This window comes from Canis aureus, chromosome 8 (assembly GCF_053574225.1).
Source record: "Canis aureus isolate CA01 chromosome 8, VMU_Caureus_v.1.0, whole genome shotgun sequence".
In the NCBI taxonomy this organism is placed as follows: Eukaryota; Metazoa; Chordata; class Mammalia; order Carnivora; family Canidae; genus Canis; species Canis aureus.
In genome coordinates this window covers 35,497,414-35,568,079 of record NC_135618.1, presented here as the reverse complement: position 1 = coordinate 35,568,079, position 70,666 = coordinate 35,497,414, and the positions used below count along the sequence as shown (strand labels likewise).

The 70,666-nt window shown below is 50.0% G+C and overlaps 3 long non-coding RNA genes across 7 annotated transcripts; 2 read left to right on the top strand and 1 right to left on the bottom strand.

The window, feature by feature from the left end:
* Positions 1-10,710: 10,710 nt before the first annotated feature.
* LOC144318650 (uncharacterized) lies at positions 10,711-50,286 on the bottom strand. 2 transcript variants are annotated; one of them, XR_013384708.1, is made up of 4 exons: positions 47,057-50,286; positions 42,515-42,659; positions 18,258-18,330; positions 10,711-11,192 (listed from the first exon to the last, which is right to left on the bottom strand). It is a non-coding gene; the product is annotated as an uncharacterized LOC144318650 (long non-coding RNA). The 2 variants fall into 2 exon arrangements; XR_013384707.1 differs by lacking the exon at positions 10,711-11,192 and adding an exon at positions 17,812-18,149 and having other exon boundaries at positions 47,057-50,281.
* Positions 50,094-61,460, top strand: LOC144318651 (uncharacterized). 4 transcript variants are annotated; one of them, XR_013384711.1, is made up of 7 exons: positions 50,094-50,217; positions 51,520-51,616; positions 52,877-53,026; positions 56,206-58,333; positions 58,846-58,950; positions 59,110-59,255; positions 61,352-61,460. It is a non-coding gene; the product is annotated as an uncharacterized LOC144318651 (long non-coding RNA). The 4 variants fall into 4 exon arrangements; XR_013384712.1 differs by lacking the exon at positions 61,352-61,460 and adding an exon at positions 59,930-60,198; XR_013384710.1 differs by lacking the exon at positions 61,352-61,460 and adding an exon at positions 50,845-50,932 and having other exon boundaries at positions 50,098-50,217; positions 59,110-60,198.
* Positions 61,461-65,894: 4,434 nt separating this feature from the next.
* On the top strand, positions 65,895-67,564 carry LOC144318649 (uncharacterized). Its single transcript, XR_013384706.1, has 2 exons — positions 65,895-66,811; positions 67,243-67,564. It is a non-coding gene; the product is annotated as an uncharacterized LOC144318649 (long non-coding RNA).
* The last annotated feature ends 3,102 nt before the right edge of the window (positions 67,565-70,666 follow it).

The following is a 70,666-nucleotide window of genomic DNA, read 5'->3' as shown; positions in this document are numbered from 1 at the left end:
CATAGCAACCCAAAATATCTTATGCCTATTTTTATCATGATTTCATTGGTTTGAATTCTAAAATTTGAAATTCTTGGGGTGCCTTGGTGGCTCAGCTGGTTAAGGGTCTGCCTTCAGCTCAGGTCATGATCCTGGGGGGGGCCTGGTTTGAGCCCCACTTCCATCTGGGTTCTCTGCTCCATGGGGGAGTCTGTTCCTTCCTCTCTCTCTGCTCGTCTCCTGCTCGTGCTCTCTCTAGCACTCTATCTCAAATAAATGAATAAAATCTTAAAAAAAAATAAAGTTTGAAATCCTTACCACTAGTGCCCCCATGCCCTGCATGTTGTGGCCTTTGCCCATCTCTCCTTCCTCTCTATGGGCACTTACTCTACAGTCACTCTGAGCTTCTTTAAGTTCCTCAGAAGTCCTGAGCCCACTCTTGACTTGGGCCTTCCCTAAGCTCATCTCTCTGCCTGGAACACTCTTTTCTCCCTCTTTTCCTCTTCGCTCTCAGTAGTCCTTTAGGTCTCAGCCCCTGTCCTTTGCTTCCTGTCCTCAATCCTGTGCTTCTCTTTTGAGACTCTCGGCACTCTCTCCTCACCTGTTTATGCCTGGACCTTGTCTGTCTTCTCCATTGTGTCCCAAAGCCCTAACACAGTCCCTACCCCAGAGAAGGAGCTCAATTAATATTTCAGGGATGATTGTGAGAGTAATCCATCTCCCCTTTCAGCCTGGGAGGTCTCCTCTTATCTTCCTGTGAGCGCTCAGCACGGGGCACTCCCAGGACTGGAATGGTTTCCAGACGGATTTAGAGTTTACCTACCACTACATCTCCCAGTGGGACATCTCCATCCTCCAGGTCCAACATCAGTAACCCAGACTTAGCCAGAGGTGTCTCCCTTCTGCATGTCAATAGAGTAAAGCAGAAGGCAGAGTGGCCAGAGACATGGAAGAGCAGATAGCCTCCTGCAGGATGATGGCGGGCCTGGTGAATTGAGGCCAAGACCCAGACATCAGGGCAGCCTTGTCTCCAGGCCTGGCTCCTGAAATGTGGCCTCCAGCATGGTGACCCAAGTGCCACAGAAGCCCCCCAATAACGGATGTGTGGAGCTTGGGGGTTGCGAGGGCTTCCAGTTGCACCCGCCAGTGGGCTTTTGCAATCGAGGGCCTGGAATCGAAGGAGGAATCGAGGCTATAGAGTCACTAATGAGCAAGTGACCATCAAAGCTGCATGAGTAGTGAGAATCCCCCAGGGAGACCATGGGGGTGTCTGTCCAAGGAGTGAGACAATGACTGAATTTGGGAGACATCTGGCTTAAGGGATTCAGCAAGAGGAATAAACTGCAGAAGAAGTAGAAGAGGAACCAGAGCTGTAGAAAGAGTATCACGAAGGCACACAGGTTGAGAGATAACATTTAAAGGAGATAACATTTAGAGAAGCAAAGACTGAGCAACAGTCAACTGCCCCAGAGAGGGTGAGCTCTGAGAAGCGGAGGCTGGGGTTGGAAAATGGGATGTCAGTAGTGCCCTTTGAAGAGAGAAATTAGCTTCTCTCTCTGGTTCCAGCCCCTTCTACCTTCACTCTGAATTCCCCATTGTGTCCCTTTCTTTCTTTCTTTTTTTATGATTTTATTTATTTATTCATGAGACACACACAGAGAGAGAGAGAGAGAGGCAGAGACACAGGCAGAGGGAGAAGCAGGCTCCATGCAGGGAGCCCGATGGGGGACTCGATTTCGGGACTCCAGGATCATGCTCTGGGCCGAAGGCAGGCACTAAACTGCTGAGCCACCCGGGCGTCCCTCGTGTCCCTTTCTATAAGCGAGAGAACCATTTATGACTTGGGAAGTAGTCAGGAAGAGGGAGAGAGTCAGTCCCGGTCAGGAAGCTCACATCTTCTGTGTCTGGTCTCCAGGGCCTGTGACTGCTGAGAAGGTGGTGGGATGGTTGCCACCTTTCAGAGGCTAACTGTCTAGTGCAGGTGTCTAGGGCCGCTGCTCAGCTCTGCCCCTGCTCAGACCAGGGGGCTCCCGGACAGTCCTCTTTTCTTGACCAGGCTCCTGCAGGCTGCATCCTTTTCTGTGTTTCTTCTTGTCAGCGCCCACTCTTTTGCCTGGAGTTTGTCTTTTACCTCCCCCTTCTCAGAGTCCCAGAACCTGACTGCAGAAAAGGTCGTTGTCTCCCCGATTTTCCATTTCATTCTATCCCACAAGAGAAGCCTACAACATCCTCCTCTACCTACATCTACTTCGGGAGACAAGCAGCAAAACAAGCAATCAATCCAACTTGGGGTTCAGAGTTACGAAGTCTGACAACCGACAAAGCCATGAGGTCCTGGTGTTTGCTCCCAGTCCCTCCTGGGAGCCTCCCTGGACCTTGACCTCAAGGGCCTCCAGCACATGAGGAATGAGTGCTCGGACGTGGAGGACAGAAGGTGTGCTGGAGTAAGGAATGAGTTACTTGGGGCTCCTGCGTGGCCAACTCCCGACAGCTTTCTGCTCCAGCCTGACCCATTTTCTTAGGCCTCCGAACATTCTACGCCAGAAAGGGCCAATAGGCTTCCACTGGCCAGCTCTAACCAGTCAGTGATGGCAACACTGAGAAGGAGTGTGCATTCAGGGGCTGTAGGAAACAGTATGACCATCAGTTCACAATGTCTTCCGTGGACAAGGGATGGAAGAGAGGGGTGCCGTGGGCTGTGTATTTGCCTAACTTGACCTATGCTCTTTCAGCCTCTTGTCCTTGACTCAAGCAATTCCTCCTTCCTGGGAACCCCTCCTTTCTTCTTTCCTTGTCCAAATTCTTTTAGGACCTAGAGCCTTCAGGAAGCAGGGCTAACTTCCTGCCCTCAGAAGCCTCTTTCTCATCTGCACTGTTTAAAGATAATGACTGGGGGCACCTGGGTGGCTCAGTGGTTGAGCGTCTGCCTTTGACTCAGGTCGTGATCCCAGGTCCTAGGATGGAATCCCGCAACTGGCTCCCTCAGGGAACCTGCTTCTACCTCTGCTTAGAGCTCTGCCTCTCTCTCTGTGTCTCTCATGAATAAATAAAATCTTTAATAAATAAAGGTAATGACTGTTGAGGGACATTTAGTTTGTTTTTAGTTTCTAGAGGGGTTGAATGGAGCTGCTGTAAGCAATAAATACATAAGTAAATAAATAAAACCCCCAAAAGTCATAACTCTTCTGCTCATTTGACACTAAATCTAGGCTGCCCTGTCAGGTGAAGTTCATTCTGGAAGGTTTACGTGTTCTCTCCCTGACGAGACTGTGAGCTTCTGGGGGGCAAGGCTCACTGTACCACTTTGTCTCTTGAGGAATAGAGAGGCTCAGAGAGTTTGCTGAGTGGAAAACTTTTTTCTACCCAGGAAAGACCAGAAAGATCCTGGCCCGGAACGGGGGTGAGGGAGGTGCTTGAGAGTTGGGTGCCTGAGCTGAAAACACAGAGGAGGGGGGCAGACCCCTGGGTTTAGTCAGAGGCCGTTCCCTAGAAGTCAGTTTCAGAATCAGGGCAGGATGTTTCTGGTGAGAGGTGGGGAAGTTCCAGCCCCTGGGAAAATGTGAAGGTTCAGAAGGGGAACCGAACAGTCTGCTGGGGAAGTCTCCCTAGAGAGCAATCCTAGTCCTTATTCTTTCTAGTACATGAGACCATTTGCACATGGCCAAGGTGCCCTCCTTTGTTTTTTTTTTTTTAATATTTTATTTTTTTATCCATGAGAGACACACAGAGAGGGACACAGGCAGAGGGAGACACAGGCAGAGGGAGAAGCAGGTTCCCCGTGGGGACCCCGGGATCAGGCCCTGAGCTCAACCGCCCTCCTGCCTGCACAGCATATTGCCCCAGACCGAGAGCACTGGCCGCCCCCACGCTGCTCATCTGCGTGTTGGTGAAGAGACTGAAGGTGTCGTGGTGCCCTGGGGGTGGCGGCCAGCAGGGTGAGCGCCCCGGGAGCTGCCAACCCAGGCCTGGAGCTGAGCTGTCGCCAGGGCCTCACAGAGTCGTGATTTATGGGAGGACAGTCTCTACCTCCCCCTGGGCCTGTTATGTAGGGGCGCAGTCTGTGGAGGGGGGCGGGGAGGAGTGGGAGCAGAAGGAAAGAATGGAAATCAAAGAGCAGATGCCTGGTGTCCCGGCTCAGCGGGGACCCTCCCCCACGCTCCCGTGGCATTGGTCACCCACGGTGTGCTATGGAGCTGTTCTCACTGTGCTCTATGTGTGCCTGCCCGCTTGGCCTCCCCTCCTCTTTCCCAGGCCCCGGGAAGCAGACGCTGGCTTCTGTTCCACCGTTTGCCCCCCCTGCCGCAGCCCTGGGGGGCTCCTGGGAAGCCTGGAGACGTGGCCGAGCCACCGGCTGGCTGAGTGCGGAGTCGTGGGGGTTAATGAATCCTAGAAGGCGGGCTCCTAGAAGAATCCCAGCTGCCAGCTCCCCGAGGGCCCACCAAACTCTTGGTGGCACCCTGTGCCCGCTCAGGGCGCCCGGGATAGGGTCGTGCCTCTGCTATCTCTGTTGGGCCTCCCCCTCCAGCCTCTCGGGGACGTGTCGCTCGCCTCCAGGTCTGAGTGTGTCAGCTGGTTCTGTGAACTGGCTGCTGAATGAATTTGGCCACTCCCAGGTTTACAAGTCCCGTTGGCAAACATCTCCCGCCTTGCCTTCCTGCAAGGCCTGGGCCTCTGCTCCCTCCGGGGGAAGCCTGAGGCCTGGGCCTGTTGCTTCTCCAGGCCCTCACGCACCCCCGTCTCTCATTGAGCAGAATTTGCTGGGCCTGGGTTCTGGGTGTGGATGTGCCAGTCACCCGGGGAGCATCAGGAGAATCGCCGGGAGGGCGCCTGCCCTCCTGCAGCTCCAAGTCCACCAGGGCGACCAGAACCCGTTGCGAAACTCTGCAAGACATGCTTGCTTGCTTGATAAGCACCACATGTGTACAGAGAGCACTGGTCCCAGCCCAGCTGGGCTCTCCTGGGTGGGCTGGGGTCTGGGAGGGACCCACATGAAAAAAAATGAGAAGCAGCTTCTTCCAAGAGCATGGAGAGCCAACTACTTCGGCTACTCAGCAGCTGTGTGACTTTGGACAAGTCACCTAACTTCTCTGGATTCAGGTTCTTTCTTTCTTTCTTTTTTATTTTTTAAAGAGGTATTTATACAGGGCCGCCTGAGTGGTTCAGTGGTTGAACGTCTGCCGTTCGACCCAACGTCTGCCTTCGAGTCCCACGTCAGCTCCCTGTAGGGAGCCTGCTTCTCCCTCTGCCTGTGTCTCTGCCTCTCTCTCTGTCTGTCTCTCATGAATAAATAAATAAAATCTTTAAAAAAATAAAGGTGTATTTATTCATCTCAGAGAGAGTGAGCAAGAGGCTGAGGGGAGGGGCAGAGGGAGAGAAAGAATCCCCAAGCAGAATCCCCTTGAGCACAGAACCCAAAATCGTGACCAGGGCCAAAATCAAGAGCCGGGTGCTTAACCCACTGAGCTACCAGGTGCCCCTAGATTTGGATTCTTATCCTCACACCAAGGTTCCCTGACCTAGGAGCTGATCGTACCTGGCACAGAGCTGTGGGCCAGCTGCTAGACAGAGAGAAGTTCTTGGAGTCCTCACTGAGGTGGAGGCACAGGTCCAACAGGGATGGACGTGGGGCACGTGAACCTAAGTCAACTTCCCACGATCAGTAGGTGCAAAGGGCCACAGCTGAGAGGCCAGGGGCACTAGCACCACATCCTCCAGTCTGGACACCAGGTGTCCCAGGCCGGAGCTTCACCTCCCCCTGTGTCCCTACCCCAGAACCACAGCTGGGGTGGGCAAGGACAGAGGGAGCCTAAGCTGAGCAGGAGGTGGGCGGCTGCAGGAGCCATATGGGCCCCAAGCAGTACAACAAAGATGAGCTGTTCCCCCCAGCCCGGGGTTGTTTATTTGCAAGCAACAGTGTTTGCACCAGCCAGTGTTCTCTTGCCGCCCAGGCCAACAGAGGCCGTCTGTGTGCTTGCCCAACCCCCTCACCCAGGCTCCGTCTCTGGCCTCCACCGGGGCCTACTCATGTGCAAATCCTCTGGCTCTTTGTAGCAGCTCTCCACACATGGAATCTGAGCAACAGGCTGGTTGGTGGCAATTTAGGAGGCAGTTTAGAAAGGCAGAATTTGGGGATAGCCAGGATGGCCAACAGCATGGGAAGCAGGCCCAGTGTGTGTCCTGTCACATCCCAGATGCCCGACTCTAGCCCCCCTCAACATGCCCTCACCCCTATCCCAAATCCAGGGCCCTGATGTGTCAGTGCTGGGAATCTAGGGCTCAGAGCACCTCCAAACTGGACTCCTGCAGTCCTGAAACCCTGAACCCAGATCAAACCTCTCTGAAGTTTTGGCAAGGTTGGGGGAAGCCTCTGTGAAGTGTCCCTCTGGGAGGTCAGACAACCCCTTTTTAGTGATTCTGTCCTTTGGGATCAGCACTTTTTATGCAGGGTGTCATTGAGCAGGCCACTGCCCTTGGGAAAGGTGGAGCACCTCAGCCCCAACACCCAAAGAGGGAAGTGTTTTCTTCTCCACCAGGAAAAACTGGGTAGGGTCCAGGGGCCTGGGCAGAGAGGAAACACCCAGGGAACGGGGGAAAACAGGTGGAGGAAGTGAAGGCTCAGCAGCAAGGCCAATAGAAATATTGAGGCTCCCCTTTGCTGAGAGGGAGCCCTGGAGAACAGGTTCCTGGCTTTGGAGCAGAGGCTTTGGGGTGAGACAGGTTGAGGACACATCTGAGGGCATCTAGGGGATAGAGGTCACCACATGCAGCCCCAGGACCACCTCCTAAGGAGAGAAGTACTCTTTCTCGCTCACATCCCAAAACTGTGTCAGTGCAGCACCCTCTTTCCCATTCCCAAGGCTTAGGTCATCCCTGCAAGCTTGCCCCCTTCCCAGGACGGTCTGGGAGGCTCCAGAGAGGGTGTGGCCTTGGTAAGAAAGCCAAATTGACCCAGAACTGCTCCTCAGCAGATTTGTAGGCCCAGTCAGGAAGGAGGTGTAGTGGGGGCCAAAGAATGGGTGCTGGACGTGACCAAGACCTTGGACCTCGAGACTCTTGAAGTCGGGCAGCTGAGGGTACAATCAGGGACCCCAGCTGTGTGGGTGACAGGTTCAGGGACCCCTCTGAACCTCTCTTGACCTCTCTGAACTTCAGTTTCATTCAACTGGGGATAATCCCTATGAGAAAGCAGGGTGTGTGTGTGTGTGTGTGTGTGTGTGTGTGTGCGTGTGTGAAAGTGCCTACCACAGAATAAGTGTTTATACATGTTTAAAGCCTCCCTTGTGACTCAGGCAGGCGGCAGGGTTTTATGTCTGACTCCTCAGCACGGCTCCAGTAAGGAACCCAGACACAGAATCCATCAGGAGCTCCTAGCCTGGGCTCGCGGCTGGGTCGGCTCTTGGCCGCCTGCACTGGACGGGCCGAGTTCTGCACCGCTCTGCGGGGAGAGGCACCCCTGTGTCTTCTGTGGAGTCACCCTCTAAAGGGGGACCAGGGCATCACTGGGCTGAGGTGGCAATGCTCTGACCCCTGCGGTGGTACAGGGCTGGCTTGTGGATTTCCACCGTCTCAATGCACCCCCCCCACACACACACACACACATGCTGCTGCCATATCTGAGTGAAATCGGGGTCAGATCTGTGAGCCCACATAATTTGCCTCTAAACTGTGAATCCAGTGCTCTAGAAGGGCAAACGAAATCCTGAGGGTGAGAAAGCCACCCCCCAGCACGGGCACAGGAACTATGGTGAGGGGGGTTTCAGAGCCGACTCTGTTCATCGGAACTCCAGATTTTGATCGCAGCAGCTGCTGAGCCTCCCTGCCTTCTCTTCCACCTGTTGCCTCCCTGACTCAGCCCACCTGTCTGCCCAAGGCCTCTGAGGAAGTCCCCAAACATCCTAGTCCTGGCCACCCCCTACTTAATTTCAGATACCCAAATAAGGAGTTTTGAAGTGCATCCAAAAGAAGTCTCCATCACTTAAAGAATAACAGGCCTAGGGAGCTCTGTAGCTTGGAGGCAGATTGGTGTAGTGGAAAAGGGGGTGGAGTACAAAGCCAAAGTCAAGCAAGATGAGGGAGCTATTGTCCTGAGTCCTGGTGACAACATTTGCATATCTGCCTCCTGGATCTGACCACCCAAGGCATCCAGGCTTTGGCACTTGCATGCTGAGTAACCATGATCAGTTTGTTGCTCCCTCTGGCATGAGGCGACTAGTTTCTACCTCCTGGGGTTGTAAGGATGGAATGGGATCAGGGTGCAAAGTGGGTGACACAGGTCCCGGCCCAGTGTATGTGGTCAGTAGCTATGACAACACACATGATCTCAGTAAATGGCAACTCCATTCTTCCAGGATCTCAGTCCAAAAATGGTGCAAAGGAAATAATCAACAAAACTAAATGGCAGCCTACAGAATGGGAGAAGATATTTGCAAATGACACATTGGATAAAGGGTTGGTATCCAAAATCTATGAAGAACTTATCAAACTCAACCCCCAAAAAGCAAACCCAGTTAAGAAGGGCATGAAGGCATGAAGACATGAAGAGACATCTTCCAAAGAAGACACCCAGATAGATGGCCAACAGACACATGAAAAGATGCTCAACATCCTCAGCATCAGGGAAATACAACTCAAAACCACAATGAAATGCCATCTCACACCTGTCGGGATGGCTTCAATGAACAACACAAGAAACAACAGGTGCTGGCAAGGATTCAAGAAAGGGGAACCCTCTTGCACTGTGGATGGGGGTGCAAACAGGTGCAGTCACTCTGGAAAATAGTATGGAGTTTCCTCAAAAAGTTAAAAATAGAGCTAACCTATGACCCAGCAATTGTACTACTGAATATTTACCTAAAGGATACAAAAATACAGATTTAAAGGGGTACGTGCAATGCACCCTGATGTTTATAGCAGCATTATCAACAATAGCCAAACTATGGAGAGAGCCCAAGTGTCTGTCAGCTGATGAATATAAAGAAGATGAGGGGAGTGGAATATTACTTAGCCATCAAAAAGAATGAAATCTTGCCATTTACAATAACATGGATGGAGCTAGAGGGTATTACGCTAAGTGAAAGAACTCAGTCAGAGAAAGGCAAATACCATATGACCTCACTGATATGTGGAATTTAAGAAAGAAAAGAGATGAACATATGGGAAAGAGGAAAAAAGAAAAAAGAAGAGGGGGAAACAAGCCATAAGAGACTCCTAATGACGTAGAACAAAGTGAGGGTTGCTGGAGGGAGGGTGGGGGGATGGGGTAGCCGGGTGACAGGCATTAAGGAGGGCACTTGTGATGAGCACTGAGTGCTGTATGTAAGTGATGAATTACTGAACTCTATTCCTGAAATGAGTAATGCACTACGTATTAACTATCTAAATTTTAAACAATAAAAAAAAAGATAAACACACACAAACTGTGGAGTCAGCCCTCACTCCTTTATCTTGCACATCCCCCATGAAAACTACCAGCAAGTTCTTTGGTCTCTCCCTGCAGCCAACATCCCGCCTCTCCTTACCACCTCGGCAGTCCTGCCTCAGCACAGTAGCCAGAGGGACCGAGCCCTCCACGGCCGAGGCCGCTGCTGACCGGCTCACCCTCGCCGCCCCCCTGCTGAGCTGCACCACCGAGCCGGGCACCGCAGGGTGCCCAGGCAGGCAGCTGGGTCCCCCGCCCTCTGAGGCCCCCCTGGAGCACTGAGCCCCCGGAAACCCCCCGGGCACCTCACGCCTTCTAGCACACCCCATGACGTGACCCACAGGCACACGAGGGCAGAGATCTTCGTTTTGGCGTCCCAGGCACCTAGAACTCAATAAATACGTGTCATGTGAGTGATGGGATCCCAAAGCAACCCTGGGAGGTGGTAAAGGCAACCAATTTCTTTTAATGACAGAAAGCCCTGGGTTGTTTTTTGTTTGTTTGTTTGTTTGTTTGTTTTTTTTAATATATAGTGAACTTCTGATCTTTCCCAGGTGCCTGGGGTCAGGGTGGGGGTCGCTGCCCTGTCTCCCCAGCCCCCTCCCCTCTTTGATTCTCTCGCCCTGGGATGCTGCCCCTTTCACCCTTCTGGCACAAGCACAGATGCGAAGCCATTCCTTTGGCTCCCCTCTGCACAGCTAGAGCCAAATGGAACTTTCCTGAGTTTTTCCTACTTCCTGCTATGGGAGAAAATTAGGGAAATAAACACAGAAAACACTAGAAATATAAAAACGTCCTGGTTGACAAAGTGCAGGATTCTGGTTCAGTCTTCAGAGCATGTAGGTTCTATCTGGTTTCCAGTACCTTCTGAGACGTCTGCAGTTTTGCTCCCGGTGCCTGGCCTGGATCCCCTGCTTCCTGGGTGCCAAGCTTCCCTCACTTTACCTGCTTTCCTCCTCCTCCCGCCCGCCCCTGGAGCTAGAAACTGAACCCCAAGACCTCCCAGCCATGACCTAGAGAAGGCCACTTTTCGGGGATGGTTTCTTCTGTAGAATGGGAAGAGTAATGCTGTGGCCTCTGAATCCTGTTAAAATATCGGTGTGATGGGCATCGGGAACTTTCAAACTTTACGCCAACCTAAAAGAAATGGGACGGTGTGCAGAGTCAGGTCCTGCCCCAGAGCCAGAATGACAAAGAACCTGAAGTAGGGGGCAGCAGGGGCTGTTGACACAGCTGGGATCTGCAAAGGTCACCCTTGCCACATCAGGTCACCCTTGGGGAGGGGGGAAGTTGTGATCTGATTACAGACAAAGAGGGTTTTAATGTTTTTATTCAATTTCCAGTTAGTTAACGTACAGTATATGTTCAACTAAACAAAGACCGTTTGGTCTCCTGACTAACGGGTTGTAGATGAGGCTGAGAGTGAGGAGCTGGGCCACCAGCGGACAGGGCTCTGGGAGCGTCTTGTCCTGCTTGGTGTAGTGGAGCGGCTGCTCAGCGTTGGGCTACAGCAGCCATCGGCGGCGGGACCCTGGCCCCCATTGGGGGACGCTGTCTGGGGGAGTCACAGACACCCATTAAGTGAGTACACGAGTACTTATTAACCACCGAGGCAAGAGCCTGGAGGGGAGGCACAGGGTACCACAAAAGTGCGTAATAAAGATTCCGGGACGATCGGGTGGGGGTGTCAGGAAGGCTTCCCTGAAGGGCTGTTTGATCTGAGAACCAGTTGTGATGTTGTTTTGGAATGTTGGTGAGGTCCGGAGCCCACGGCCGAGAAAGAGTCTTGAGACGCCTTTGGTGGAAAAAAAAAAAAAGGTGATTTTATTAAAGGTCGGGGGTCAGGACCGTAGGCAGAAAAAGCTGCTGCCCTGGGCTTGCGAGGAGGAACGGCCGGCGAGTTGGAGGAGGTGAGGAGGACGCGCGGGGCTGGAGCGACTGGGATGCGCTGAGACCGGGGCTGGGGGCTGCGGAGCCAGGCCGGGCTGTGCGGGGCGAGCTGGGGTTGCTTTTCCTTCTAGGAAGGCGTCAGGGGCCCGTCGGGAGCTTCCGGGAAGGGGGCGCGCTCCTGTGCAGTCCTCGTCCCGGGTTGCGGGTCCCAGAGAAGCTCCCCTTTGTTGCCTCTCGCTAGTGCCTGTTCCCCGGGTCACTGGTGGCGGGCGGGTGGCGCTGGGTCGGGGCCGCGGTGGGGCCCTCGCTCGGTAGGCGCCCCCGGCAGCGCCCGCCCTTCGTGAGGTCACCGGGCCCCGGCGCTCCGAGCGGCGTCTGTAACCGCGGGGGGCAGCCATCCGCTCCTCCTTCCCCGTGGCGGAGGCGGCCGCGGGGGTCCCGGGGGGCCCACCACCCCCGGGCTGGGGGGCAGCGCTGCACCCCCGCCCGCCTTCCGCTCCTTCGTCCGTCATCTGCGAGACGCTGCTCAGCGGCCTGCAGCCCCCGGAGCCGGGCGGCGCGCGTGTTCCTGCGGCCGCGGGAAGCCGGGCAGCGCGGCCCGACGCCGTCGGCAGGGCCCGGGCAGCGGCTGAGACCTGGCGGCGCAGCGGCCACAGCCCTCCTGCGCGCCCCGCGCCCCGCGCCCCGCGCCCCGCGCACGCGAACGGGGGGTGGGGGCCGGGACAGCGGGGCAGGGCCCATGACCTCACCGCAATGGTGTCCTACAGCCCCGCCAGCAGGAGGAGAAAACAAACACCGAAAAGTCCCCCAGCGCTCCCAGATGTCTGCTCAGGAAGACGCAGGGCTCCAGGCCACGGGCAGCCTGCCCGGCTCAGGAGGCCTGAACAGAATTCAAAATTCCAAAGATTGCTCAACATTCCTTTGACCCCAGGAGTTGGGGTTTGGCAGGAGGTGCTGGAAGCTGGGGACTCAGCGCCTGTGAGCCTGCCATATGGCTCAGGACTGCCAGGGAAGAGCCCCTCCCGCCTGCAGGGGGGGGACTGGGGGGTGGTGGAGGGGGGTTGCTAGAGAGACCCCTGCGCTCCCGCCCTCGGGCTGAGAGAAGAGTGAGCTCTGGTGGGGCTAGAAGGAGGAACGGGAAACCTGCGCACTGGGCCCAGGTTCTCCCGCTCTGGTGCAAAGACCTGTTTTTTCAGCTCTCAGGTGCCACGGGGCTAACCCACTAGGGTCAACTTTCTATGCCCACTAGGAAGATGAGCTCCCTCTCTCCAGCTCTCTGAGAACCTTGGTCCAAATGTCCCCTCTTCCGGGCAGCCTGTTCCCTGCCTGGATTGGGAGCACTTATCACCTTGTGGCTCACATTAGAGTTGTCTCTCTGTCTGCTCTTCTTTACTAAGGACGAAAGGTTCTAGAAGGCAGGAGCCTTCTGGGTCCATGTCGATATAATTCTGCAGGACTCAGCTGGCACAAAGCTGTGGATGCCAAGATGTTCCCTGCAGCTTCACTTACAATAGCGGAAAATGGAGAGTTATCTAAACGTTTAAGACTTAGGGGTTTGATTTAATACTTTAGAGCGTACCTATACAAATGCAGTAAAATCCTACCCAAATGTGATACGTGTGGGGATGGAAATTAAATTGTATTAAGTGTGGAGTTGCATTTTGGAAAACAATTATGGGGGGAGGAGTCTATATTATCACAAAAGACACAATATGAAGATGTTGAAAATTATACTACACTCAGCACTCTGTCCACTGAAGTGAGAAAAGCCCCAAAGGACCCTGAGGCTATCACTTCCTAACCTCACCCACCTCATCCTCAGAAGGGAAGGGCAGCGGGTGGCCAGTTTGAGAATGAGGCCTGGGAGAAAGGAAGCCTACTGATTACATCCAATTTTGCATACTCACTGAATTTGACATGTATTTTTAATGAAATACTTTATATGAATGTGTGTTTCATATCCTTTCTTATTTAGCATTATATCTTAAGCAACAATCCATCTGCTTATTTTCAAACTGGTCATTATTGTAAATGTCCCTGTTTTTTTTTAAAGTCTTGTCTTTAACTTCCCCCTTATCCATGGGGTGCAATTGCTAGGTCAAAAGGTATACACATTGGGGTGCCAGGGTGGCTCGTCAGTTAAGCATCTGACTTGATTTAGGCTCAGGTCATGATCTCGGAGTCATGAGATCGAGCCCCGAGTTGAGCTCTGAGCTCTGTACAGAGTTTGCTTGAGATTCTCTCTTTCCCTCTCCCTCTGCTGCTCGCTCTCTCTCTCAAATAAATAAATACTTTTTTTAAAAAGGGTATAAATATTTTAAAGATTATTGAAATATATTTCCAAATGTATCTCCAGAAAAGTTGTTCCAAATTACACTCAGTAGCCAATGAGTGTTGCTTGCGGCCCTGTCCACAGGTGGCTTAGCTGCTGTTTGAATGAGTGGACAGCTCTGAGAACTGTATCCAAAGGTAGAATTGATGGGGATCCATGATTGCTGGAGTGTGGGAGTGTAAATCATGAAGAGTGGATGGCATTGAGGTTCTTGTCTCAGGTGTGTGTAAAGATGGGAAAGCCTTTAGCAGAGACAGGGAAAGAAGGAGGGGAATTGGAAACCAGAGAATAGACATTCAGTTTGGGAATACTGCATAGTTAAACAAACACACAAACAAACAAAAAACTATGTGCAAGACCCAGAGGATAAACAAGCAAAAACATTTCCCCCAAAGAAAACATGCAAATAGTTAAAGAATAACAAAGTATCAACCTCATCATTTCATGAACTAAGATTCATTTGGTTGAAAATAATAGAAATGTTAAGTTTTACAAGTTCGATTAAAGAGGGAGAATTAAGGGAAGATTCACAAAAGACTGGAAGAGCAGAGAGAGAGAGCTATCACCAGATCCTCACACATTGACAGGAGTCACTCTCTGCTTTTCTCTACAAGTTAACCTTATTCCCTCTTGGACTGGCCTCATTCTACGTGGCAGGAAGCATGGCTTCCAAGAGCCCCAAAGGTCATCTCTCACAGCTTTGCCTCCAGAGAACTACTGGGACTTGCTCTCACTTGTCCCAAAGTCAAAGACCCCAAGGAAGGGCTCTTATTCACCCAACATGGTCCAATAACCAAGGCCTAGAGTGAGCTATTGTGACTGGGCACCTTAGGTCGGGTATCCTTCTTGGGCTAATAAACTGGGATCAGGATTTGGAGGAGAATGAAGCATGTATATGAACCACATGTTTAGTGGGGGGAAAGAACTCTCCTCAGAAGAAGGGGGATGCAAAATGATGTATAGTCACCAGATTCTTGTGTTTCTTTCCATACAAGCTATGCCCACAAATTGTCCTCTCTTACCATGGGCAACCTTCCCCAATGGGATATTACTCAAAGTCATCCGACTTCCTCGTCCCACTCCACGTCCAGAACCTATGGGATGGAAAATCTTTTTTTCCTCTGATAGTTTTTAAGTTTTTCTTGTGTATTCTCGATGTTCTGCAGATCTAAACATGGATAGATGAGGATTTGTTATTTATTCTACTCAGTGTTCAGAGGGCACTTTCTGTCTGAGGATTCTGGTGAATTCCTCCCTATTATCTCTTCAGTCTTTTCCACCATTTACTCCTTTTTTGGAACCTTTTCTTGGTTTGAGCTTCTCAAACTCTTCCATGTCTAGTAATTGCCTTTTCATATTTTCCATTTTTCTTTTTTTTTCCCTCTCTCTCGTGCTGAGTTCTGGGTGAATTCCTCAGCTCCATCTTCCAAAGCACTAATTGTTTGTTCAACTCCGCTTGGTCTAGAGCTTCCCCCATCTGTTATTTTTATTTCAAGTATGGGATTTTTTTTTTCATGTCCGTTGTTTCTAATAGTTCCTCTTCTATATCCGCTAACTCTCTTTTGCTTCTTCCTTCATCTTTTGAGGATTCTAAACACGCCCACTTTATAATCATTTCCACCTTGCTCTACTGTTTTCATCCAGAGGGAGTTCATCTCCTGTCAAATGCTTTTGTTGGCAATCTTTCTTCACTTTAGTTTTCCCTGTTTCTTTTGTGCTATCCATGGAGATGTTTATCTTCTTTTGAAATGTGTCTGAATCTTTCTATTTTCCTGTTTTGTATGTCTCTCTTTCCCTGGAGAGGCAGTGTGGAGTCCTGGGTAAGAGCTCAGGTTCTGGAGGTGGCCTGCATGCCTGTCTTGGCTCTGTGATTCAGGGGCTGTGTGACCTCACGCAAGGGTTTCTTCACCTCTCTGAGCCCTCATTTCCCCAGTTGAGAGGATTGAGTGAGCCGGTGCACATAAAGCTCTTAAACGATGCCTAGAACATAGTGAGCGCTTAATACACGTGAGATGTTGTTTCCACATGTTTGGAGAAAATAAGTGAGTTTGGGTGTGGATAGAAGCAGTGCTCAAAGCATTAACTCTGAGGACCGTTTGGTAGCAAGTACAAGTCCAGGGTTCCTGAGTGTGTTTGTTCCTCTTGCTCAAGTCTTCTCATGGCTCCTCATGCTCCTGTCCTCTTTGGGTATGTGATTCCTATAGTCACAACCACTTCCAACACATGTCATGTACAATGCTGGTGGGAAGTAGGGTTACTGTTATAAATGCTACCATTTAGATGGGTGAAAAGGAGGTGACACACAGTGGTCACTGGTCCAGCATTTAAACCACAACCAGCTGGACAGGGATGGTGAGGTCAGAGCTGTGGTTGGTGAATATCACTGTGTGTTGGCAAAGAGTGAGTTCCTTGGTCACCAGGCTGACTCTTCATGTTTTGCCTATTGATAGTATCTCCCTTGCCCATATCTGCAAGACCCTTCATAAGCAGAGCAGTGGAGAGGATTCTCCGCCTCATAGCTATCCTGCCTCACAAATCACTTCCTGCTGTCCAGTTACCTGAGAAATACCTCATCATGGAGTTGTGAAATGATAGAAATTTCTGGGGAATTTGGTGGAAAAAAACTGATTCTAAATCACATCCCACATCTACTGTCTTTCTGTGTCTTTTCTGTGTCTGGGAAGTGCTTGGGAATCTGTATTTTTAACAATCATCCCAGGTGGTTCTTATCATCATGAAAATTTGAAAAAAAAGAAAGAAGACTTGAAAAATAATTACCTTAGTGGTTGAACAATCACACACCTGAGTTTGGCAGACTTGGGCTTTATAGCACTGCAACCCTGAAACACTTGCTTCTTCTGGGCCTACACTACATGTCTCTCACAGCACCCTCCCAACGGCTATGAGAAATCATCGACGTATTCTCTCATCCTCGTATTCTTTTTTTTTTTTTTAAGTTTTATTTATTTATTTATGATAGACACAGAGAGAGGGAGAGAGAGGCAGGGACACAGGCAGAGGGAGAAGCAGGCTCCATGCCGGGAGCCTGATGTGGGACTCGATCCCGGGACCCCAGGACCACGCCCCAGGCCAAAGGCAGGTGCCAAACTGCCGAGCCACCCAGGAATCCCTCATCCTCGTATTCTAGTACTGAGTCTCCCAAAGTGTAAGTCTGAATGACACATGATCTGAGTCCTACGAGCCACTGGAAAATAATCTAACTGACTGGCTTGATAACATAAAAACAGGAATGTGGGGCATCTGGGTGGCTCAGTGGTTAAGCTTCTGCCTCTGGCTCAGGGCGTGATGGTCCTGGGATCGAGTCCCACGTCGGGCTCCCTGCATGGAGCCTGCTTCTCCCTCCGCCTGTGTCTCTGCCTCTCTCTGTGTGTCTCTCATGAATAAATAAATAAAATCTTAAAAAGAAAATTCCACACCCCAGTTCAGGTTCCAGTTTCTGTATTTCTTGTAGTGGTAAGTGACAGGAACACAACTCAAGCTAATTTCTGCAAAAGAGACATTTATTGGAAGCGTCACCCAGCCAGAAGATCAGGCATGCAGCTGACCAATCCTGCAGAGACTTCTCCCTGCCCCTCTGCCTTGCTTTTCTCTGTGTGTCAGTGTCATTCTCTCCGACAGGCTTTGTGCTGATGGCAGAAACATGCCCCTGGCAGCTGCTGTGACTCACCTCTTTCCGCACCAATACCGAAGGATAGGGTTTGTATTCTCTAATCCTAAAATGTTTAATTACAAAGAAAGGCTCTGAATGGCTTAAACTGGTTGGGGATCCGACTTGATTTTGGACTACCTGTTTATAAGGGAGGAGAAGATGCATTTCCCAGAAGAGTCTTTTCTGGGTATACAGAACAATAGATGTGCTCTGCCCAGAAAATCAAGCAAATGCAAATTAAAATGGCATTAAATCCCACCGGAATGAAATGAAATGAAGATACCCAATACAGTTTTATTGCTGGGCTAACAAATCACTAAAAAACTTAGTGACTGGGATCCCTGGGTGGCGCAGCGGTTTGGCGCCTGCCTTTGGCCCAGGGCGCGATCCTGGAGACCTGGGATCGAATCCCACATCGGGCTCCCGGTGCATGGAGCCTGCTTCTCCCTCTGCCTGTCTCTCTTTCTCTCCCTCTCTCTGTGACTATCATAAATAAATAAAAAAAATTAAAAAAAAAAAAAACTTAGTGACTTAGAATAACCCAATGTATTCACTTATATTTCTATAGTCAGAAGTCCAACATATCTTCTTGGCTAAGATCATGGTGTCACCAGGGTCGTGTTCCTTCTGGAGGGTCTAGGGGAGAATACTTTCCTTGCCTCTTGCAGCTTCCAGACCTCTCCCACATTCCTTGGCTCATGGCCTCTTCCTTCTTCAAAATCAGCAACCTAGGGCTGAGTCATTCTCACTCAGCTGTCTTTCTGGTTCTCTTCTGCCTCCTTCTTTCACTTCTAAGGACACTTGTGATTATATTGGACCCATCTGGGTAATCCAGGGTAATCGCCCCATCTCAAGATCATCTGGGAAGCAACAATGCTCCTTTGTTATATAAGGTGACCTACTCAGGTTCCAGAGATTAAAGGGGACATCTTGGCACGAGGGGTGGGACAGTGTATTTTTCTACGTACCACAGATGCTAAGAGTGTAGTGAGTAGATCCTCTCAAATTCTTCTGGTAAAGGTGTACATTTGCACAAAATTTCTGAAAAGAAAGTTGGTAGTTTGATAAAATATGCCTTAAAACGTTCATATTGGTTCTTTCAATGATTCTAATAATCTGTCCCAAAGAAATAATGCTAAATATGTGTGTGGGTGGAATTTATACACAAAAATGTTCATTACCACTCTACTTATACCACCAAAAAACTGGAAACAACCCTAATGTCCAGTGGCGGTAAGGCTAAGTAAACCATATGACATCCATATAAGGAAACATTTTGTTGACAGTAAAAAGTTTGTTTCTGAGAAGCTTTTAATGAAATGAAAATATTTGTGTGCCCTGATGTTAAGTAAAAAGAGGAGGACGTTTGTACTTTCTGCTCAATTTTGCTGTGAACCTAAATCTGCTCAAAAATAAATAAATAAATAAAGTGGGGCGCCTGGCTGGCTCACTTGGTGGAGTATGCGACTCTTGATCTTGCAGTTGTGAATTTGAGCCCCATGTTGGGTGTAGAGATTACTTAAAAATAAAATCTTTAAAAATAAACAAATAAAATAGGCTCCTTAAAAAAAACAAAGTCTATTACTTAAAAACAAAAACCAGGAGACTCAATTTCTAGAAAAATGATCATGCAATCCCCATGTTCAACACCAAGTTTTACAAAATCTGGATCATTGTATAATGCCTGTCAGAGCCTTTTTGTGCATTTTTTGCTTTCAGTGTTTGGAACTTTGTTTTGCCTTCTAGTATACACATTAAAATGAGAATAAAAAAGAGAAGATCATAGATATAATATGATTTAAGATATATATATATATATATGTATGTATGTATTTTAAAAACCTAGAAAAGAGAAAGTTAATGATAATCGTTACCCTGTGGGTGGTGGGATTACGTGCAGGTGAATTTTCCCTATGTATCTAGCTTTGATTTCTTTCTAAATTGCTCCTTACATGCAGAGAATCAAGTTGATCATCATCCTTCATGCATGGCCACTTCTATTTATTTATTTGGTCTGTTTGCTGGTTATTTTGATAATGGAAAAAGTACCCCCACACCTAGCATTCAAAATGAAAGCACCCCAAAGCATACCCAGAACCTGAATCCCATATTTCTTTCTTTCTTTTTTTTTTTTTGCTCTCCTTTTTATATAGTTTTATTGTATCTATTGTGTGATTGCCAATACCCTTCCAAAGCCCTTTTCTTTCATTTTCTTCCTAAGAGTCTTAAGAGGAGGGAAGCATGTTTATTCTTAAAAAGAATTCTACATTCGAACAGGAAAGGTGGATAGAATAGTAACTGACAAAATGCCCTTTTAACTATTTATTCTTCAAAGCATCCATAATCATTCCAGTTTTACCCTTAGTTCAGGAGTGGTAGTTCAACGCTTGGGTTTGTGGTGATCAAATCCCACTCATGGTGAAGGCAAGTGTTTGAGGAATGTGGGACCTGAGCCTTTCTTATGGGGACACCCACTTTTGCTGGTCTCATTCTCTAGACTGTGTTAAGATGGTGTCAGGCCATTTCTGCCTCATGAAACACAGGTGACCCACCTGGAATCCAGATGGATAAATTCAAGGACAATAGCCCAAACTTCTTCAGGTCAAATTAATTATAGCCCCCGCCCCACCCCACCTCGTCGCCCTGCTTGACATCCATGTTCAAGAATTTCCCTTAAAAAAAAAAAAAAGAATTTCCCTTTTAGATCCCTGGGTGGCGCAGCGGTTTGGTGCGTGACTTTGGCCCAGGGCGCGATCCTGGAGGCCCGGGAACGAATCCCACATCGGGCTCCTGGTGCATGGAGCCTGCTTCTCCCTCTGCCTATGTCTCTGCCTCTCTCTCTCTCTCTGTGACTATCATAAATAAATAAAAATTAAAAAAAAAAAGAATTTCCCTTTTATCTCTTAAACACTTAGTAAAAATTTCACCTGGAGACTTCTCATGAGCATCAGCTATATGTCTTTAGACCAATAGGTCTTAACCTAGGCATGAAGAAAACAAAAGATGGGAATCACTTGGGAAGCTTTTAAAAAATACAAATGCCTGGAACCAACCCCATTCTAAGAGTTTCTGTAGGGATGATACAAGAATTTGTTTTTTTTTTAAGATTTTATTTATTTATTCATTCATGAGAGACACACACAGAGAGGCAGAGACACAGGCAGAGGGAGAAGCAGGCTCCCTGCGGGAAGCCCGATGCGGAACTCGATCCCAGGACCCTGGGATCACGCCCCTGAGCCAAAGGCAGATACTCAACCACTGAGCCACCCAGGTGCCCTTGATGCAAGAATTTTAAAGTACTCCCCCAAAGGCCAGCTACGTACTCTTGGTTAAGAACCATAGTGTCAAACAAGGCTCATGCCTGTCTTTGTCTTTGCCAAACTCTTCAAGGCAAGTCCATCTCCCCAGCTACCTGGCTTTTAGCCCTGTGTCTCAGGAAACAGATGTCCATCTTTTGTTTTCCTCATGCCTCCCTGAAAATTGACATTCACCTTCTGACTATCAGGAAAAGAGCCAACCGTCCTTGAGAGATGCTGGTGTTGGCTGTTTTGCATACTTTGGCCACAGTAGTTTCCTGCAGACATTTTAGATCTCTTTCTTTCTTCTGGCCAATCTCTGCCTATTGCTCTGTCTCTTTTTATCTCTCTATCCCTTCCCATCTCGCGTTTCAGATTACCCTGCAGGTCAGCTTTGTTCTTTTCCCCATAGAACAGGCACCTGCAGGCTTCCATCCTCCACTTCTGAGACCTAAGAGGCAAAAGGATTTCTCTCTCTAGGATTAGTTTGAAAGATGCTGCAGAAAGACTTTATTTGAGAGGCAATTCAAGTAATGGCTTAGAGCAAGGGCTCCAGAGCCAGAGTTCCAATCCTGGCTGTGTGTAGACAAGCAAATTATTTAAACTCTTTGTGTCTCTGTTTCCCCAACTGTAAAATGATGATAATTATATCTACTCCACTGAGCTTTGGGGAAACTCAGTGAGCTAATGACACACTCAGAACAACTCCTGGTACGTGGTAACTATTGTATAGGTAGGTGACCATGCCCTCCCTCCGTGGACGGCCCAAGAATGTTGTTGTTATTGTTTTTTAAAGATTTATTTATTTATTCATGAGAGACATAGACTGAGAGAGAGAGGCAGAGACACAGGCAGAGGGAGAAGCAGGCTCCATACAGGGAGTACAATGGGGGGACTCAATCCTGGGACCCTGGGATCACGACCTGAGCTGACAGCAGACACTCAACCACTGAGCCACCCAGGGGTCCCCTCAAGAATATTTAATTTGCTTTATGAACTCAACTCTCTGAAAGTAGAAGAGACATGATGAGCTCTGTTGCTGGACCTAATTCTACATGTATCAATATTGGTTTACAATGTAGAAGTGATATCAGGGAGCCCTTTATGGTACAAAAGGGACTTGGGCCAGTAGGACATATTTCGCCATGTTCACTTCACTTAAGGAAAGCAGATTTTGACCAGTTGGGAAATTTGCATGAGTCAGAAAGTTCAAAGGAGAATGTGGTTAAACAAGGACGTAAATCTCCAGAAATAAAATTCTCATTATACTATCACAGATTAATCAAGGAAGCATGCTTGGCCAGTCTCTCCTCCCCCTCCTTCGTATGTTTCATCCCCTTCCAAGTACTTTCCATATGACATCCCAAATTTGCCTTGGCCTTTCTTCTCATCCCCACATCACCCACCCGCTCTTGCTCAGGCTACCTTTATTTTGCAGTGGAGCTGTAGCTTCAGCTCCCCAACTGGCCTCTTCCTGCCAGCTCTGCACCTTCCACAGTTTCAACGTGTTCTTTACCCTCTACACTGCAGCCAGAGTGATTGTTTTGAAATACAAATCTGATCGTATTCTTGCCATCCCTATCCCACTTCCACACCCTAAAACCACTCAATGGCTTCCTGGAGCTTTCAGGATAAAGAAAAACAGCTTTAACAGCCTACTGGGCTCTGCAGAGTTGGGCCATCACCTGTCTTTCCAGCTCTACCAGGTCCACCTGCCCTGTCTCATTTTTTCCATTCACTGTTGTGGGCCTTTCTTTGGGCCCACGTGATCCTCAAGTCTCCCTGTGCCACAGGACCTTTGAATGTGCTAGTTTCTTCCTGGAACACTCCTCCTCTTGCCTTTAAAAAAATAATAAACTTTATTTTTCAGAGCAGTTTTAGGTTTACAGTAAAATTGAGAGTACAGAGATTTATCATATATCCTGTCTTTCCCTACCACACACACACACATACACACACACAAGCAGCCTCCTCTACCATCAAAATCCCACACCAAATTCCTACACCAAAATTCCACACCAAATGTACAATGGATTGTACACTTTTTACACTACACTTCATGAATCAATATTGACACATTACCATCAACCAAAGTCTATTGCTTACATTAAGGCTCAGTCTTGGTGTTGTACATTCTACGGATTTGCATAAATGTATAATTATAAATATCCACCCTTATGGTATCATACAGAATAGTTTAACTGCCTTAAAAATTCTCTGTGTCCTACCTATTCAACTCTCCTTCTGCCAGACCCTTAGCAACCACTGATTTTTTTCTTCTTCTTCCATAGTTTTTGTGCTGAATAGTATTCCATTGTCTGGACATATCACAGTTTATGTATCTACTCACCTACTGCAGGACATCTTGGTCGCTTCCAAGTTTTAGCAATTATGAATAAAGCTGCTATAAACATTTGTGTGTGTGTGTGTGTGTGTGTGTGTGTGGACAAAGTCTCCAACTCATTTGGGCAAATTATAAGGAGTGTAACTGTTGGATCCTATGGTAAGAGTATGTTTAGTTTTATAAGAAACTGCCAAATTATCTTCTCAAATAGTGGTGCCATTTGCGTTCCAACTAGCAAGGAGAGCTCCTGCTGCTCTGTACCCTCTTCAGCATTTGACATTGTCAGTGCTTTGGATTTTGGCCATTCTAATGGGTGTATAGTGGTATCAAATTGTTTTCATTTGCGATTTCCTAATGACTGTGATGTTGAGCATCTTTTTATATGCCATTCACCATCTGTATATTTTCTTTGATGAGGTATCTATTCAGATCTTTTGCTCATTTTTTAAAAAAATTATTTATTTATTCATGATAGACATAGAGAGAGAGAGAGAGGCAGAGACACAAGCAGAGGAAGAAACAGGCTCCACGCAGGGAGCCCGACGCAGGACTGGATCCTGGGACTCCAGGATCGCACCCTGGGCCAAAGGCAGGTGCCAAACTGCTGAGCCACCCAGATGCCAAACTGCTGAGCCACCCAGATGCCTTTTGCTCATTTTTTAAAGAGGTTTTATTTATTTGTTTGCTTGTTTGTTTGTTTGTTTGTTTGTTTATTTATGAGAGAGAGAGCATGGGGAGGAGCAGAAGGAGAGGGACAGACTCTGTGCTGAGCATGGAGCCCAATGTGGGGCTCAATCTTAACAACCCTGAGACCAGGACCTGAGCTGAAATCAAGAGTCGGTTGCTCAACCAACTGAACCAACAAGGCATTCCTCTTTTGCTCATTTTTTAATTGAATTGTTTTCTTCTTTCTTTTTGACCTCAGTAAACATTTCCTCTTCATCTTTTAGATACTAATTCAGTGATCCCTTTTTGCATCTTAGACTAGATTTAAAAAAAAAACAAAACTCATAAATTCTTAGAGTGCTTTGTACCTCTTCTTCACAGTTATCAGAGTTGCAATTTTACACTATTTGCTTGAATATTTGAATACCGTCTGTTTCCCTGAATCTGTAAGAGCAGGGACCACATCTGGCTTTGTTCTCTGGTAAATCAGTAGTGCCTAGTACCCTGCCTGACATGTGAGGGGGTGACAGGAGCATTTGCGGAGTGAGGAGTAAACTAATAACCTCGCTGAGAAAGAAAGTAGAGTGGAGGACGAGGGGTCATTTAAAGAAACCACTGCTAATACAGGGTGAGTCCAGAATTTCAAAGAGCATGTCTAACAGTGGGAGGAGGCAGACGGCCAAAAACAAATGCCAAAAAGCACAAACCTGTGAGGCTGGTGTCAAGAATACTAATGTGTAAAATGAGCTGAGCCTTCAACAAATGCCTAAGACCACAGAAAGCCTGATTTAGAAAATGATTTGGAGCAAGAAAAATAACAAGGAAGAACCAGGCCCCACACTTAGTGGAAGGGGCATAATTTTTTTAACACATAATGTTTTTCTCAAGAATAGTAATTCTTGGGGCATCTGGGTGGCTCAGTGGTTGAGCGTCTGCCTTTGGCTCAGGTTGTGATCCCGGGGTCCTGGGATCGAGTCCCACATCGGGCTCCCCTGCGAGGAGCCTGCTTCTCCCTCTGCCTGTGTGTCTCTCATGAATAAATAAATAAAATCTTAAAAAAAAAATAAAAAGAGTAGTAATTCTCAAACTAGGAGTGTAAAGGCAGATTCCAGAAGAAGAATATCAAGCCTAAGATCAGAGAAGAGGTGTGGGAGCATCTGGCGAAATTACACAAGCTTCAGCTTCAGAGGAATCTCATCAGAACTTGGAGATAAGATTACAGAGCCACTGTCCATGAATTCTGAGAAATTTGGGAAAGAAGCCAATAGCCAGGGAAACACAAGATGTTTCTTAGTTTTCAAAAAGGGAAAGAATGTGCATTTGGGTTAAGTTTAAGTACCTCTGACTTCCAGACGTGACAATGATTCATGGCACAAACGTGAACCACAAGTGTGATGGGATAGTAGAGAGCGGAATTTCCCATCTTCCTACCTTGATAAGCTACCGTTTCAAGGACAGCAGCCAGCAAGGCGGAGGCAGCAGATCACCTCGGAGGACGCCCTTGTTCCTACAACGATGTCACGAGTGAATGGTTCCTTCAGTCATACAGCTGTAGGCAGCGGGGTGCCGTCACCCCGACAACACGATGTAACTGAACGTTCCCGCTGGCCTACAGCTTGACAAACGCCGTTCTCCGTAGTTTTGGCCTGCCTCGCTGGTTGCTGGAAGCAACTGGACAGATTTGCACAGATACAAGGAGCCCGGGCCGAGAAGGGTCAGGACCCATCTCTCGGCCTTGAGGCTAAATACTGTTGGATGTTCTCGGGCTGAACCAGCCAAGAGCCCCCCACCTCCCAGAGGGCACCTAACGGCGCCCAAGGGGAGATGTCAAATGTCCCTTGATTATTTGCCAGCATAGTGTGTGGCTGAGGCTGATGCACCCTCCGCAGCCGAGGACCCGGAGGAAGAGCCCCGCGTGGCTCGGTCCTGTGTGAGCACGATGCGAGGAAGCTCGGGGCGCCAGAGAGCAGGGCTGGAGCGCGGCCTGGGTGGGGTGCGGCAGGTGCGGCCTGCGGTTCGCAGCTCCGGGGGCGGCGGGGAGCCTGGTCCCCCAGCTCTGCGCTCGCTGCACAGCGCACACGGGCAGCAGGGGATAGCGGTTTTCATTGAGTTGGTGTCCTGGGCTGAACAGTATTTCTCCCCCCCACCCCCTGCCCCCCAAATTCAGGTTTATCTGAAACCTCATAACATGAACTTATTTGGAAACAAGGTCAGTGTAGATATAATGAAGATGAGATCATTCTGGATTAGGGTAGGCCCTAAATCTAATACAACTGGTATTCTTAAAGATGAGAGAAGGACCCACAGAGACACCCAGGGAAGAAGGCCACGTGACCATGGAGGCAGAAATCATAGTGAAACACGACAAGCCAGGGAACACCAAGGATTGCTAAGAAACACCAGAGACTGGAAGAGAAGCATGGAACAGATCTTCCCTCAGAGCCCCCAGGAGGAACCAACCCTGCCAACACCTTGATTTCAGGCTTCTGGCCTTTTTTTTTTTTCTTTTTTTTTTTTCTTCTGGTCTTTCAGCTGTGAGAGAATCCACTTTTATTGCTTTAAGCCATCAAGCTTGTGGTACATTATTGTGGCTGTCCTAGAAACAAATTGATTTGGGCATGTAGGGATTCGAGATATGAATCTGGAAAGTAAGAAATGATTTGAATCTTATTTGAATTCCAGTCTGGTAAAACAAGTTATGCCAGTTCCAGATTATTAAGCTGTTGTCTTATCTGTTCTGATAAATCAAGAAAATGCTAAAATGACAACGTCTTAGAATATTTTTGTGGATAAACCAGAGAAATGTGGGTTAGATGATAGCCACAAGTATGAGAGTTTATTAGCTAGCTGAGCACTCTTTTGGACCGACTGATGTCGACCCACTGAAGATGGCACGCCTCTCGGTCCTTTATAGTGACTTGGATAAGACTTGGAATGTGTTCTTATTAAATATATAAGTAATATAGAGTTGGTAGGGATAAGATGAGAGATGGCAGATCCCACATCCAAATCAGTCAAGATATCTAGAATGAAATTTTATGGGGAAAAGATGTAAAGTTAGGGTTCAAAAAGTTATCGTGCAAAAGTGAACTGCAGGAGATCTGTATTGAGAACAACTCATATGGGAAAATTTCTAGACATTTACAGTTGATCCCAGCTTAAAAGGAGACAGCGATATGCCTTGGTTACTCAAAAAGGCAATACAATTTTAGACCACATTGATACAGATTCACTAATAACAATTAACTCTGTAATCAAGTTCCTTACCAATGGTTAAAATAATTTTCATATAAGTTATCAAAGTGTTTACTGGGGAAACCAGACAATTCATGGTTAACTTTGAGACATAAGAATGACGAGGTACATGTACTGGTGAGGGAAGGGTTCCCAAGGAAAATGCCCAGAATACAGGAAATACAAAATGAGCAGCCTTGAGATTCCCAACTGTTCCTTCCCAATGAAGCCCTTCTAGACTGAGCAGTCAGAGACCCTGGAGCCGACCAGGCAGGAGCTGCAGGCATGGCACTGTGCTGACCACAGGGTAGACTAGCAGATGAGCAACAAGACACGAGCAGAGGCACTGTCTGACCAGCCCAGACCTCACCAGCACTCTCCAGTCAACTAGATCAACTGATACTTTGCAAATCCAACACAACATCTGAAAGACTACTTTCTAACTTTTATTTAGAAAGAATATTAGACTTTCAAAAAAGTTGCAAAAGCATTCCTATACACCCTCCACCCAGCTTCCCCAAATGTTAACATCGTACACAACCATAGTACAATGATCAAAACCAGGTTGTTAACATTGATATCCTTAGCTAATTTACAGATGCTATTCAAATTGAGTCAATTGGCTCACTCTTCTCCCTTTTCTGGTCCAGAACCCAGTCCAGGCTCTCACATGGCAGTTACTTGTCATGTCTTCTTAGTCTCCTTCAATCTGGGATAGTTTGTCAGTCTTCTGAAAGATTTTTCCAGAGTAAAGTTAACAAACTAGAAAATGTCTAGAATGGTGAGGGTCTGGAAAAGCAAGAACCCCGAGCAACTGTTGCCAAAACTGGAGCTGTCAGCCTCGAGTGGAGAAGTGTTAAGGGGGCACATTACTTGTCTTCAAAAGCCTGAAGGACCCTCACGCAGAAGATGGAGTATTCAATATTGCCCCAGGGGGTGGAAATAGGACCAAGAGGTGGAATTCCTATTAGGAAGATTTCAGCTTGCTACTAGCCAGAATATTCTGTCAGTTAGAACTAACTAATCATACATGGGGCCTTGGCAGAACTAGGCAGGATCCAGGCAGAAGATAAGCCTGGGTGATGAGAAGCCAGAGAAAGGGAAGGGGGTTAGAGCAGGAACAGCCATGGGGCCGCTGGCAGGGTCCTCCTGCTTTAAGGACATCCGACTCAGCGGGGAGAGGAGAGCACACAAAGGTTTGATTGCCAGGTCTAGTTGAGTAGGTTAGCAAGACAACAGCAGGAACAGAGCGCACTTCCTCTAACAGGTTTGCTGCCCAAGTCCACTATTAACAGGCAGTAGGAGGATTTTCCCATAGCCCTCCCAGTAGACTGTCTGTCCAGCCTGCTCACTCTTGCAAGCTCTCTAACTCTCATGAGGAGGAGGGTGTCCCCAGAGGGGCAGAAATTATATTCTTAGGTCTGGGAATTTGGAGTCGGTGCAGAAACACAGGGGCCCCTCCTAGGGGGTATTGGGGCATGCTGGGGCCAGAAAGGTACCAGATCTGTGGCATAGACTCTAGTCTGGACAGTTCCTATGGCTTCCTGGCCTGAGGTCCTTCAAAGGATGTTAATCATATGTATTTGAAATGCATATCATTACTGAAAAACAAAGCCAACCAAGTGGTAACAAGGAAAAGCAATTAGTTAATGTGTAAGTTAAGATCTCACATGTCTGTTTTTCAAAACCAATCAATAGCCAAGATTTTTCTGCCAGGTTAGCTAAGCAAACATTTAGTCCACCAACATCCTCGTGAGAAAGTAGCTCATGAGAAAGTAGCTAATGACTGCATCACAATGCAGCACTGTCAATCCTGTGTTCTTGTCCATCTACCTGGCCGCAGATCGATGGTAGGCCTATCTTGCCATTCATCCATCCATCATCTGTCCTTCCAGCCATCCATCTACACCTCCATCCATCAAGCCAATATTTGTTTAACTTCTACTATGTGCCAGTCCTATGTGGGACAATGGAGGTATAACAATGAAAAGAAAAATCTTTCCCAGTCTCAAAGTGCTAGACGTTGAGTGGGACCTAGAGGGGGATGGAGGTAACAAAACAATGAAACCATCTCTGGATGAAACATAGACTTAAACTAAGAAAGTTTGGATTTCCATTTATAACTCCCCAGTTGAGCAATTTCTACAGATGATTCAAAGTCATCTGTAAGGAGGGAGGAAAAGTTATTCGAATTGCCATAGGCAGGTTCAGATTTTATGTGACTCATGAGAAATTCGTGGGATTGGAATCAGAGTCAACGGAATTCAATTTAATGAATGTGCACTGAGAGGAAAGGGATCAATACCCAATACTTCAATACTACTTTCTCAGACCCAAGATTATGAGAGCCTCTCTGACAAGCTGACCTGAGGACCACTGGTGGGAAAGGCCCCCCAGAGCTGCCACCAGGAGGGGAGACAACTGTGAAAAGGTGACTTGATCGTCACCTTCCAACCCAGATGTGCTAGCAGGATGACCTGTGTGTAGAGGCCCATCTGTGGAGTTTTCTGGATTGTGACATGGAGAGCATGGGAGTGTTCTCCCTTGAAGAACCACCAGGGTCTGTGCAGAGATCCGAACTGATGATAGCATTACATCTGTGAGGGTGGGGAGCAGGGAGGACTGTCTGTGGTCCATGGTCAGTGCTCATGCCTCAGCTGCAGGCACTTCTCTTTTGCTCACGGGCCCCCAGAGATGGCTCACTTTCCCAGCCATAAACTGGGAACATTGCAATTCCCTTCTCAACAGAGTTCTTCAGACGCTTAACAGCTACATGGAGAAGCTATGTGGGCCAGATATACAACTAGAACAGGGATGTGTTTTGGAAACCAGCTCTGCCAGCATTTTCACAACCTTAGATGGGTAAGCAAGCATCACCTCCTACTAATTTTCACTTTGATCTTGGGTGAGAAAAGTTGTTGACAGAACCCGAAATCGTTTGTTGTTTTGCCCTACTTCACACAGTAATTTCTTTGCTTTTTTTTTCCCTTCCTGTTCTAACATTTCTAAGCCTAACTGTGCTGTAAACTAGGGTAACACAATGTACCTCATAGAGTGACTGTAAGAATTAAACAAGGTATCAAGTGTCTACTACTAAGGCAGGGCTGGCAAAGGTGCAGCATGCGCCAGAAGTCAATTTCCACCCCGGTCCTGTCTTGCTCCCATCCTTAGCTCTGATGCGGTCAAAGTACTCAAGACCAGCTCACCAGCAGGGGCCCTTAGGTGGCTCAGGTGGTTAAACATTTGCCTTTGGCTCAGGTCATGATCTCATGATCTCAGGGTCCTGGGATCGAGCCCCGCGTGGGACTCCCTGCTCAGTGGAGAGTCTGCTCCCTCTCCCTCTGTGCTCTCTCTCTCTCTCTCTCTCTCTCTCTCTCAAATAAAATCTTTTTAAAGAAGGGAAAAAAGAAGACCAGCTCTACAGTTATTGAACACTTGTCATAATAAGCCAGGCACTGTTGCTATGTGCCCTTTTGTGTTAACTCATTTCATTCTCACATCAGCCCTATGGGATACACACAGTTGCTACCCCCGTTTCACAGGAAGGAAAGAGGAGCACAGAGAAGTTCAGTAACCTGGCCAGCATCATACAGCTGGGAAACAGTAGAGCTGGTATACGCATCCACATGTTCCATTCCCAGAGCCCCTGCTCCCGAATAATGTATGATGATGCCTTGTAGTGTGTGTGGTAGAGACACAGACTCATGAAATGAAGGTTACTTCTTTTTTTTTGAGAGAGAGAGAGAGAGAGAGAGAAGGAGAAAGAGAGTGAGCAGGAGGGGGAAAGGGAGAGGGGAATCTCAAGCCAACTCCACACTGAGAGTGGGGTCTGACACAGAGCTCAATCTCATGACCCTGAGATCATACCCTGAGCCGAAATCAAGAGTCAAATGCTTAACCGACTGAGCTACCCAGACACTTGGAAATGAAGGTTACTTCTAATCTGTACCAAACCTTGGCCGAATGGTGCTTAGTTCCACCTGCTTTTCTCTGCCTTTCTAAATCATCTCAGTGATGTTTTAATCAGCTTGTCTCTCTTGATTTGTTTATGCTGCTCACCTCCTCGGGAGTAATTTGACGTTTTACACTTTAACAGTACTAAATGGTCACATGCTTATGAGAGAGAGAGAGGGAAGGAGAGAGAGAGAGAAACAAGATTAACATAATACCATGTATCGTAAATAGTAGCCTGGGTCCAGCTGGACATAAAAACTCAGGCCAAATTGAGGCAGGGCAGGGTCAGGGAGGAGGATCCTCTTTTGAGTAACATGTTTAGAAACTAACATTTTGCCCTCAAAAGGCACAGTGCAAAGTAAGAATTTCCCATGTCAAAGAAGCCTGGGAATGGTACAGACTGCAGCTCCAGATATGATGATCAGTGTGAAACAGAGAGGTCCGGCGTAGTTGGTGCCAAGGTAGAGGATGCAAGGAAGACAAGACGTATAAGCGTCACTGTGGAAATCCATGGTGCCAGGAGATGTGCCCAGAGGCACGAGGGAAGGGAGTGCCCAGGCCAAGGATGGGGGGCAGTGGGCGGCATTTACTTAAAGGGACTCTGCTGGGCTCTTCGCCTTGGTGTCAGAGACAGGGGTATCCTGGCTTTCATATAAACTGAGGTGAGCTAGCCCACACTTATGCTTCGGGCAGTGATCATGCCCCTTGGTGAGTATCAGGATACAAAGATGAACCAAGGAGCCCCTTGTCATTGTTTTCAGACTCCCTGGTCATCGGAGAGCTTCTCCCTCCCCTCTGCTCCTCCCCCTGTTCATGCTTTCTCTCGCTCTCAAATAAATAAATAAATAAAATCTAAGAAAAGAAAAAAAGGTGAACCAAAGATCACTCCTCAGGAAGTTGACTGTCTACTGGGAGAGATGGACCGGCAGGCATATGATGCCCATGCTGTGTAACGATTGCTTTTGTGGACCTGGGGAAAGAGGAGCAAAGAGAGAAAGCCAGGCCCAAGATGATGTCTGGGCTGTAGCTTGGAGCACAATGTGGTGATTTCCAGGTGGGTGGCACTGGAGGGTCATCATTCTAGCAGAGACACGGTATCAGCAAAGGCGCTGGGGTCTGAATGAGTTTGGCCCGCTCTGGGAATCATGTTGTTGCCTGGAGCAGAGGGTCTGATAGATGGGGCGGGCAGGGTGGGCAGAAGTCAGGTCACGGATATGGCCTTTAGTTTACCTTGAAGGTGCCACCTCCTATGATGGTTTGTGAGAACTTTGAAGGGGATGGACTTTGCCTGCCTGCATGCCACTGGTCCCTGGAGCAGGACTTTTCACTATTTTTTTCAAACGACAAGGTCACAAGCCATCAGCAAATGATGAAATCAGCTTAACTTTTTCAAACTATATTCTTAAAAAAATAATAATGAAATAGATCAGAACAGGGCTTTTCCAATGATCTGTCATTCACAAGCTGACTTTTTTTTTAAATTCCAATCTGTCATGGACTGATACTTTTGTAAACTGTAATAAAGCAATAAAAATGAATTAGTAGAAAAGGGATCATGCTCTTGGATGTCACAGCAATGTCAAATTGCTATAAAAGTTAAAAAACAAACAAACAAACAAAAAAATGCTTACTCTTGGGACACTTGGGTGGCTCAGTGCCTGAGCGTCTGCCTTTGGCTCAGGGAGTGATTCCGGGGTCCCGGGATCAAGTCCCACATCTGGCCACCCGCGGGGAGCCTGCTTCTCCCTCTGCCTGTGTCTCTGCCCCTCTCTCTGTGTCTCTCATGAACAATAAATAAAATGTTAAAACACAAACAGACAAACAAAAACGCTTACTCTTGAGTAGCTCTACTGAGAGGTCATTCACACACCGTACAATCCAGGCTTTGAAGTGCACAACTCATTGGTTTTTAGTATATTCAGAGTTGTGCCCTCACCACCACAGTCTATTTTGGAACATTCACATCATGCCTGAAAGACGACTTCCACCCATTAGCAGTCGGTCCCCTTCCCCTCCAGCCTCTCTCCTGCAGCCCTTGGCAATCACTAATCTACTTTCTCTATTTGAGATTTGTCTGTTCTGGATACTACATGCAAATGGAATCATACAGTATGTTATCTTTTATGATTGGCTTCTTTTTTTAGCATAGTGTTTTCAAGGTATGTTGACACTGTAGTACTGATCAGTACCTCAGCTCTTTTTATGGCCCAGTACCATTCCATTGAGTAGATCCAGTCCATCCTGTCGACCCATTCATCAATCGATAGACATCTGGGTTGTGCCTACCTTTTGGCTGTCACGAATAATGCTGCTGTGAACATTCACATACAAGCTCTTGAGTGGACATACATATTCCCTTCTCTTGAGTACATACACCCAGGAGTAAAGTGGCCAGGTCATAGAATTCCGTGCTTCTCTCTTTGAGGAAACATCACATGTTTTCCCGAATAGCTGTACCATTTCCCATTCTCAACCAATTTTTTCACATCCTCATCAACACTTATCTTATAGCCGTCCTCGTGGGCATGAAGTGATATCTCTTTGTGGTTTGCGTTTGCATTTCCCTGATAGCTAATGATGTCAAGCATCTTTTCATACAGTAAACACTTACTCTTAATTTCTGCCCTTATTTCCTTCCTGGCTGGTGATAAGCAGTTCACAGTCCTCGCTGCAAACAACACTGGATTGGAAAATGTGAGAACATCTCACAGAAGGAGGTTAGGTGGTGTTTCAGAAAACGTTCATGTCAGTTACATCACGCGTATATGTGTCTGGGATTGAGATGTAAAGCGTATTTGTGTTTCTTACTCACGGAAAGCTTCCCCAGCCTCCATCTTCGTGGAGAGTGGAACAGCCTATCCTTGAAAGGGGTCACTGTCCTTCCAAACACATGTCATGGCCAAGTGCCACTGCTCCAGCCCTGGGAAAATCTGACCGGCAGCTTCAAAATACGAAGCTAATCAAAAAAGGTTTAAATCCCAAAGCAATTTAATTAATAAAATCAACCCACTCTTTTGAACCCAGTGAAAAGTTTAAAAGACTTTTTCTATTGTGTTTTAATACCCAATTAATTTAACAAAAGTTTTTAATACCTGATGTTATTTCATGAAAATGTGATTGCTGCAAAGAGTTGGTTTGTTCTGAAGTATAAGCAAAGGCAGGTCATGCCCAGGTCTACCCCTGGTGGGAGGGTGTGTGCTTGGCACTCGCTCGTACATGTGTTCATGCACAGGTACACACGTGCAAACGTCCTTGCTTTAACGGATGGTACTGCTTATCCATATTCCCTGCAGCATTATTCACAATAACTAAGCAGTCCACTGAAAGATAGGTGGATTTTAAAAAGGTGATACACGCAAGCAGTGGAATGTTAGGCCGCCTAAAAAAATAAGGAAATCCTGTCACATGCTGCAACATCTTGGCGGCATCATGCTGAGTGAAATAAGCTAGTCACAAAAGGACAAATAATGTATGGTTCCACTTACACAAAGTACTAGGGTGGTCAAAACCATAGAGACAAAGTGGGGGGGGGGGGCAGGCGCTGGGGGAAGGGGCATGGGGCACTGTCAAGCAATGGGCACAGAGTCTCTGTTTGGCAAGATGAAAAAGTGCCAGAGATCTGATACGCAACAATGTGAAAAGACTTAATACTGCTGGACTGTACGCTTAAAGACAAAGGTGATAAATTTGATGCTATGTATTTTTTTTAAGATTTTATTTATTTATTTATGAGAGACACAGACAGAGGGAGAAGCAGGCTCCCTTCAGGGAGCCCGATGTGGGCTTCAATCCCGGGACCTGGGATCACGACCTGAGCCAAAGGCAGATGCTCAACCACTGAGCCACCCAGGTGTCCCACTCTATGCATTTTTTTTAAACCACAATTTAAAGTAAAAAATTTGTAAAAGATGATGCTAGTCGCAAGCAACATCACTTGACAGAACTTGGGTGTTGGAGCTCACACAATTGGCTGTAAAGCCCTGCTCTGTCCCTTCGGAGCTGTTGGGTGAAAACATCAAGCCTTGAGTGACACTTGCGTGCTTTCAGCAGGGAGGCAGCTGGTTCTCAGTGCTAGCAGGTGGGTCAGCTGGGAGTCAAGTGCCTGACAGGTTGAGGGGAATCCAAGGGGCTGTGACTTCCAGGTGCAGTATGCAACCACAGCCCCTTCCCATTGCACGTCTGTCTGCCTGTCTGGCTGTTGTCTGGTCTCGGGGAGCCAGTTGAGAGCACTGTGGTGGTAGTACCTGGAGCTCCCTGTGGTCCCCCCTCCCTGAGGATAGCCTCCCAGCCACTCAGGTCTGGGTTATTCCCTCTGAAAACAAGATCCTTGTAAATTCTCTGAAGACCTGAAGTATCCAGTCTTGGGGTTCCTTGTGAGAGTCTTTTACCAGCTCAGCACAGCTGCCTGCTTCATAGGAGGCAGTCAGAGACAAACTGCGGGATTTTAGGTGTGTTCCAAGAGCAACAGTGGGGACTTTCTGTACCCAGGAAAATTTCCCAGCCAGTCAAGGCCTCATCCCTTGGCTCAAGGCTTTGCCCTCATAAAACACACACATTCCTGAGATCATACTAATACTCTTACAATTAATTAATTTCACCGTTTCCTGAGCTTTTATATACAGAATATTCATCCAGACTTATCAGTGACTGTAAAGTGGGGTTATAATCTCTGCTTTTACAAATGAACATTTTAATGAGCACCTACTATACGTCAGGCACTATTCTAGGCTCTTCCTCCCAGGTTAGTTTTCTCTGTGTAGTAAGGGGTTCAGAGACCCCTTGATGCTATGTATTTAGCATCAAGACAGAGAAGACAGAGCCAGGTCTTCTACATGCGGTGCTTTTCCCAGAATCATTTTGCCTCCGTGTGAAACATCGGGCAGGGAGCAGGGTTTCCTGGGAGCAAAGAGCACGGCAGAAAGGTCCCTAAATGAGGCAGGCCAGCCAAACGGAGGAGTGCACAGTCAGGGGTGGCAGGATAGGGGGCCACAGGAATGGGGAACCCGGGACTATAGTGGCCTCTGGGCCAACCTGCCCTGCCTGAGGAGCCCTCCCCGTCTCCTCCCTGGGCCCTCTCTCTGATGTCGCGGCGAGGTCACTGGCTGGAGAGGCAGACCGACCCGGACTCGAGTCTCCGTAAGCCTCAGCTCCTGAGCCAGTGCAGGGTGGATCATCAGAGTGCCCAGCCCTAGGTGGACATGAGGAGGCAGAGAAATGACGGACACCAAGCGCTCGACATCATCCTGGTGCGTGGTGGGAGCTCAGAAAGTGCGGCTCTGGGCGTGCTGGTCCTCCCCCTCATGGGTCCCTACCTCCTGACCCCCTTCCTCCCCCACTCCTGCTCCAGCCAAACCTCCACCCTTGAAAAAGCTGCAGGGAAGGGCATGAGCACCGGGGGTGGGGCGGCTGGTAGGGACAAGGGAGCGGCAGGGCAGTGACAGTCTCCACAAGCTCCCTGTCCTCCCTGAGGAGGCCTGGCCTTAGGGACCAAAGCCGAACTCCCGCCTTCCTGGTCACTCCACCAGCATCTGGGCATTCAGCAGGGCGTCCCAGGGCCTGTCCCATCATGCGGAGGGCTCAGAACACCGAAGAAAGACCTAGAGCTGGCAGGTGCAGGATAGGCCTTGCTGGGCTCGCACCACCCGAGGAGTGCTTGACACAAGCTCAGTCTGATGTGGTGGCGGGGACCCTCCTGCCATTGCTGCTGGTGTTGTCCAGAGTTGGCGAGCGGTCCTTGGAAACCCTGCCCCTCCCCCCACCTGCCCTGCAATCTTCTCATCATAGCGGGGAGTGTTCCACGGTGGCTGCCTACTGTCATTCTTGGGGAGATGCCTTAACCAGATAGATACCCTATCCAGCTCCAGGTCGCTTCAGCGAGACGACAGAGAAGTGTCTTCCTATGGAGGCAGTACAACACAGTGGGAAGACTTAGGCTTGTGTTCAACCTCCAGCCACAATATTTACTGAAAGTTCTTCAGCCTCTTGAAACCTTGGTTTACTCACATCTCTAGTGACTATAACAACACTTACTCTGTGAGGTTATTGCAGGGCATAAATAAGATGACATGGGAAAGTACTTAACACACTGGGTACGCATAAAAGATATTTGACGTACGTTGTTTCCTTCAACTGCTTCTGGAGAGCACATCATAGCTCAGTCAATCAACCAATTAGCACCCTGTTCCTTTCAGACTGTTATTTGGTGCCCCATAAATGATTACTGGGGGAAGGAATAGTCTCAGCCCTGGAAATCTTTCCATATGATTGAGGGAAGCCATAATCCATGGACTCTACTAGCAAACCAAGATGGTGCCACCCAGGCCTCCCCTGGGTCCTGCAGACACTGGGAGGCCACCACTTCTGCTCTCAGGCCTGGCATGGCTACGAGGAGTTACTTTCTGATAAGAAAGTGGGGTCTGCAATACTCATCCAGGGCACTCTGTCCTTCTGTTGAGGAGGATCTCCTCAGATGGGTCTATCAATTACCAAAGGCCCTCTCCCGAAACGCTTTTAAGAAGATTCTGGCTGTCTCTGTAGAAGGCAGAGGTGAACCTCTGTAAACTAGGCTGCTGTGGACAAATGTGTTCTCACGGAGGAAAGGACAAGGCCAACATTCCTCTCCATTTGATCCCTAGGCACGGGGTGGGCACTGTGCTGTTAGTGGCATAGGGACCAGAAGCTGATGATGACTTTGTGCGTGAGACTCTGAGCATGTGCAGGTGCTGTTGCTAGGGGATACAGGGGCCAGAGTGTGCTACCAAAGTGGGAAGTGTCACGCCTCTGATGGCTATTATGATTGTATGTTGCCCTCCTAACATACTTTGCAGGAAGAAATTACTGGCACATTAGGAAAGCTGTCAATAGTAGAAGAGCTGGGCAGCCCGGGGGGCTCAGCCGTTTAGCGCCGCCTTCAGCCCAGGGCCTGATCCTGGAGACCCCGGATCGAGTCCCACGTCGGGCTCCCTGCATGGAGCCTGCTTCTCCCTCTGCCTGTGTCTCTGCCTCTCTCTCTCTCTGTCTCTCATGAATAAATAAATAAAATCTTTAAAAAAAAAAAGATTTATAAAAAAAATAGCAGAAGAGCTAAGCAGACAAAGGAGCCAAGCTGCCTAGGTTTGGGGCAAGCCCCTAAACTTCTCTGCCTTAGTTTCCTCATCCAAAATGAGGACAATAGTGTCCACTCCCAGGCAATGTGAGCAGGGCACTGGGAACAGGGCCTGGCACAGCGAATGTTCTACATAGGCATCAGCTGCTATTTTTTTTTAGTCACGTAAAATATTTGCCCTTCAGTGAGTTCTCCCACGTTTTCTCCTATCATTGGTGACTAAAGAAAAACTGCCCAGTTCTTTTTTCCATTATTCCACTTCCCATTTCTATTTCCGGCCTTATCTCACTGGCTATCATGTCAGCCCTTCTTGAGAGTGGTAAAAACCACGATGAATATTTGAGCAGCACTGGAGGGTATTATGCTGAGTGAAGTAAGTCAATCGGAGAAGGACAATTATTATATGGTTTCACTCATACAGGGAATATAAAAAATAGTGAAAGGGATCATAGGGGAAGGAGAGGAACTGAGTGGGAAATATCAGAGAGGAAGACAGAACATGAGAGACTCCTAACTCTGGGAAACGAACAAGGGGTGGTGGAAGGGGAGGTGGGTGGGGGGTGGGGGTGACTGGGTGACAGGCACTGAGGGGGACAGGATGAGCCCTGGGTGTTATGCTATATGTTAGCAAATTGAGCTCCAATAAAAAAAATATACAAAAAAGAAAAAGAAAGAAAGCTGCGTTTAAAAAAAAAAAGAAATGAAAAATTTTTAAAAAAGAATATTTGAGCAGTTCCGAGAAGGATGGATGTGAGATGAGAGTGGCTAAAAGTAGAGCCCTGGCTGGGATACTGGTATAATAATTTAGCTGTGGTGTGAAGATGGCATGACTGTGGATAAAATCCTAGAACCCCATGGGTTGTCACAAGTTAGTTCCAAAATACTTTACATTTGTTACTGTTTATAAACTTACACACATGGCCTTATTTTCATCTTCACAAAATTCAGCTGCACTGAAGCTTCAGATATGAGGCATGGCCATGTAGTGTTTAAGATAACGGCTCTGGGGAACCTGGGTGGCTCAATGGTTGAGTGTCTGCCCTCAGCTCAGGTCATGGTCCCGGGGTCCTGGGATCGAGTCCCACATAGGGCTCCCCGCTCAGTAGGGAGTCCCGCTCCTTCCTCTCTCCTTTTTGCTCATTCTCTCTCTCTCTCTCTAATAATAAAATCTTAAAAAAAAAAAACAAAAAAAAAAAAAGAAAGACAGTGGCTCTAGAGTTTGGCTTCCTAGCAGTGTGACCATCGGTTACTTAATCCCTCCACACCCCAGCTTCTTCATCTATGGGGGGCAATAATATGATTCCCGTCATTGGCTTGCTTGGTAATGTGGTAAGTCCCCTATAAAGGTTAGCTGTTATCATGAATATCCAGGAACTTTACGGCTTGCAAAGCTCTCTCCCGGTTTCACCTGACATTCTTTGCTACTCACACGCTTGTCACACATCCCCTTGCCATTCTCGCTGCAGTTCAAGCATGGGCTGTCCTGTTACCGCGTACCTCATGAATCTGCCTCCATCTTAAAACCCAGGCTCAGTCAGGGGACTGATGCTCAGGACCCTCTTCAAGAGGGGAAAGCTGCCAACCTGAGTGAGTCGCCCTGTTGGGCCCTGGAGGCAGGCCATGAGCTCGGTTCCCCATGCCCTGGGCACCCATGGCAGCCCCTCCAGAGTGGCCATACAGCTTACACTGCTATTCAGTCATCAGGCCAGAGCCAGACCTGCCCTGAGCAACCAGCATACGTGGCCATCTGGCCTAGGAGAGATCCTTTTTCTCCCCACTCTGAAGTCTTGGTCTCATGTAGTCTAGCCTGGCCCTGGCCCTCTGCCCTGCTGCCAGGAGGCCCACCAACGGGTCCCCACAGACAGGACTTCACCATGGATTCTGCTCCTGGGCCTGTTTTTCTCAGCCATGCCACCGAGACACCCACAGAGGAAGGAAGACAATGGTGACCAGAAGGCAGAAATGAGCACTAGGGACATGTTGGGCACAGCTGCCAGGGCTCTTGGGCAGATGGGGTCCCAGGGGGAGGCTGCTGGACCCCTGGGGAAGCAGAAGACTTCCAGGAGATGGAGGTTTGGAGGAGCAGTTTGAAGGGGTGTCAGAGGAAGAGCAGGATGTGACAGGGAAGAGAAGGGACAGTGTGTGAGAGGCAGCCGTGGAGACGGGCTAGGCCTGGGGCAGGGCCGGGAGCAGCTACTTGGCTGCAGTGGAAAATCCCAACCAGAGGCAAGAACTCCATTCAACAAATATTTATGGCACCTACTCAGTACAAAGAAGAGGGCCAGGCTGAGTCACTGGGCACAGCCCTGTCCTGGCACCACAGTGTTGCTGACAGAGGGACCTTCAGAGTCCATGAGCAGATGAGGGGCTTAGGGGGGTACAGGAGCCAGGGCAGGTGCCAAGGACCACCTGGGCTTGAGATACCTCAGCCCTGTGGGGACTTGAGCTCAGCAGCCCACGGAGGCCCCGCCCTCTGGCAAAAACTGCTGAGTCACAGACCACTCAGGACATTGCCCAGGCTAAGCTAGGGTGACCCAGGGGCCGGGGGGACCTGAACCTGCTGCCATAGTAGAGCATGGGGAAAGCAGGGCTAGGGAGAGGCATCACAGGCACTAAGAGCTAAAAAATCCTTTTCCTCCCCGCCTCCAGCCTTACCTCCTAGGCAGGCCCAAAGCTGAGATGCTGAGACCGGGGTGTGGGGCCGGCGTAGGGAATGTGGGGCCGTGCGGGGAGTGAAGGCTCCACCTGCCCCGTTCATCTGTTTTTCACCCTGTCCTTCACCCACATCCTCATGTGTCCACCCACTTCTGGCCTCACCCGCCCGCTGCCCCATTGTCCTATTTTGTCCTGTGGCAACAGGGTCCAGTCCCACTGGTCAGGGTGTGCTGGGTGTACTGGCCCTACCCTCTCCTGCCTCACTGTCTCAGTGCCTAGAATTAGCTCTAGAGCATTGTGCAATTCCAGATTCAGGCTTTGGTCTCAGTACCTCCAGGATCACTTGAGCAGGCCCCCAAGACGTGGGGTGGGCAGCCGTGGATCCCAAACCGAGCAACTCCACAGAGCGGGCAGTAAAGGTCAGAAAGCTCACCGCCTGCAGGAATGCTAACCTGCCTGGTAAGAGCAGCCTTCTGTGGCCATTCCCTAGGAAATGGCACCCGCAAAGGTCAACACAGAAGTGGGGCTGCTGGTGAGGTGCTATCCCAAGGACACCTCGCATTTGCAGAGTTATTTGCAGCCTGTGCAGCACTGTCACGTCTGATCCTTACAGAAACCCCAGCATCACAGTGATCTCAATGCACAGAGGAGGAAACTGAGGGTGTTAAGTGGCTTGGCAGCTGCTAGGTGTCAGAACCTGCCCTTGAACCCAGCCGGTCTGATTTCAGGTCCCGCGGTCTTTCCGCTGGACCAACGTCAAGGTTCTTTCACTCTTCACCCAACATCAAGTCCAGAGGGTGGCTTGGTGATCGCTGCCCCATCTACAGCAACCCCCCCTGCTCATCCAGTCCTCGTGATCTCCACACCCCTGTGCCTCTGCCCGTCATCCTGGCCCCAGGGTGCCACCTACACTTTGTCCGGAGGTCCCCTTCCTGTCAATCACTACTCTTCCTTTAAGAAATGCCACCCTCTCTGTGAAGGCTCCCTGTATGACCCAGCACAGCCAACCCCTCTCTCTGGGCACCCCCATCTCTCTGCCCCCGGACCTCCACATGCTTAGATGTGGACTCACTCAATAGCAATTAACCACTCTGCCCATCAGACAAAGAGCACTATTCCTCTTTGTCCTGGGTGGCTGTTTGTGGTTGGAAGGGAAGAAGGAAGGAAGGAAATGAGGAAGGAAGGAAGGCCAGCCAGAGACTGGTCTTGTGTCATTAAGAAAGAGCTTACATCAGGAGGGCTGTCATCTTGAGAAGCTGGAGAAGCTGAGGCCAGGAGAAAGAATGACTTCACTGGCCCTTGAGCCACCCGAGGGTCACATGCCCTTCTCCTTTCAGCCTCCCCCGTGAGGACATTACTCAACAACCCCTCAGCTCCACCCACTCTTCATTGCTTTACTCAAGAAAGGGACAGCTCATGGAGTCATCTTTCCTGCCTCTGTCTTTTTTTCCCCCACTGTCCATGGAGTCTCCCTAGAGCCACCTCTGCCTTCACTGCTATCCCTGGTCCCTGGTCCCAGAGAAGCCCCCTGGGTTCTCCCTCAGACCTCCCTCCCCTCCAAGGGAGCCAAGGGAGCAGCCAAGCGTAGATCAATGACTCACTCTGACCTTTGGGGCCTCGAGCTTGGTGAGGACAATGGCACCAGCAGTCCTCCTGCCCTCCCTCCCTTGAGCCAAGGGCCAACAATCTAGCCCCGTTTCCTGTAGAGCCAGCCCATTTCCATGTGGGACCCTCGAAACATAGTTCCAGGAAGCCCCGAGGGAAGGCCATCCCAGCTAGCTGTCCAGACTGCTGGGTGTCAGAGCTGTGGTCTGGATAGCTTCCGACAGCCCCTAACCCCATGACAGCACCCTCATGCTCCCCGCCCTCAGCCTGTCAGGATGCTTGCTACCATTAGAATCCATTCCCCTGATGGAACCCAGCCTTTAGCTACCTTCTTGGGAAGCCCGCTGATCTTGGTGGGTTACTTACCTGTCTCGGACGAGCCAGCTGGCAGAGGTGGGGCCTCTTGGAAAAGCAAGTCTGGAGGAGGACGCTGGCCCCTGGGCCTGGCATCAGGACCAAGAGTGCCCCGGGATTCCCAGGCTAGGAGAGCTGGAGCCAAGGGTAGGCTTACCTGAGAGAGAAAGGAAATGAAGGCTTGCCCTGCGTCCCAATGCCAGGACCTGGGGGAGGGGCTGGGCGTGACAGGGTTGGCACTGCAGGTGTTAACCGGGGCTGCCCAGCCTCCTGCCGAAAGCAGCTCAGGAGTGCCTCCTGGGTGTAAACAGAGGTGGGAGGCCAGGCTGGCCTGGTACCTCTCAAGCCACAGCCTCCCTGGGGCAGCCCCTCACCCCTCCCTCGCACCCAGCCCTTCCTTGAATCCCTGCCCGAATCCCAGAGGCTGCCAGCCCTGGCACAGGGCACAGCCAACTGACTCATCTGCAAAACCACAGCCTCCTCAACCCCACTCACTCCAGCTGCATCTGGTTCTCTTCGAGCCCGCTCCCCTCTCCGGCCAAGCCGGCCCCACTCCAGCTAAGGGGAGGATGACCTGTCAGCCCAGGCCCGGACCGTCGCACCACTGAACCAGTTGTTCAGGCCGCTCATCATAGACTCCTCCATGAAGCGTGTGGTGTCGCCCTCTGCCTGGCACCTCCCGACCACTGTCCCCAAGCCACTCCTGCAGCCAAAGGGGGCTTTTCCAAAAGCGAGCACAACCACCTCACAAGCCGGCTTCAAGGCTTCGGCGGCTGGGTGGTCCCTGGCCGGAAGGCCTTGCCCTGCAGCCGGGCATTCAGGCCCCCACGGGCACGTGGCCCAGGTGCGCCTCCCTCTCATTCTTCCTCACGCCATCTACCCAGAGGACTCCCGATTCCCTGAAAGGCTCTGCTCTGCCACCCTGCCTTTGTCCCTGCGATTCCCACCCCCGGGATGCCTTGCCTTTCATGCCTGGTCTGGCTTTTTCATCCTTAAGGGACCTGCCCTCTAGGCCTTTCCTGACCTCCCAGAAAGGTGTGATAGTTCCTACCACCCCAGGACGCCTGGGTGGCCCCATGGTCAAGCATCTGCCCTCCCTGCTGTGATCCCGGGGTTCTGAGATCGAGTCCCACATCCACTCCCCGCAGGGAGCTTGCTTCTCCCTTTGCCTGTGTCTCTGCCTCTCTCTTGCATGAATAAATAAAATCTTTTATCTAAATAAATAATTTTTAAAAATTCCTACACCGCTCATAGGTGCCGACAAGATCCCTGTCCCAACAGTCTCAGGAGCTCGGCAGGCCTTGCGTACAGACTGCAGGATCCCAGCAGCCCACCACTGCCCACCGCGGCCCACCACCACGCTGGTAGTGAGGCAACAGAGACAAGGCTGAGGGAGGTCATGAGGCCTGCTGGCTGAGTGGACACCTGACCTGGATGCCCTACAGATTTAACCCTCGAAGAGAAGAACAGGAAGCCTCTGGATGGTGTCCGGGGGCCATCCTCATTACCTCCAGCCCTGACATCCCTGCCTCCTCACCCAACCCTACCCTGGCTGGGGTCACCAAACAGGCAACAACCTGGAGGCGCCTAGTCTCCAAGGGAGACCTCCTCTGTACCCACCCCCAAGACTTTTCCAACCCTCTCCCCCATTGCCCCCCACCCCTCTTTTAGAGCCGGTTCCCCACGGTCTGAGGCTTATGACCCCCTGGGGGCCCTGGGGATGAGAAAAGTAGTCTGATGACCCCAAGGCCAAGAAGGAGAAAAACCACACAAAAATGTCTGGTGGGATGAGGGGTTGGGGGGGCACCAGTTATGCTAAGAATGAAGACCCTGGAGTAAACTCACCTGATTCAAATGCTGCTACTGGCCCTGGGTGAGACCTCCCTGAGTCCCGCTCTCCTCGTCTGTAGAATGGGCTAACAACCGTGCCTATATAGTGCTCAGCACAGAGCTAGTGAATGGCGGCCGCACCAGACCTGGGACAGCTGCCCCCTTGCCTGGGAGACTGTGGGCAGCCCCTTCCCCTTTGGGCTGCAGCCATTTGGCTGTACGAAAAGGATGGATGGGCCCCCACACCTCATAGGTCTGTGGCAGAATCAGTGAGTTCATCAGTAGGAGGTGTCCCCGTGGACACACACGGACTCTGTGCTCAGGCCCCCAGGGCCAGGAATCACATGCCCCTCCACCCCCCGACCAGCAGCATTGAAGACAAGACTATAAGGCCACACAGCCAGCCCACCACACATCCCTTGAACACTCTCCGCATTGCCCAGGCACTCGGGCTCCTAGCTCTTGACCTTTCCCCTATCTTGCTGTGTCTCCCTTCCCTTGGCATCCCCAAAGGCTCGTTCCTTCCCCTGCTGGGCACACTTGCCTGCCTTAACCTACTTCTGGCTGGTGAAGCTGGGGCTGCCAAGGCCACGATGCCTTGATGTCTCATGGTCTTGCGAAGGCCAAAGTGTTTGATGACCATCTGAGTTCCTAAAAGCCATGGTCTAGTGCTGGAGTTAGGGAGCTCTTCTCCCGTATATCCACCACATCTCCACCACCCATGGTCCTCCCTGCAGGTGCCACCCTCAGCAAAGCTGTATCAGAGGCTCAGCTCTGCACTTACTAGCTGGGTGGACTCTGTAAAATGAGGATATCTCCCTCGAGGATGGATGCTACGGTGCTTTACCAGCAGTAGGGAGGCCGATCTCTCACCCTGCTACAAGGAGAGAAGGGGAGTCTATCCTCCCTGTGCTCAGAACCAGTTGAACTGAGCTGCCAGCCCTGCCTAAGAGGACAGAACAGAGCCAGGCAGCAGGGGACTAAGTGCCCAAACAGAGGTCATAAAGCGAAGACAACACTGGGAGCTCTTGTCCCAAAAGGCAGACCCGAGAAGATACAATCTTTTAATTACATGCTCAGGCTTCCTGGGCTGCCAGCCAGGGTACACCCAGCCCTCGGCCTCCTCCACAGACCCAGCAGAAACACTGCCTCCCTCTGCCCTGACTCTCTCTGCAGAAAGAGGGGATCAGGGCCCCTGAGACAGGGGAAAGGAGGCAGCAGACTCAGCAGAGGCTGGACTTGAGCTCCTGTCTGAGGAGTGGGTGGAGGTGAGGGACAGTTGTGGGGTCCAGATCAATTCAGGACTCCCCCTCATAACATATCCACTCATGCCCTGCCAAGTCCTGGGTGGGGTAGGGGGGTGAGAACAGCAGCAATCCTGCCTTCCCACCCTACCCCCTGCCCCCGGGACATCCAAACCCTCTGCTCAGGCTTCCCTGGAGGCCAGTTCCTTAGCCAGGCAGGTTACAGAAGCATTAAGCAGCCCTGTGGACAGACGAGCAGAGAGGGGTGGGTGCTGCTACGTTAGACAGGGAGCCCCTCCTCTCCTGCCCAAAGTACTTGCAATGTTTGTTCAATGTGCTAGTGTTGCTGGGCAAAAACATGGGTTTCCTTCCGCCTCCGAAGGATCCTGGCACCAATGCCAAGAGCCCCACCTGTCTCCCATGGGCCCCACAGGGGAGGGGCTCTGCCCTTGCTGGGCAAGGCAGTGTCTCTGTAAGTCCAACAAGCCTGGGATGAGTATTTTTCCAACCCCAAAGGAACAAAATCTCAGCCAGAGGGTATGGGTGGGCAGGAGGTGCAGACCGTGAGGGTTGGATTTGGCTGCTTAGGCCTTGGTGCCTGCCTCTGAGGAAGCCTGGATTTGTAAAGCAGTTAGGCGTTTACAAAGGGCTTTCACATACCAAACGCATCTGATCCCTTGGCTTACAGAGGGGAAGTCTGGGATCCAGAGAGAGGACTACCTGGGAGAGCGAGGAGGAGGCCAGGTCTCTTCACTCCAAGTTCTAGGCTATGCTCGTCTCAACTAGCCAGGCCAGCCCAGCACAGATGCAGCCAGAGTGAGTGCCAGTCCTCTGCACCCCAGGGCAAGGGGGAGGGGGCCTCCTGCCCCCCTCCTCAGCAAAGGGAGAAGGAGGAAGCTGCTTGGCTCCCCTTCTGGTCTCAGTACCCACAGCCATCTCAAAGCACCCAGTGTTTTTACCCACCCACCTGTCAGGTAAGCATGAGCAGGAGGAAGCCAGGTTTGCCCCATGCCCTGACCTAGAGACCTTACACTGGCTTCTCCTGGGCACCCACCAGAGGCCTGTGCCCAGAAGGGACAGGATCACTCCCCACCCTGCTCACCATCACACCTTTGCAAAGGCTGCAGCAGGAAGACAAGGTGGACGGCAGGAGGGGAGCGTTGGCTGGGGGGAAAGCCTCTCTAGGCCACCGCAGCCCCAACCTGGAGAGAGCCCATGGCTCCCCTGCTGGGGAGGCCCCAGTACCAGCCTCGGTCCCTGCCCAAGACAGCTCACTTTGCACGGAGGAAAGATCTCAGCCACCAGCCCGCTCCCTGGAGCCACCCCACTCCAGCCAGCTAACACACACTGTGGGAGGTAAGAGCCCTTACACCCTGCAGCCCTTCCACAGGGGTTCAAACCCCAGCTCTGCCACCCATTAGCTGTGTGACTTTGGGCAAGCTTTAAACCTCTCATCTACAAAATGAGAATAATACAGTACCTGCCCCATAGGATAAGTCCTTGGAAGTATATGAGTTAATTCAAGTAGGGTGTTCAGGACAGTGCCTGACACATCGTGAGAACTACATAAGTGGTTTAATATTACAGTTGACACTTGAACAATGTGGGGCCAGGGGTGCTGACCTCCAGTGCAGTAAAAAATCCATGTACAACTTCTGACTCCCCCAAAAACTTAACTACAAACAGCTTCCTATTGACCAGAAGCCTTACTGATAACACAGTCGACTAACACATTTTGTATGCTTTGTGTATTCTATACCGCATCCTCAGAATAAAACAAAGTAAGCTAGCAAAAAGAAAACGTTCTTAGGAAAAATCACAAGGGAAAAAATACGTTTATGGTTCTGTGCTGCATTTTTTCCCAAAAATCCGCATGTAGGTGGACCCATGCAGTTCAAATTTGTTGTTCGAGGGTCAGCTGTACTATTATTGTTCTTATTATTTTCTGAGCCAAGAGACACTATGGATATCAGAGCACACAAAAGCCCAAGCCCTAGGGGAGGTTCGGTAGGAGGCGAGGAGGCGGCCTGTTATGCAAGGGACTGTCACCTTCCGCCTTCCGTGCAAGCTCGGCTCACCAAGGGGATTACGTCAGGTGGAAACTGCCATTAATGGTAGTTCCCTTTCTGGCCAGTCACACACCTACAGAGCACGAGGAGGTGAGAAATGTTACTACTCTAAGAGTGAGAAATGTGATGACCGGCACAATTCCATTTTTAGAACATGGAAGTTATTTCGAGCAGAGGGTTGGCCGGGCGTTATTTTTTTAATAGTGCCTGTACTCTAACAGCCCGCGTGTGCCCACCCTGAGGAGAAACCAGGGCACAGTGGGGAGCCTGCCATGCCTCTGGGGTTGGTTGCCAGGCAACCCCTCTGCTCTCTCATGGGAGCTGAGGGCGGTACAGAGCCAGGGGTGGGCTCCCCGGCCCCCTGCCACCCTGCTCACAAGTGCAGGAGCTCATTAGATGTCTTGGAAGCCCTCTCTGGGGTGCCTGAGAAGCAGCCTCTCTTTCTTCTTGGCCTGAGCAGTGTGTCCTGGGGAAGGCAAATCAGGAAAGAGCATTTTACACAGCTCGCATGCTTTGCTTTCTAAAACCATATTAGTTTACTACGGCTGATGTAACAAATTATTGTGAAACTGCTGGCTTAACAGAAATGTATTCTTTCACAGTCCTGGAGGCCAGAAGTCCAAAATCAGTATGACTGGGCTCAAATCAAGGTGTCAGGAGGGCTGTGCTGTCTCCGGAAGCTTCAGGGGACGATCCGTTCCTTTGTGGCTGCCGCTGGCTGCTGGCATTCCTTGGCTTGTGGCCTTGTCACTCTACTCTCTGCTTCTCTGGTCACACTGCCTTCTTTTCTGTGTCAAGTCTCTTGACACCTCTTCCTCTCTCTTATGAGGGCACTTGTGATTGCACAGAGGGCCCACCTGGATAATCCAAAAGCATCTTCCTATCTCAAGATTCTTGACTTAGTCTTATATCTGCTAAGACCTGTTTTCCATATACAGTAACATTTATAGATTCCAAGGAATTAGAATCTGATCTCTTTGGTGATCCTTATTCAGCCAATGCCATCCAAACCATGACTTCCCCCAACAGAACCAGACAGCAGGTCACCACTAAGCCTCCTGGCATCCTGCACCATCACCTTCTACCTGGGACCACACACCTGGGTAGGGACAACTGCCCACATGGCTCTGACCCTGAGGCCCTGCCCATCTGGGACGAGACCTGTAAGACCTGCAAATAGGCCAGGCCTGGGGCTTCTGGCTGCAAGGATGTGGGACTGCTTACTGAAGCAATGACAGCTCCCTTCAGACCTCCAGTTACTGCCACAAAAGGACATAGGGAGCTACACTCCAGGGCCCAGGACTGTCAGAAGTTAAAGAGTATATATTTTAAAATAACACCATAAAATTTCAATAATGAATGGAGAAAAAATAGAAAATACCAATCCTTCAGAATCCTAGCCCTCAGAGATAATGTAAAAGAAATTGTTGTATTAAGAGATCTTCCTTCTAGACCTTTTCCTATTCAGATAGTACCAGATATACATATAGCTTTAATGAATGGAAATGAATTTATACTATATATATTGTTCATCAACCTGGCTTTTTCCATAAATAACATACTGTGGTTGCCTTCCAGGGCGGTTCGGGTAGCGGTTCCCCCACCTTCCCGAAGGCCGAGGCGGACCAGAGGGCATCGGATTGTTCCTAGATTTTCAGCTGGACCCACGCGGTGAGTTCGGAATCACTGGTACGCGGTTGGCTCGCGTTGCTGTGAGAGGCTCCAAAGATGGGGAGGCGTTTGTCTTTCTCCACACGACTCCAGCCTCCCCGCAAGGCCGGCCGGCCAGCCTCCGGTGAAGGACGTCAGGGTTCCCAAGCTCCCAGGAAGAATTAATAGGCCTCTGTTTTCCACGGCGGAGCCTCACAGGGTCGGGGAACAGGCCTGTCGGGGAAGGGGGCTCCGTGCGTGTGGAGGGGCTTCCGCGAGGGCGCCCGGCACCTCCGCCCGGGCCGACGCAGGCGAGAGGACGGGCCGCCCGCCTCAGTAAGGCCGCCCGCGTCGGGAAGGCCGCCTGCCTGGGGAAGCCGCCCGCCTGGGGAAGGCCGCCCCGCCTGCCTGGGGAAGCCGCCCGCGTCGGGAAGGCCGCCCGCCTGGGGAAGGCCGCCCGCGTCGGGAAGGCCGCCGGCGGCAGCGCGGAATTCAGGTGCGGTTTCATCCGGAGGTTCGCAATGTCATCAGGCTCTTGGTTTCATTTTTCTGTGATTTTCTTGGCTCAGTTTGGCCCTGCGGCCTAGCTTCGCCCACAGACTCACTTCCCTCCCTGTGGTAAATGAGCCAGGGCACTTCCAGGGCCCAGTCACCCGGCTGCTGCGCCCGCCGACCTCGGCCTCTGCCCCTGCCCCCACCCCCGCGCGAGACACTTCCTGATTGGACCAGCGTGAGGCACGTGCCACCACTGACCAATCGCTGTTGAGCAGGTGGGCGGGCTTACAGTCCAGGGCGCGTGCTCCAGCTCTGGGGTTAGGGATGCGCGTGGCACCGGAAGTCCTCAGAGGGATTTTCTAATAAAAATTAGGAGGTTGGGGGGCACCTGGGGAGCTCAGTGGTTGAACGCCTGCCTTCCGCTCAGGTCAGGATCCCGGGTTCCCAGGACTCCCTGCATCGGGCTCCCCATAGGGACCCTGCTTCTCCCTCTGCCTGTGTCTCTGCCTCTCCCTCTGTGTCTCTCATGAATAAACACAATCTTTTTTAAAAATTAGGAGGTTGGAAAATGGGAAATAGGGAGGAGTGGAAAGGTCAGGAGGTGACAGAGGGGTTCATGAGATCCCCTAAAGGTGGATGGGCCGAGCAGCCCTGCTTAGAGAAAAACAAGCGAGTTTCCGGGCTGTGCAAACCCCCACACCCCTGAGGCCTGTAGAGTCCAAGCGGGTAGAGCCGAACACTGAACACTCGAGTGTAGGAGGAGGATACTCCCTTAAGACGCACCATGAATGTCCTGATGTGAATGTATACCGCTATTCTAGAATAAGTTCCTGGGAGTGGAACTGCTGGGTTAAAGGTCTTGCGAATTCAGACTGAAATAGATATTGCGCAATTGCCCTCCAAAAAAAGTTTTTGTGTTTTCTTTCCCCACCAATTTCTCCTTCCAACAATATGATCTGTGAAAAGGTCCATTAACCCACATCTTCTCAGCACTAAATATCTATCTCTCTAATGCTTTGCCATCCTGATAGATTTTGTGTTTGTTTTTATTTAGGTTCAGTTTGCCAGCATATAGTATAACACCCAGTGCTCATCCCATCAAGTCATACTGATAGACTTAATTTGATTTTGAAAACTCTAAGGTAGGGTGAACATCTTTTCACCCACTTATTAATTAATCATAATTCCTCTGCTGTGGATTACCCGCTTGTGGTCTTTGCTTTTTTTTCCTCTCTCTCTATTGAGTTATTTATCTTTCTGTTACTGACTTGTGCAAGCTCTTTGTAGATTAGGGATACAAACTCTTTGTTTTACTGCTGGAAATATTTTCTGCAGCTTGTCCTTTGTGTTTTGACTTTGTGTATACAGCTTTTGTTGAGAGAACTTGACAAATTTTATGTCATTAAATGTATCAGGCTTTTTCAGTTTTCTGCTTAGAAAGGTCTTAGTCACTTTAAAATAACAAAACAATGGTCACCCATGTTTTCTTTCATGACCTCTGTGGTTTCTTTTTCTATTTATGTATTTTATTTATCTGGAATTTATTATATTATACATGTGAGGCAGGGGTGAATTTCGTTTTTACAAAGAGATAGCCAATTTAGATGTTAAGAACTTGGTGAGATTCTAGACCCTCTTTCACTGTCCTGTGGTTTGATTTTTGCTAACATCTGTTTCCATGGGGTGATTAGATAGGTTAGCAGGAAAGTGGTTGGTGCTTGTCTTCAAGTTCAGGGTCACTCCAGAAAGAGAGAAGAAGCAAGACCGGGACAGTCTTCAGACAACATTGGGAAGATGGTGTGCGGTGCCCAGAGGAGGGGAAGCAGGTGAGCCTCTGCAGCAAAGAAGAAAGAAGGAGGGTCCAACTGAGATAAGCCTGCATGTCCAGTTCGTGGACGCTCTTTGTGCTGAACACCAAATCAACCTAATTAAGATTGATGACAAGAAACTAGGGGAATGAGTGGGCCTCTGTAAAACTGACAAAGAGAAAACCCCACAATGTGGCCAGTTGCAGTTGTGTGGTGATTAAGGACGATGACAAAGGACGTCCTTGAGTAATCCTTCAAATGCAAGAAATGAACATATTAAGAAACCTGATTCTCCTTCCAAAGGAAGGAAAGGGAAGGGAAGAGAAGGGAAAGGAAGGGAAGGGAAGGATGCTTCTCTTGAGAAGAGTTTAGAGAGTAAGAGAAAGACCACTGCACCCCAGACCCCATACCAGGGAGCATTCTGTACTCTCACCACCTGCTTTGCAGTCTTTCAGTCCAGAAGTCTGGGCTCCTCGGTGTGTGTTCCTTCACAAGTATTTACTGACCACCTACTCTGAGCTCAAGAAAGGACCATCATTTCTGGTATAGCAATAATGGAAGTTTGTAATAATAACTCTGAGGCAACGCTGGGTGTGGAGCCTGCTTGGGATTCTCTCTCTCCCTCTGCCCCCACCTCAAGTTGTGCTTTCTCTCTCTCTCTCTCTCTTAAAAAAAAAAAAAAAAAGCATTAAAAAAAAGCATTAAAAAAAATAATAACCCTGAGGCAGCAAGAAGAGCACTTGTGAGGAATCTGCCAAGCTGCAGGAGGTCATTTTAGGAAGATTCCTTTCAGGGGCGCCTGGGTGGCTCAGTGGTTGAGCATCTGCCTTTGGCTCAGGGTGTGATCCTGGGGTCCTGGGATTGAGTCCTATGTCAGACTTCCTGCAGGGAGCCTGCTTCTCCCTCTGCCTGAGTCTCTGCCTCTTTCTGTGTCTCTCATGAATAAATAAATAAAATTTAAAAAAAAAAAGCCTTCAGACATGGCATTCAAAATTTTGTTCTTGAGATCTGAAAAAGTAATTCCCTGACTCTATTGGAAAAAGCAAAATGGCTCATTACTAAGAGTCATGCCCACCTGCGCTTTCCCTGACTGTGCTGCTGCCCATTCAGGAGAGGTCAGAGGTCAGACCCCCCCCCCCCAGGGACTGGCACCACCGGCAGCAGGCATCTTGGCTGCCCCCCTGTGCCCCAGCAGAGGCTGGAGTCCGAATGCTCCCCAGCAGTTAGCCTCAGTAGTTTCCACAGTAGCACGGTACATCTGTTCCTGTGTGTCCGCAGGGCTCTGGAATCATCTTCTATGTGACCTTGGGACGGCACAGATCATGCATCTGGGTGCAATGGGTGCCCCGAGAATGCCCCGCGGATCGGCGACGGTGGAGAGCCGGGCGTGGTGCCAGCCTAGGGCCAAGCCTCCCGGGACCTCAGCAGGTAAGGGCAGCCCAGGTGCGGCCTGCAGAAGCACCTGGGCCCTCACCTCCGCTTCCCTGCGCACAGGGTCGGCTGAGAAACGGCCATCCGCACCCAGGCCCGGTCTGCGGGCCTCCCTGCGGGCCTCCCTGCTGGGCGCCAGAGCTCCAGGGGCAGCTGCTCCTCCCCAGCAGCTTACAGGCCCGAGGGTCACCCACCCGCATTCCCAGAGCCCGTCCTGCTGACTCACTGGGCCCCCGTGCCCGGTGAGAGGAGGGGGCAGCCGCATCAGGACCCAGGAATGCTTCTGAGTCTCCGCCGCTCAGCCGGGATGATGACCAGGAAGCAGACGGTCTGAGGGCCCAAGTGGCTCCTCTGTCCCTGCCTGAGTCACAGCCAGGCCTTCATTAATCCCGTTTCCCAGAACATGCTTTACCCGCCCCCTCCCCCGCTGCTTGGGTTGAAGCAGCCTCCACAGCTCGCCCTGCGGTTGGCCTTCCACACGGCCTGCCATCAGACGTGTCTCGCAATCGCCGATGGCCTGGGTTTTCACGTGCCGAGGCCCAGGGTCGAATGTACGGTAGTTGTGTAGAGTGGTGTGAGTCTGTGTGTGACTGCATGGGTTTTAGAATCCCCGGGTGTAACTGTGTTTGGCCCGGTGCGATTAATGCAGATGAATGGGTGAGCGTGCACGTGTGTGGATAAGGCTCACTGTGTGCCGTGTGTGGGAGCCCGTGTGGCTGTATGTCGTGGCCTATGGATGCATGCTGGCCTGTGGTTACATGTGATTCCGCATGGCTGCGTACTGCTGACTGTCACGGTATGCAAGGCCGGGGATGGGCTTCGTGTGATTCCTCAGGACCGCGTGTGTGTTCTGTGCCACGGGCCCAAGGAGGTCAGGGGTCTGCAGCCCCAGGTCCGCGGCACGTAAGAGAGAGACGTGAGTGTCTATCCATTGTGCACTTTCCCCTTTTCTAGCTTCAGCCCCTGAGGAGCCCGTACGGACTCCCACTTATGAAAGGAAGTGGAACTAGGCCGCAGAAGCCTCTTCCCCCGGGTCACTGACCACTTTGAGAGTGGTTTCTTGGAAGTCAGGCTGGGCTTCAGGGCGATGCCAGCCCATCAGAGCCCTCGTAGCAGCTGGCTCCCGACGCTGACAGAGTCTCAGCCCAGGCCTGGCTGGGGGCCAGGCTGCCTCCCACCCCTCCAGGGACACAGCCAGCTTCTGTCGGCCCTGGCCATCTGCTCTCACCCTCCCCATACCTAATCCTGGTGCAGAGGGAACACAGGCCCCCAGCTCCCCTTCTCTTCCCACCCTGAAGACAAGCACATGCCTTTTAAAGGGTTTACCACTGACCCTTTCAGGGAAAGCGCAGTGAGTAACAAAGGCATCCTGCATGTTTCACATGTTTCCGACTTTAAGCATCTGTTAGAGTCCCGGCTCCTGGATGACTGCCTCCACTCCACTACCTGCAGAGGGTGGGTGATCTTCTTGTCTGACTTGCCTTAAAGGGACCCACCTACCCCAGGACAGGTGACCCCACCAAGGTAGGACCCTCCTCACCACTACCCCTCCCACAGCTGAGGCGTGTTCTCTGCCTCTCTGAAGTGACTCCAGCTCCCAGGGCTGTGGCTTTGTCCAGAAATGAAAGACGTGATCACTCTGGTTTCTCTTCTGCAGATTAGACTCAGGCAATAGCGGCCCAGATGTGCACGCCTCATACAGCCTCTGTGGCTGCTGTGGAGGGAATCTCTGTGCTTAGGGGCCAGATCATTCACCACTGCTAGTATGGGCCAGGCTGAGGATGAGTGATGTGATACATACTCCACTGAAGGAGCACCCACAGGGGAGAAAGTGCTGGAAGCGGGGGCAGAGGGAAAGAAGAAATGAGGAGCTGGGGCATCAGAGCATCCTGCATGGAGGCCTAGGTTAGGGGCAGGAAAAGTGTGCTCCCCACCCCCAGCACCAGTGAGCCCACAGACCCGGGTGCGAGGGGAGTTGTAGAGAGAAGACTTTGGACCAGCAGTTCAGGACACTTAGGTTCCAGTAGCTGTGTGACCAGGGAAAGCCACTTTCCCTCTCTGAGCTTTGGTTCATCCTCCTTGAAGACTGAGACAACAGAGGAAAAATGTGAAGTGTAGAGTCAGAGGCATGAGTCTGTGTTCAACAAACATGACTCCTCATCCAGGAACCTGAAGACAGTTGTCAACTCCTTCCCAGGGGCCAAGACCTTTCCCCAGCTCAGACGGTCTGTTTACGAAGGAATCTGTCTTTTCTTCCCTCATCAGCACAGGCAGGGCCCACCATACCCAGGTCCCATGGAGACCCTGCTGAAACCTGGGGGTGAAGGCAGGGGACTGAACAGTAGGAAGGGAAGAAATCTGGGAGTGGAGTGAGGTGGGCAGACATGGTGACAAGGGCTACAGGGCTTCCCTAGGCCGAACATGACATTGGTCCTGCTCCTCCCTGACTTGTCCATCCAACCTACACCTGCTTTGTCCTTCCCCACCAACCACCACATGTTCCCTAGGGCTATAGCTCTGACTCAGATCATTCTGCTTGGTGCTGTGGCTCAACATAAGTGGAGTTTCCAAGCGAAAGTCAATATCCTAGGCCCACCAGAGGCTAGAAAAATTAGTAAGACACAGGCCCTATCTGCCAAGAATTTTTAACCACAATTGCCAAGAATACCTATTTGATCACATTAGTTAATACTATGTGACAAATTCAACTGCCTTCAAGATCTAGACAGCGTCAGTGGCTGAAGCAAGCTGGTGGAAGGCAGTAAGGAATGGTGGGACCTGTGGACCAACCCTGGGCCAACACGTCCTATTTCAAAGTGGGCCAAAGAAAAGACAGCTGCTGCCAGCCACCTGTTGTGACATGTTCTCAGTTCTTACCAAGTGCCAGACACTGTGTGAAGTGCTCTCGTATATTATTTTCCTTCATTCTCTCAAGAATTCTTTGAGAGAGGGAATAGTATTATAGGAGACAAAGTCTAAAGTGACCGGTATGATCCCTATATCCTCGTGTTCATGCCTTTGTGTAATCTCCTCCACTTGAGTGTGGGCAGGATCTGTGACTTGTTTCTAACCAAGATAATAACCAATATGCCAACATCCAAGCAATACTGGCAGAGGCAGTGGGATATCCCTCCCATGATTACCTTACATTAGAAAAGACTCGGTTGTTCTTGCAGATTGGTACAGACTTCCTCTCTTGCTGATATTAAAGAAGAAAGCTGCCAAGTTCTGAGAGAGCCTCTGGAGAGGGCTCCTGGCCAGGAGCTGTGGGTAGCCTCTAGGAGCAAGGGCAGCCTCCAGCCTGCCGCCAACAAAAAGATTTCAGACCCACCACCACAAGGAGATGACTTGTGTCAGCAGCCTGTGTGAACCCGCCAGCAGATGCATCCCCACCAGAGGGTCCAGATGAGAACCCAGCCCTGGCTAACAACCTTGACACTTTGGCCTCACAGAGGACCCCATTAGGCTGCCCCCAGACTCCTGACCCACTGACACTGTGGATTACCAGTATGCATTGTTCTAAGTTGCTAAGTTTATGATAATTTATGATGAAGCGAGCAAAAGTGAATATAAGTATTATCTCCATCTTACAGATGAGGATCTAAAGCTCAGAGGCTGATCAGCCATATGATAACTATAAGCCACAGCAGGGACCAGCCCCAGCCTGCAGACTGCAGGCTGACATTCTCTCCAGGACTCCGCCTGCAGTGCTGGCCGTTGTTCTCTGTGTGGCTGCCTAGATAGGAGAGGAGTAATCTACACGGCTTTGATTCAGTGACCATTTTTTCATTTCAATTCAACAATTTGTTGTACTCCCACCATGTGCCCAGCACTGTGCCAGGCGTGGGTGATATAGCAGGGAGCAGCACAGATAGAGGATCTGCTTTTGGGGAGCAGAAGCTACAATGAGGGACATAAAGGATGACAAGTGCTATCAGTGTGATAAGGGTTTCAGAACAAGGAGGAATGGGATGAACTGGGAGCACGTAGTAGGGCAGCCAGCCTCAGTTCAAGGCCAGGGACAGTGTCCTTGAGGAAGTAGCATGTAGGTCCCTTGGGGGTAGGCCTGGTGGGGAGTCAACCCTTCTGCATGGAGAGCAAGTGAGTGGGCGGGTGACTGGGTAAGCTTTCCTGGTCATGGGTCCCCAGGGAAGAAGGCTCTCCCAGCAATGTGAAATCATCCTGTTTCTGTGCATTGGCTTCCAAGACATCTTGTCCCAAGGACCCAGGGCTTTATGACTGGCCCGTGACGCTCGTGATTCTGGAGCGTGCTTCCTGAATGCATCACGGGTGGATGGGCAGAGGTAGGGGTGGCTTAGCCGTGACTCTTATCCCCTAATCATGCCTGGACATCTGGCAGGGGAAGAACTGCAGGTGGGAGTGGGAAGCAAAGCAGGCAGATGAGGAGCAGTGAGGGTAGGAGCAGAGCCAGAGGAAAGCACAAGAATGAGAAAGCGGGCCCTGCATGAGCCCAGCTGCAGTGTGCGATGGTTCAGCAGACCCAGGGTCCTGCCAGTGAGTGGGCAGCATGATGTGGCTCAGGCAAGGTCCCAGCAGGACGCAGATGGCACACTGAGATCGGGCCATCCGAGGGGCATGCAATAAAGGGACTATTTTCAAGGGCCAGAAGCTGGACCAATAGCAGCAGTCTGTGCACTGTGCACTGCTGTGCCGGATGGGGTGAGAGGTGGAGGGGGTGACTAGAACCCCTCTGGGAAGAGCGGACCCCTGATGGGAGCCGTGGCCACAACTCAGCCAGATCACGGCCACCCCAAGGCAGGTTTGGGGGGGTAGGGGGACTAATCACTGTGCACTCTTGTTCCTCTCTGCCTCCCACATGCTGTCAGTGCTCCTCCCTGATCAGGGTGCAGAGTGAGGGCACCTACCCCTGTCCCCCACCCACCCCCAGCCCCATGCAATCCCCACAGGCCCACCTCAGTGCACAGAGCAGGGAAGAGAAGTTGGGGAACAGACTGGAAGTGAGAAGAAACTCAATCCCAACCCCATCCTTTACCAGCCGGGAACTCTGTACAAGCTCTTTGAACTTCTTGGGCCTCAGTTTCCCCCTCCATAAAAAGGGGATGCTGAGCATGCTTATATTCAGTTCTGAGTTTGAAATGTGAAGATGTGTTCAAGAATTCCAGCTTGGAGCCCTGCACCCATTGGCTGGCTGCTGGCCTTGGTTCCTAAGAGTTCAGCAACAAGAACACAAAATCGGGGCCACTGAGAAGCCAGACAGACACCAGTCCAGAAACCCCGGACATCAAACAATACACTGGATGAGAAGCTTGCTCAGCAGGTCCAGTACGTGCCAGGGTTGGAACCCAGAAGCTCTCTGTCTCCCTGCAGGGGCCTGAGGGGTGCACATACACACACACATGCACACATGTACACACACACACAGGCACCACCAGGAGGGTAGTGCCCTGCATGTTAGCCCCTCCAGAGAGAAGCAGCACAGGGCCTGCCTGCAGCCCAGGGTCTGCACCTGGGTGTCTGAGGTGGGTGGAGCAGTGAAAGCGGCCCTAAGGCCCCAGCACTACCTAGAATCCCGGGCCCTGCTGCAAAGACACTTGGCAGCCCTAGGCCACCTCCCCAGGGTAGAAATCCTCCCATGCGCCCCCACACATATGTCACTTAGGTGAGACCCCAGCAGCAAACAGGGTAGCCCTGCCTGGGACAGGCCTCCGAGCCTTGGGGACAGATTCTGGGGCCCACCTCAGCCTACCGGTGACATGACATCAATGCCCAGAACAAAGGCCCTTGGTGAGAGCCACAGGCCTCTGCCTTTTAATGCTTTATCACCCACATCTCAGGTTCACAGGAAGAGGGTTTTGAAAGCAACAGCATCAGATCTGCAATACCACTGCGGTCAGGTTTTTTCAGATGAAAGGAAACCAAAGTGGATCGAAGAACTGCAGGTACAGCAGATTAAGGCCCCACCGGGTGGCAAGGGACCCAAGGGGAGGGCAGGAAGGCCTAGGGAGGTCCATCCCAGGAGGAGCAGGAGGTGTTGCTCAGTCTCCCTCAAAAGCAGTCCCCAGGTGAAAGGAGGCAGGCCTGCCCCTTCTGTTCCCCAGGTTGACAGATGATGACTTGGTGCATGACAGGAGCAAGCAGAGGCAAAGGGGTCACTTGGAGGCCTGAGAAGAGCACAGTGCTTCCTGGCACCCACGCATGTCCTCCTCCAGCTCCTCTGCCCTGGGAGGCCCTGGCTGTACTGAGGGTGAGCCCCAGACCACCACCAGCACCCCCAAACCCCTGCACTGCTGGGGACTCGCCTGCTGGCACCCAGACCGGCGGGAACCTCCTGATTGCCCACCCAGCCGGGCTCCAGCGTGGAACTCCAGCTTCAGAGCCTGATGGGCACTCTCCCTTCCCTAAGTCACGCCTTCCCTGCTGTTTCTTACAACTCGGGAGCACCCGAGAGTCCAAATGGGAAACATTACGTTTCCGTATCTCCTTCCTATGAGACTGTGATGGAATTTACCAAGTCGCTTGTAGAAAGCCTGGGCTGTAAACTTTATTTCACTGCCCTATTTTCCTTTCTCTTCATGTTCCTGGCTTCTTTTCCATTTATTTCATCTTGTTGTGTTGAATGTATACTTTTTTAAAAACTTTTTTTTAAGTTGTGAAACGTTCCAAAAAATTTAGAAACACATAGGAAATCATATAATGAACACCCTGCTATCCACCTACCAGCTTTGTGAATTCTTAACATATTGCCAATTTGGTTTCATTGTGCTGATGGTGGTGGTGGTGGTGGTGGTGGTGGTGGTAAGATGTAACTAACAAAATTTACCATTTCTTAACCATTTCAATTTCTTTAAGAAACCTAGTGTTATGCATACAGTTAAAGGGCCTGTGGCCTCTCTTCCATTCCCTTCCCTTCTTCCTTAGGAATAATCATCACTCTGAATTTGATTCTCTTACTAAAGTGATACATGTAGGACACCTGGGTGGCTCAGTCGGTTAAGCATCTGCCTTCGGCTCGGGTCATGATCCTGGAGGCCCAGGATCAGCCCTGCACCGGGCTCCCTGCTCCACAGGGAGTCTGCTTCTCCCTCTGCTCCTCCCCCTGCTCCTGTTCTCTTTCTCCCTCACTCACTCTCTCTCATAAATAAATACATAAATAGATAAATAAATAAATAAATCTTTTTAAAAAGTGATACATGGGATACATGTTTTATAATGAAAACAATCCATACAGTAGAGAAGGACATAAAGCAAAAAGCAAGAATCCTACTCCCCACAACCTTAAACTCACTCCCCCTGAAGTGCTCATTGTTAAAACTTTCTATGACTCTTTCCAGGTATTTTAAAACACATGGCGAATTGTATTTGCTTGTTTTCTTTCTTGACAGAGAAAACTATGTACTGTGTTCTCCAATTTGCCTTTTGTTTCTGGTTACTGTAGCTCCTTGGACCCTCTTCCGTGTGAATACTGATAAATCCACCATATTCTTTCTAACAGCTGCGTGGGATTCTACTTTATTTAGTAGTTTCCCATGGAGGGGCATTTAGGTGGTTTCCAGCATTTAGCTCTTCTAAACAAGCCTGCACTGAACATCCTTGACATATAGTTTTACTCACTTGTGGGAATATTGTATATCTGTAAATACCTAGACGTACAGTTTCTGGATAAAAGGATACTGAGCATTTGACATCTTAAAAGATATTACCAATCCCCCCCAATAAAAATGATTCATTTAAACACCAATCAATAATGTATGAGAGTCCTGTCTCTCCACATCATCAAGACCGTGTCTTTCCATACCACTGTCAGTCTTTTATTTATCTTCTTCTGTGAACTGTCTGCTATTGTCTTTCCCCTAGCATTTTATGGGTTTATTCTTACATTTTTGAATCTTTGATCCATCTGGAATTAATTTTAGATGAACAGTGAGATAGACATTCTTTTCAATTAACAATTATTGTTTTTCCTACTCTGTAAATAGATGGAACTAAATACCAAGATAAAGAGAAAAGCAGATTTCTCTCCACTCCTTACAGACTACTGCTACCTGATTTTGCCTCCCCACTTAGAACTAGCCCACCTCGAGGCTCTAGGTTAAGAAATGGAACACTATCTCTGCCCACGCTATCTTTATAGTGTATGGGCTGAACACAGATGCTCCACAAACATCCAATCAGTCATTCAACAAATAGCCAACCAATGGAATTTTGTTTTCTCCCTCTGAGGAGAAATATATTGCACACGTAGGAAGAGGGGGTACACTGGGTATCTGGTGGCCAGAGGAGTAGCTGCGGCAGACTGCAAAAAATTCACTCAAACCCATTCTCCCTCTTCCATTATAACAGAGTTGATGCCAGGCTTGTGGCTGCCTAACTAGGAACAGTGTCCCCAGCTTTGTGAATTTACCTGGAGCCATAAAACTACATCCTCAGCAGGGGAACGTAAGCAAAGCAGGCATGTGTCCCTATAATGGCTTTCAAATATGACACCAATTCTTCAACCCTCTTCCTGTGGATGGCAAGCATCTTAAGGTGGAGGCATCTATGACCCCTCCACTTGAATGAACCTGGGCAGTCTTCAACTCCAATGTGACTTCTAAGACTGGGGCATAGAGGTTTCTATCTTATTCTCCAAGAACTCTTGCTCTTAGAGCCCTGAGCATCTATAAGGCAGTCTAACTTTCCTGAGTCCACTGAACTGGAGAGGCCACCTGTTGGTGCCCTGGTATAGGCCTAGCTGAGCCTAGTCTTTCAATCAAGCACTGAGTAAGTAAAGATGCCTCTAGATCATTTAATTCCCAACCAGTTGAGTCACATTCAGTCATTTGAGTCTTAGCTGTGGCCCCAGACTATAAAGTAGGGAGATAAGACCCCCTCCTGGTGTTCTGTCCAAATTCTCCAGCATTCCTCACAGCCCCACAGAATCTGTGAGGATAATGAAATAGTTGATGCTTTAGAACACTAAATGTCAGGACAGCTCATTATTCAGTAATAGATCACTGGCCCACTCTAAGACCTAGAAAATTCACACACACACACACACACACACACACACCCATACACACCATCTTCCTGCTGGCTCCAACCCAGGGGTAGCAATGACCTGCTTCAACTATGCAGATGGCAACTCCTAGGGATGACCGAACCACAGCATGGAGGGAATCCAGGTCCCTAAAGGACCAGATGGGACACTGCTGTCAGCTGATGAGAAACACTCAGTTCAAGGATTAAGTGAGAAAGGAATGAATGTCTTTCTGCCTTCAGACAAACAAACAAAACAAAGATAGAGCAGCGAGCAAGGCAGACATGGTCCATGTCCTCTGGGAAATTCTGTCTTTGACTGGGGAGGAAGCAGGAGGGAGGGGACACAACGCCAGGTCAAGCCTCCTGGATTATACAATTGGTTATTTAATGGCAGGTGTAATATGTCCTAGGCAGAGGTACAGGGAACTGTAAAAATAATTCACAGGGCTCTGACCCAATGTGGGTGGACATGGAAGCTAGCCCTGAGGAAGTGATCCTTGACCAGATGGATGAGTAAAAATTAAGTGAGATGGTAGAGAAGGAGGAGGGGAAGATGGTTCTGGCACCAGAAGTGGGTAGAGCATGTGCAAAGACACAAGTTTGAGAAACTGCTAAAAAAAAAAAAAAAAAAAAAAAGCCAATGAGAGCCTTGTGGGTCAGGCTTTCAGATACGATCTCTAAGAAATGAGAATTCAAGGGGTAATTCCAGCAAGAGAGTCAGCCTCTAGAAGCTGTGTGGGGAACAGACTGGGGGCAGGGAGCAGTCAGGAAGCTGATAGAGATACCATCGATGGTATAGGCTGTGGAGATAAACTGGGTGATTACATTTGAGAGACTTTTGGGAGGTGGTTAATAGGATTTGGGAGGTAAGGCAACTCACTGAGAGAGAGGAGTCAAAGATGAAACACCAGCAAGATGATGTCTGGACTGTTAGTAAACTGTAATGTCGAAGCCAGAGGAAACCTAGGCATGGCCAAGTTCAAACCCAGCTCAGAGCAAGAGAAAGGGGATCGGATTTGTAAGTGGGGGCCTTTGAGCAAGTCATCTTGCTTGGGAACTCTTAAGCTTAAGGACAAGAGCTGTGTTCATTCATTTATTCAAAACACAGGGTAAGCGAGGCACTTGGGTGGCTCAGTGGTTAAGCATCTGCCTTTGGCTCCAGTTGTGATCCTGGGGTCCTGGGATTGAGTCCCACATCAGGCTCCCCATGAGGAGCCTGCTTCTCCTTCTGTCTATGTCTCTGCCCCTCTCTCTGGGTCTGTCATGAGTAAATAAATAAAATCTTAAAAAAAAAAACACACATGGTGAGTGGTACAAGAAATGTGCAATAAATAAGGTGCAAACATAAAGTATGTGGTGTGTTAATGACAGGGCTAAGGAGAACAAATAGAGCAGGGAAGGGGAGAGAACAGGGAGTTAAATTTTTAGGTAAGATATTCAAGATATGCATTTACAAGCAGGGTGGATCCAGGTTCTGTGGAATCTAAGGAGGGGGGAATCTCCTGTAGACAAAGTATTAAAATATCTTATTTTTGCAGATGGCACAAAGATACTTGACCATATGAATCAATGGGACAGGGTGGTGCGAGTGAAGGAGCCCAGAGCAGAGCTTCAAGAGTTTCTCAGTAAATCTGTCCCTGCTCATGAGTAAGAGGGCTGGGGAAGGGGAGGAGTGTGACTGTGGGTGTCACAAACAGAACCTGTTTCTGTGACTTACAGCAAGTCATTAAATTACTCTGAGCCCCAATTTCCTGATCTATAAATGAGGAAAAAAAATATTATGTCCTTATAAGGTTTTCAGGAGGAAATAAGGCCCTATCAGTAAAGATCCTGACTCAGTAATAAGTGATAGCTAGTATTTTAATTTTTATTCCTACTCCTCACAGATGGATGATCTCACCATGATCTCACCTTGGAGGGGGAGCAGAAAGAACCAGAATAAGGAGAAGATTGTGAGCCCCGGTGACAGGAAGGCCCAGAGCTCCCTGGGAGTGCTGGACTCTGACTCAGGGATGCACACACTGTGTGTGTGACCTTTGACCTGTGAACTGGTCTGAGGCAAAGCAGTCTGCGGCAGTGGCCTTCATGTGCTACACTATGCAGCACATCTATGGAGATTGCACCTCCAGTGAAAGCCCAGCTCCCCACCCCACCCCCGCCACCATGGACTTGTATGTGTGAATGGGGGTGAGCAGGGAGCAGAGGCAGGGCACACAGCTGGTATTCATTGCCTTCGTTACACAGCTACTACAACCATCTGCAGAGACTTCTCTTGTATGCGATGGCAACTCTTCTGGAAAAACTGATTGCCCTGGTTGTAGAAGAGGCGATGATCCCAAGCAATAAAATCACCATAGCAGGTGTTGGATAAGCTGGTATGGCACGTGCCATCAGCATTCTGGGAAACTCTCTGGCAACGAACTTGCCCTTGTGGATGTTCTGGAAGATCTGGGTGGCGCAGCGGTTTGGCGCCTGCCTTTGGCCCAGGGCACGATCCTGGAGACCTGGGATCGAAACCCACATTGGGCTCCCGGTGCATGGAGCCTGCTTCTCCCTCTGCCTGTGTCTCTGCCTCTCTCTCTCTGTGTGTAAAAAAAAAAAAAAAAGAAAAGAAAGAAAAAAAAAAAAAGAAATGAGGCGTCTCAGGCATGGGAGCTCACTTCTTCAGACGCCAAAAACTGTGGCAGATAAAGATTACTCTGTGACTGGTAATTCTAAAATTGTGATGGAAAATGCAGGAGTCCACCAGCAAGAGGAAGAGAGTCATCTCAATCTGGTGCAGAGGAATGTTAACGTCTTCAAATTCATTATTCTTCAGATCATCCAATATGGTCCCAATTGCATCATAATTACGATTCCCAACCCAGCGGATTCTCACATTCTCACATATGTTACCTGGAAACTAACCAGATTACCTGAGCACCATGTGATTGGAAATGAGCGTAATCTGGAATCTGCTAGATTTCGCCATTTTATGGTTGAAAAACTTGGCATTCATCCCAGTGGTTGCTGAGTTCGGAGGATGTGGCATCTCAAGTGAGGCTGTATGGAGTAGAGTGAAGATGGTAGGCGTTTCTCTCTAGGAACTGAATCCAGAAATGGGAAGAGACGATAATAGTGAAAACTGGAAGGACATACGTAATATGGTGACTAGAAGTGCTTATGGAATCATCAAGCCAAAAGGCTATACCAGCTGGGCTATTGGATAAATGTGGCTACTCTCATAGAGTCCATGCTGAAAATCTATCTGGGATTCATCCCATGTCAATGATGGTGAAGAGAATGCGTAGCACTGAGAATGAGGCCTTCTTGAGCCTTCCATGTATCCTGAGTGCTCAGGGGTTAACCAGTGTTATCAAGCAGAAGCTGAAGGCTGACCAAGTTGCTCAACTCAAGAAAAGTACAGATACCCTGTGGGACATCCAGAAGAACCTAAGAGATCTGTGACTTCTGGGTTGTAGGCTATAGAAATTTAAAAATTCCAAATGTGGATTAACTGTGAATCTCTAGTTTTTATACAGGTACTTGGATTATATCTGGCTTTTATCTTCCTAGATATGTGAATTTGGGCTCACAGAATCGAAGCCCATGCTTGGTTTAATGCTTGCAGTATGAGCCCTTGAATAAACAATTAATTATTGGGGGGGAGGGAAGAAGAAAAGAAAGAAAGGAAAGAAAGACAGAGAAGAAAGAAAGGAAAGAAAGACAGAAAGGAAGGAAGGAAGGAAGGAAGGAAGGAAGGAAGGAAGGAAGGAAGGAAGGAAGGAAAGAAAGAAAGAAAGAAAGAAAGAAAGAAAGAAAGAAAGAAAGAAAGAAAGAAGGAAAGAAAGAAAGAAGGAAAGAAAGAAAGAAAGAAAGAAAGGAGCTAGGGGTTCAGCAGGCCTGTATTCCAAACCCACCGCCACCCCTGCCAGCCTGCAAGTGTGACCAGACCAGACTCTTCACTGCCTCAGCTGCCACTTCTTCAGCTGTCACATGGAAGGCAGGACAGTCCTAACACTGGGGGTTGTGAGGACATAATGTGCAGGCGTGGACAGAGTACAAGGCCACTGCTCCTGCCTTCCTCCTTTTCCAGTCAGACACATGTTCCAGGCCTGTACCCAGGAAGGGAAAAGGCTGTGACAGCCTCGGGCACCCAGTGACCGAAAGCTCCCCCAGCTCTGGGTGTGTGGCTGGCACAGCAAATGCTCTCAGGCATGTAACAAAGCAAGCTCAGCCCACAGTGGGTGATGGTGACGTTTGATGACTTAAAACAATTAAACCCATAATCAGAGGGTGCTCCGACTCGGCTGCTGTGGGTTTGTTTGCCCACGAGTCACAATAATCTTGCTGGAGTGTGCATCAGCCGTTAGCCCTCAAAGTTCTGTTGCTAAGAGATTATGAACCAAATGATGTTTCCAAAAAATAACCACTACAGGATGTTCCAGGAGAGAGCCACAATAACAGCCCAAACAGAATGGATATGTTGTTATTGATAAATCCTTATAAAGAGCCGAGGCTGGGGAAGCCTGGCCATGCACATCCTCTGTAAATTACTGGCTTGCCAAGGTTTCAAACATAACAAAATACAGTTATCTGTGATGACGGGAAGGGCTGTAATATAAGGCCTTCAGGATTCCAAAAGTTCCTCCATCCACCAAGATGTATCTTTTGGAGGCCTGTTGTTTGCCTCTTCGGTGACTGTTTACAACGATCTCAGCCACATTTCGGAGCAGTCACTAAGTCTAACGTAGCTGTAACCACTCCCTGCTTGACACCGTGCCTGGGGGGACAATTGATGAAGTGAGTGAACATAGCTACTTGCAGCCACCTCCAGCTTTGTTGCTGGGGTAAGAGGAACCAGTCAACTAACTGGTTAGAGCAGGACAGTTTCCATCAACAGGAAGTCCGCAAATAGGGCACTTTCGAGAAACTCTTGTCGCCTGGTGCCTAGAAGCACTCTGCCCATGCAGTTTTCCTGGGAAGATGTGGCCATTCTGCTTTGGGTCCCCCGCAAAGGCTCCTGGGTCGCTCCCAGGGGATCTCCATCAGGCGGATGAATTAGTGCCAAGTGGCGTGATACCAGCCTGACAACCGTCTCCCGACACCCAGCACCTCCTCTGCTCTAGCACCCCCAGCCCCTCCCCGCTTTCTCTCTGGCCTAAAGGTCTACATTGTACCTCACTGGGGCAGGTGGCAGAGGGCAAGGTGTGTTCTTCTCTCTCATTTAACAGGTGAGGGAGCCACGGTCCAGAGGGACAAAGTGAGGTGTCAAGGTCACACAGCTAGTAGGACAGGAGGCCGATGCATGTCCTCTAGCCCTGGATCCCAGGATCTTCACTGCTCTCCAGACCCCTGGGCTCCCCGTGATGGACACCACATAGGAAACCGCCCAGGTGCTACAGTGGCTCCCGGAAAGGGGTCAGTGTTTCCATGGGCCGGCCCCGGTGCCCCTCAGCTACTGTGGGGTGCTGGGACGAGAGGGCCACCGGCGCTCTACCTTCCTCCTCCTTCCAGGGGACAGGGTCATGAATAAAGCAGGTCATGAAGATCCCACACTTACAAGCTTGTTCAATCTGTCACTATGTGGGTGACCTCAGGCGAGGTACTAAGTCTTCTGCAGTGCTGTTTTCTTTCTAAATATTAGGACAAGTACCTCCCTCCTTTATGGGGCTGTTATGAGGAATGCATGAGATTAGACAGTTAAATGTTGGTCAGCAGGGTATGTGGGAACCCCTTGGCAGCAGCCGTGGTCACAGCTCTAAGATATCATCGTGCTCACCGCAGCCAGCACCCACTCCTGCTCAGGACCTGGGGTGCAGGCGGTGCCAGCCACAGCACCAGTGCAGTCCCTTGTGGTGATCAGCCTGGGCCAGGAGGGCGGCCAGTGACAAAGGGACACGATTCCTGGGGCTCTTAGTGGTAGATTCTTAATTTTTCAGATGCTGGGCTCAAAGAATGAAGAAGCAGCTCTGAGGGTTTCTGTGCCTAACTACATGTGCTTGCACTGGCTCCCTTGGGCTGGAATTCCCCAGGGACCAACCTAGCGCTCCCTGCCCAGCGGCCTCCCTGCCCTGAATCATGAGCGGGCTTCTGCCCTTGGCCGGGCCGGGGGGCCTCAGCAGCAGGCTGCTGGCTTCCTCCCCGCTGGAATGGGAAAGAGCAAGCCAGGGCAGGGTGCTTCCCGAGTCTCCCTGGAAGTTGCTCCTCTGAGAGTCTTTTTTTTTTTTTTTTTTTTTTTTTATTCATGAGAGACAGTGAAAGAGGCAGAGACACAGGCAGAGGGAGCAGCAGGCTCCATGCAGGAAGCCCGATGTGGGACTTGATCCCGGGTCTCCAGGACTACACCCTGGGCGGAAAGCAGCGCTAAACTACTGAGCCACCCGGGCTGCCCGCTCCTCTGAGAGTCTTAAAACCCCAGTCCAGAGAAGGACATCGAGGGAGAACCCGGAGCCGGACAGATGAAGGCTGTGTCGGAGGGTCATGAATTCACCAGCCCGGCCACTTGGCACCCGCCCCCCGCACAGCGGCTCTGTTATCCTGTGGGGTCAGGACACTGTTTCTGCCGAGTCATCCTTTCTTGCCCAGAAGGGATCCTGGCCCAGAGCCACATTCCTGGTGGGGTCTGAGTGCCACGGAGGCTGGAAACTTCCTTTCTCACCAGACCCCAGTGCTCCAGCCGGGCACACAGTCCGGTCTCTCAGCAGCCTCTGCTGGCCGCCAAGGCTCTCCTTGAAGCATCTGTGGGGGTCCTCCCCCTAGGGCCCCCACCCTCCCTGGACCCTGACTCTGAGTGATATAAGAACATTCCATGGCAAGGGACTGATGCTAGCATGCCAAGGGAGGAGAGACTGGGACTAAGGGGGTGGAGGTAGGGGACTCCAGGGGCATTGAGGAACTATTTCAAATTCCCCAGCTGCCCCCTTTGCGGACCCTCCTGCTAGTGAGGGTTCAGCAGCCCCACTGCAAAGGAGCCTACTAGTGTAGGACAGGCCCGGGCAGGGGCCAGATCTCAAGCTAGAGAGGAGACGAGGCAGTCTAGGAAGCTTCATCCCTAGGCCTGTACTGCCCCCCAACCAGCAACTCCAGCATCCCCTTGTTGTACAAAATTTTGGTGTCCACAGAAGTGCAAGTTGATCACACCATATGCAGAGCTCATGTTTCAGGAACCATGTGCTAGGCCCTACACTAGGCCCTGGCCCCTAGCAGTGGACGACACAGATGTGGCCAATCCTAGTACCTCTCCCATCCGTTCCAGGCCCAGCAGCCTTGCTTCCAAATATGCTGTCATCCCAGATCACTTGGGTCTCCACTCCTAGCTGGTGACCTTGAGCAAGTTACCTCTCTCTGAACCTTGTCTTATCTACAAAACAAGGGCAAGCTAATACCTACTTCATAGGGGTGCTAAGAGAGATATATGAGTTCATATGAGTTGATATATAATATACGTACATATGTGTTAATATATGTAATCTAAGTTAATATATGTAAAATGTTTAGAACAGGGACGCCTGGGTGGCTTGGCAGTTGAGCATCTGCCTTCAGCTCAGGGCTTGATTCTAGTCTGGGGATCGAGTCCCACATCGGGCTCCCTGCGAGGACCCTGCCTCTCCCTCTGCCTGTGTCTCTGCCTCCCTCTCTGTGTCTCTCATGAATGAATAAATTAAATCTTAAAAAAAATAATTTAGAACAATTCTTGGCACAAAGACTTCAGGATGTGTGTGTGTGCACCCGCGCACATGGGCTGCTGTGCACACCGTGTCTTTGCTCTCACTGCCCTCTACCTGGAATACTTTTCTCCTTTTCTACAGGAATCTAGGGGTTCAGTCGTGGCAGAGTTTTCAGAAAGGAGGACTGATGGGGACCGGCCTGAGGTCAGGCCCAGCCCTGCCAGGGCCACCAACCCTCGCAGAGCACTTCACGCTCCCCAGTGAGGCAGATGAGGGAAGGGGGCTCAGGAAGGCATACCAGACTCTTGCCTGATGGTGCAGCCCTAGTTAGTGCTGGAGCTACGGTGGAGCCCGGGTCCTCTGACTGCAGGAGGCACTATCCCTGCTCCCTCACAGCGCAGGTCCCTAGGAAACTTCAGACACCCCAAGTTAGCCACCAGAACCTCAGAGCTCCTCCAAGGCCCAGCAGCCAGACGATGGGCCCTCCTGGCCCTTCAGAGGTCCTGGAGTGGGCAGGAGTCGTCTCTCAGAGCCAGGCAGGGCCATGGGAGGCCCCAGGACAGGGGGCGCTGGCCCAGCAGGAAGAGCTCAGCCCAGGAAATTCTGAGCAATGCCGGCAGACCACAGAGCCCCCAGGCTTCCTGCCCTCTCCACACAGGCGGCCCTGTCAACGTCAACGGCTTTGTGAAACCCTGCCTGGCGGGTGGCCGCAGCTCTAGGGGCCCCGGGTTCACTGGCTGTGGTCGCCCTGTTCCTTTGCAGCCCAGGAGAAGGTGGCTTCCTAAAGACTGCCCTCCACGTGGCAATGGAATCCAGCTGCTGTGAGGAACAGGCACCTGATGGCGCCCCCTGCACCCTGCACCCTGCACCCTGCCCACTCCTCCACCCCCGCCGCATGTCCTGGGCCTCCAGACCCCGGGGCTCCTCCCCATAAGCCCATAACTCCCTACGCTCCCCAAGATGCAGGGGACCCCTGGATGCAGCCGTA